Raw genomic sequence first — 60,569 nt, forward strand, 5'->3', positions numbered from 1 at the left:
GGTTCTTAAGCTCATCCGTTCGAATACATCTCCATCTTCAGTCATTGTTAGATAGATGTGATAAATTGAACCAGGGTGGTACTATCTAGGTACTCCCTTGATACTGAAGTTTGAAACCCCTGTTTATGTATAAGTCTGTATAGCTCTTCGGCGCAGAAGAAATCGTGCTGAATCATAGAGGATCGGATCTTTTGCGTTTTAGGTAATGAACGCTATGTTGCAGAAATGTATGTGAGGTTGATTTTTTCATGTCATCTAATTCGAGTAGAACGAGTTAAGGTAAGCCACCATGGAAATATTAGTTTAGGAAAACTTTGTTTTGATTATATCTATAAAAATATAATAATAATTTTTTCTTTGCATGAAAAATGTGATATTGATTTAGATGTGTTGATCGGAAAATTCTATTTTCGCGTGCAATTAATGACCGCGAGTGTCGGTCTATTGTTTATTAATGGGGAGAGTGCGACACATAATGGTCGCTTTGTAGGTCGATTAGGCCGTGTAGCGCGTAGAGCGGACACCGCCGGACGCACAATTCTGCGCGAGCTTTCGTGTCCACTCACCGGAAAACCAAATATATTGTGCCTGGACGCGGCCATTTGCAATTAACCACGGTACGTTTGCCGGATTCGATCCTATCTACCACCCACAGATCAACTATGACAATATTTTTTGTTCTCATTTTCTTTCTTGCATTACTTAAATGCGATCCGAAATTGATTAGAGTCTCTTTTTGAAAAAATCGGATTTTAATTAAACAACCGAAATGGAAGTCCATTAAGATTTTTTTTTGTTAACTCCATTATATCTAGAATTGGTTCACACACCTGCTACTTCAATTCAAAAGTGGAAGACGAAGAAGTGGTATAACTGCGAAACTAATCTCGCGATTCCTTAATGATCCCTCTTCTAACGGCCTTTTTTCGAATACGTCTTATTCTCTGCATTAAGAGGACGAAATAAAAATATAAATGAAAGAAACGTCGCCAATGAAAAAGAAAAAACGAGATAAACGATCCGAAGTCTAAAACAAAAATCTTGTTCGTTGGCCACGGACAAACGACCGGCTATTAACCAGCGTCGGAGGCGATAAGGTCGACACCTATATCGTGTCCGAGTCGCTAGGCGCTAGATTAATTAAGTACACCGTCGCTTATCTGCGATAATGGAATTCGCCGTATTGTCCGTGTCCATTTGGCGAGCTTGGACAATAAATAAACCCAACCAACCGACTTTTCGCGGTATACTTAGGACCACCAATAACGATTTTCAACGCCCATCCTGTGCCGATTTTGCGGTTTTCTTACTTAAACGGAACCATTTTTAACCGGACAATTTTCAAACCTACACTTCGAAAACGGTTCTTGTTTTCTTCGACTTTTTAAACCGTAAGTCATCCGGGATGTTTTGGCAGCTCAAAAGTGCCGCTAATGATCTTCTATTGGTCGGTCGCTATGGGTCACTTCTTACCGTCGGGATCATTTGTCTCGATCTTATACCATTTGGTTTCTTACTAATTATCGTTCTCTTCCCTGTTTTATTTTTAACTCTAAACGATTGCTTTCTATTAAACCCTCTTGTAATTAACCAAGTCTTCCTTTATTATAGTGATGGAAAACTGGACACCGGATATTCCGCATCCATATTATCTATGACATTATTGCGATATTTAAATAAAAATTAAATTAATAAGAAAGCTGATAAGATATGTCAACTTATTTGGATCCAAGATACAAAATGAATTGTTTTAATGCTGATTTAACTAACGAAGCTACTCCAAAAAATTAAATAATTTTATAGTAAATTTTGAAAGTTATAGATGATTTTTCATAATGGGTTGGTTCATTGGAAAGAGTACACTTTTATTAACACTTTTGGGAAATTTTCATACTCATATTCCAAGAATTGGATTTTATACGAATTTTTAAAACTTAATCAGCGAAAATTGCAAAATTCGAAAAAATTGTCGATCATTTCAAAAATTTATTTCTCAAGAACTAAAAGTGATTTTTCAAAACGGCTTTTTACATTAAAAAGAGGATATTTTAATTAATAATTGGTGATATGTTCATAAGGATCCTTCAAGAAATTAATTTTATAGCGAATTTTGAAACTTATCGATGAAAATTGCAACATCGAAAATTTGATCAAAACATCAAATATTGTTTTCTCAAAAACTAATAATTATTTTTCAAAATGGGTTGGTTCATTGGAAAGAGGACACTTTTATTAACACTTTTGGGAAATTTTCAAACTCATATTCCAAGAACTAAATTTTATACGATTTTTTAAAACTTAATCAGCGAAAATTGCAAAATTCGAAAAAATTGTCGATCATTTCAAAAATTTATTTCTCAAGAACTAAAAGTGATTTTTCAAAACCGCTTGTTACATTAAAAAGATGATATTTTATTTAATAATTGGTGATATTTCCACAAAGATCCTTCAAGAAATTAATTTTACAGCGAATTTTGAAACTTATCGATGAAAATTGCAACATCGAAAATTTGATCAAAATATCAAATATTGTTTTCTCAAAAACTAAAAGTTATTTTTCAAAACGAGTTGGTTTATTGGAAAGAGGACACTTTTATTAACACTTTGGGAAATTTTCATACTCATATTCCAAGAACTGAATTTTATACGAATTTTTAAAACTTAATCAACAAAAATTGCAAAAATCGAAAGAATTGTCGATCATTTCAAAAATTTTTTTCTCAAAAACTAAAAGTGATTTTTCAAAACGGCTTTTTGTGTTCAAAAGAGGATACTTTAATTAATAATTAGTGATATATTTCACAAGGATCCTTCAAGAAATTAATTTTATTGCGAATTTTGAAAATTATCGATGAAAATTGCAACATCGAAAATTTTATCAAAACTTCAAATATTGTTTTCTCAAAAACTAATAATTATTTTTCAAAATGGGTTGGTTCATTGGAAAGAGGACACTTTTATTAACACTTTGGGAAATTTTCAAACTCATATTCCAAGAACTAAATTTTATACGAATTTTTAAAACATAATCAGCGAAAATTGCAAAATTCGAAAAAATTGTCGATTATTTCAAAAATTTATTTCTCAAAAACTAAAAGCGATTTTTCAAAACGCTTTGTTGCATTAAAAATAGGATATTTTAATTAATAATTGGTGATATTTCCACAAGGATCCTTCAAGAAATTAATTTTATAGCGAATTTTGAAAATTATCGATGAAAATTGTAACATCGAAAATTTTATCAAAACATCAAATATTGTTTTCTCAAAAACTAATAATTATTTTTCAAAATGGGTTGGTTTATTGGAAAGAGGACGCTTTTATTAATATTTTGTGAAATTTTCATATTCATATTCCAAGAAATGGATTTTATACGAATTTTTAAAACATAATCAGCGAAAATTGTAAAATTCGAAAAAATTGTCGATTATTTCAAAAATTTATTTCTCAAAAACTAAACGCGATTTTTCAAAACGGCTTTTTGCATTAAAAAGAGGATACTTTAATTAATAATTGGTGATATTTCCACAAGGATCCTTCAAGAAATTAATTTTATAGCGAATTTTGAAAATTATCGATGAAAATTGCAACATCGAAAATTTTATCAAAACTTCAAATATTGTTTTCTCAAAAACTAAACACTATTTTTCAAAATGGGTTGGTTCATTGGAAAGAGGACACTTTTATTAACACTTTGGGAAATTTTCAAACTCATATTCCAAGAACTGAATTTTATACGAATTTATAAAACTTAATCGGCGAAAATTGCAAAAATCGAAAAAATTGTCAATCATTTCAAAAAGTTATTTCTCAAGAACTAAAAGTGATTTTTTAAAACGGCTTGTTACATTAAAAAGAGGATATTTTAATTAATAATTGGTGATATTTTCACAAGGATCTTACAAGAAATTAATTTTATAGCGAATTTTGAAAATTATCCATAAAAATTGCAACATCGAAAATTTTCTCAAAACTTCAAATATTGTTTTCTCAAAAACTAATAATTATTTTTCAAAATGAGTTGGTTCATTGGAAAGAGGACACTTTTATTAACACTTTGAGAAATTTTCATACTCATATTCCAAGAATTGGATTTTATACGAATTTTTAAAACTTAATCAGCGAAAATTGCAAAATTCGAAAAAATTGTCGATCATTTCAAAAATTTTTTTCTCAAAAACTAAAAGCAATTTTTCAAAACGCTTTGTTGCATTAAAAAGAGAATATTTTAATTAATAATTGGTGATATTTCTACAAGGATCCTTCAAGAAATTAATTTTATAGCGAATTTTGAAAATTATCGATAAAAATTGCAACATCGAAAATTTTCTCAAAACTTCAAATATTGTTTTCTCAAAAACTAATAATTATTTTTCAAAATGGGTTTGTTCATTGGAAAGAGGACGCTTTTATTAACATCTTGGGAAATTTTCAAACTCATATTCCAAGAACTGAAATTTATACGAATTTATAAAATTTAATCAGCGAAAATTGCAAAATTCGAAAAAATTGTCGATTATTTCAAATATTTATTTCTCAAGAACTAAAAGTGATTTTTCAAAACGGCTTGTTACATTAAAAAGAGGATATTTTATTTAATAATTGGTGATATGTTCACAAGGATCCTTCAAGAAATTAATTTTATAGCGAATTTTGAAAATTATCGATAAAAATTGCAACATCGAAAATTTTCTCAAAACTTCAAATATTGTTTTCTCAAAAACTAATAATTATTTTTCAAAATGGGTTGGTTCATTGGAAAGAGGACACTTTTATTAACACTTTTGGGAAATTTTCAAACTCATATTCCAAGAACTAAATTTTATACGATTTTTTAAAACTTAATCAGCGAAAATTGCAAAATTCGAAAAAATTGTCGATCATTTCAAAAATTTATTTCTCAAGAACTAAAAGTGATTTTTCAAAACCGCTTGTTACATTAAAAAGATGATATTTTATTTAATAATTGGTGATATTTCCACAAAGATCCTTCAAGAAATTAATTTTACAGCGAATTTTGAAACTTATCGATGAAAATTGCAACATCGAAAATTTGATCAAAATATCAAATATTGTTTTCTCAAAAACTAAAAGTTATTTTTCAAAACGAGTTGGTTTATTGGAAAGAGGACACTTTTATTAACACTTTGGGAAATTTTCATACTCATATTCCAAGAACTGAATTTTATACGAATTTTTAAAACTTAATCAACAAAAATTGCAAAAATCGAAAGAATTGTCGATCATTTCAAAAATTTTTTTCTCAAAAACTAAAAGTGATTTTTCAAAACGGCTTTTTGTGTTCAAAAGAGGATACTTTAATTAATAATTAGTGATATATTTCACAAGGATCCTTCAAGAAATTAATTTTATTGCGAATTTTGAAAATTATCGATGAAAATTGCAACATCGAAAATTTTATCAAAACTTCAAATATTGTTTTCTCAAAAACTAATAATTATTTTTCAAAATGGGTTGGTTCATTGGAAAGAGGACACTTTTATTAACACTTTGGGAAATTTTCAAACTCATATTCCAAGAACTAAATTTTATACGAATTTTTAAAACATAATCAGCGAAAATTGCAAAATTCGAAAAAATTGTCGATTATTTCAAAAATTTATTTCTCAAAAACTAAAAGCGATTTTTCAAAACGCTTTGTTGCATTAAAAATAGGATATTTTAATTAATAATTGGTGATATTTCCACAAGGATCCTTCAAGAAATTAATTTTATAGCGAATTTTGAAAATTATCGATGAAAATTGTAACATCGAAAATTTTATCAAAACATCAAATATTGTTTTCTCAAAAACTAATAATTATTTTTCAAAATGGGTTGGTTTATTGGAAAGAGGACGCTTTTATTAATATTTTGTGAAATTTTCATATTCATATTCCAAGAAATGGATTTTATACGAATTTTTAAAACATAATCAGCGAAAATTGTAAAATTCGAAAAAATTGTCGATTATTTCAAAAATTTATTTCTCAAAAACTAAACGCGATTTTTCAAAACGGCTTTTTGCATTAAAAAGAGGATACTTTAATTAATAATTGGTGATATTTCCACAAGGATCCTTCAAGAAATTAATTTTATAGCGAATTTTGAAAATTATCGATGAAAATTGCAACATCGAAAATTTTATCAAAACTTCAAATATTGTTTTCTCAAAAACTAAACACTATTTTTCAAAATGGGTTGGTTCATTGGAAAGAGGACACTTTTATTAACACTTTGGGAAATTTTCAAACTCATATTCCAAGAACTGAATTTTATACGAATTTATAAAACTTAATCGGCGAAAATTGCAAAAATCGAAAAAATTGTCAATCATTTCAAAAAGTTATTTCTCAAGAACTAAAAGTGATTTTTTAAAACGGCTTGTTACATTAAAAAGAGGATATTTTAATTAATAATTGGTGATATTTTCACAAGGATCTTACAAGAAATTAATTTTATAGCGAATTTTGAAAATTATCCATAAAAATTGCAACATCGAAAATTTTCTCAAAACTTCAAATATTGTTTTCTCAAAAACTAATAATTATTTTTCAAAATGAGTTGGTTCATTGGAAAGAGGACACTTTTATTAACACTTTGAGAAATTTTCATACTCATATTCCAAGAATTGGATTTTATACGAATTTTTAAAACTTAATCAGCGAAAATTGCAAAATTCGAAAAAATTGTCGATCATTTCAAAAATTTTTTTCTCAAAAACTAAAAGCAATTTTTCAAAACGCTTTGTTGCATTAAAAAGAGAATATTTTAATTAATAATTGGTGATATTTCTACAAGGATCCTTCAAGAAATTAATTTTATAGCGAATTTTGAAAATTATCGATAAAAATTGCAACATCGAAAATTTTCTCAAAACTTCAAATATTGTTTTCTCAAAAACTAATAATTATTTTTCAAAATGGGTTTGTTCATTGGAAAGAGGACGCTTTTATTAACATCTTGGGAAATTTTCAAACTCATATTCCAAGAACTGAAATTTATACGAATTTATAAAATTTAATCAGCGAAAATTGCAAAATTCGAAAAAATTGTCGATTATTTCAAATATTTATTTCTCAAGAACTAAAAGTGATTTTTCAAAACGGCTTGTTACATTAAAAAGAGGATATTTTATTTAATAATTGGTGATATGTTCACAAGGATCCTTCAAGAAATTAATTTTATAGCGAATTTTGAAAATTATCGATAAAAATTGCAACATCGAAAATTTTCTCAAAACTTCAAATATTGTTTTCTCAAAAACTAATAATTATTTTTCAAAATGGGTTGGTTCATTGGAAAGAGGACACTTTTATTAACACTTTCGGAAAATTTTCAAACTCATATTCCAAGAACTGAATTTTATACGAATTTTTAAAACTTAATCAGCGAAAATTGCAAAAATCGAAAAAATTGTCGATCATTTCAAAAATTTTTTTCTCAAGAACTAAATGTGATTTTTCAAAACGGCTTGTTACATTAAAAAGAGGATATTTTATTTAATAATTGGTGATATTTTCACAAGGATCCTTCAAGAAATTAATTTTATAGCGAATTTTGAAAATTATCGATGAAAATTGCAACATTGAAAATTTTATCAAAACTTCAAATATTGTTTTCTCAAAAACTAATAATTATTTTTCAAAATGGGTTGGTTCATTGGAAAGAGGACACTTTTATTAACACTTTTGGGAAATTTTCAAACTCATATTCCCAGAACTAAATTTTATACGAATTTTTAAAACTTAATCAGCGAAAATTGCAAAAATCGAAAAAATTGTCGATCATTTCAAAAATTTTTTTCTCAAGAACTAAAAGTGATTTTTCAAAACGGCTTGTTACATTAAAAAGAGGATATTTTAATTAATAATTGGTGATATTTTCAGAAGGATCTTTCAAGAAATTAATTTTATAGCGAATTTTGCACAAAAAGGGAAATACATAAAATATCTTCCGAAAAGACAACATCTTTGATTACTAAAAAATGAGCAACGAAACAAAGAACGACTCGAAGAGCCATGGAACGTGAAACTAAACGACGTCATGCAGAGAACGGCGAACCTCAAATGGCAATATAGGACATGTGGCTAGGAATAATGTAAAACGGTGGAGTCATGGATCATTCTGCTATCAGTAGCAGTTGGGTTGAGTTGGGTTCTGATGATCTGGCAGCAATGTTTAGTCGTCTATAATCAGGAGGTAGTCTTCTGCAAACACGATATAGTTCGCTATTACTAAAACCAAATGATTTTGGGATATGGTCTACCATTACTAGTATCTAGTTTTCTATTAACATAATATAGACTTCTGTTTGAAACATTTAACCTTCTGTTGATGGTATGTAGTTTCCTGCCAGCGGTATCTAGTCATCTATAAGCAATGTTATGGGATGTGGCCTACCATCAACAGTATCTAAATTTTCTGTTTCTGCAATCGTTAAATATCACTGCAGCAATATTTAATCGCCTACAATGGGTAGGTAGTCGTCTGCAAACATGATATAGTTTGCTATTACCAAAACCAAATGATCAATATTCTAGTCCCTTAAACACTTAACTAGTGACATAAAAGCAATATCAAATATTGCTTATACAGATACAGATAGCAGCTTTCTAATACTTAAAAATGCAAGGCTATTAGATAATTACAATTAACATTGCCAGTGTAAAATTAGTACTAACACTAGACCTAGAACTAGAAACACACGCGTTTAGCCGTTTTTAGCGATTCATCTATTTTATGAGGGATAAAGTAAATAGGTACTCCCTGGTTTCTATGGAAATATATTTTTGTATATTACATCTTAAATGAAATTCAGTGCATATAAAGTAATTTAAATGGTTTTCGTATCGAGTGCAAAGAAGCTCGAAGTTGATTTGGTGAAAATAAAGTCGTCCTCGTCACCGCACGTCCCTCGCATAATTCCGTTTAACAGCGTCAATTACGTGTCTCTCAGTTTGGAATGCGGTAATTGCGACCGACTAAAAAGTGACAAGAACAAGACGTCCTCCGTTGCTGCTAACTTCTGCTGCTGTTGAACCTGTGCTTCTCAAGTGGCGTTGAGAAAGATTTTGCAGAGGTGGATCGGTCGAATTCCGGTGCAATTAAATCGAATATCGTCATGAGTTATCCGTGGACCGCCGATATACGAAGAACTCGACAGTTTTTGCCCGGAGCTAATGGTCCGCGTAAACAGGATATTTGTCGCTCGAAGCTCGACAGCGAAAACGAGAAATCAAAGGATCCTCGAAGAAGAAGAACAACATTTTTATTTGTAACCATATCTGTATGAGAACCGCGAAGCTGTGGTTTTATCAACCGACCCCACAACGATCGACGTCTCTCATTAAGTAGAAGTAAAAGCACGATTAGTGTTAGGTTTTGATGTGAAAATGATTCGTTTACACGTGACTGGGCTCCACCCGGCTGACAAGAACGACTACAACCATGTCGATAACGATGACAACGAGGATGAAGAGAGATCGTTCTCTCGCAAGAAACCTTAACATAAAAATATACAAGATATTCGACTCTCTAATACGCCCAAACACGATCAAATTAACTGTAAATTGTTGTTGGATAGATGACTTTTTATTACACAGTGGGCCTTTTTCAATTAACTTTTTGAATCGAATTAAAAATTCAAATTAATTTGCTTACTCATCTAACAAAAATTCTACAAAAAAAATCTTCATTTAGTCGCACTACATTTTTAACTTTTACTTGAAATTTCTGATCTTTGGCTACTTTTAATCTTCCAAATACCTTTGTGCAACTACTCTCAAATAGCTTTGTAGTATTATAAAACTGCCATCTGGAAATGTAAGCAATATTTGATATTGCTTTTATCTCACTACTTAAATAGTTGGCTACCTATTAATTGTAGGTGATTAAATATTGCTGCCAGGTGATCAGATACTGATGGCAGAAGACTGGATACTACAAACAGAAAATTAGATACTGTTAATGGTAGGCCACATCCCCTAATTCTGCTTATAAATGACTAAATATCGCTGGCAGGAGAATAGATACTATAAACAGAATCTGCTAATAGAAAACTAAATACTACTAATGGTGGACCATATCCCTAGAACACTTGGTTTTAGTAATAGCGAACTATATATCTACTGATTATAGGCGAATAAATATTGTTGCGATATGATCAGATACTGGTCAGAAATTTTCTAATTCTAGGTCTAGTATTAGTTTTAATTGTTATGCAGCGCTAGATTGTTGTATACTTTTATTGAACTAAAAATAGAACTAACACTAGACCAAGAACTAAAATCATTCGGCTTTAGCCGTCTTATGAGACGCACGGCTAAACCCGAATGTTTCTAGTTCTAGGTCTAGTGTTAGTTCTAGTTTTAATTGTTATGCCGTACTAGATTGTTGTATATTTTTATTGAACTAAAAATAGAACTAACACGAGACCAAGAACTAAAATCATTCGGCTTCCCTACCATTAACAGCATCTAATTTTCCAGTCTTCTGTCATCAGTATCTGGTACCAATATTAAATCGCTTACAATAAGTGTAGTCTTCTGCAAATACGATCTGATTTGCTATTACCAAAACCAAGTAATCAAGAGATATGATAAATACAAGCAGTATCTAATTATGTGTAAGCAAAATTAAAAAATATAGTTTGTCATAATGAGTATCTATTTCCAGCAAAATCCATTCCAGTTGCTTAAACACTTAACTAGTGAAATAAAATCAATATCAAAAATTGCTTTATCTCCAGATAGCAGCTTTCTAAAACTTAAAAATGCAATGCTATTGGTAATTTTGTTATTTATTTAAGTTAATAACCAACGTGGTGGCCAATCATAGTAGACAGAAAGAAAAAAGATATAATAGAATAAATTTTAAACTGAATTAACGTCAAGAAAGACATATAATGAAGAAAATAGTTTTAGATATAGGATATTTGAAATACAATTAACGTGGCAAATTCTCCTGAAGACGACTACATCCAATAGTCGAAACCGGTAGAGCCGAACAAATAAATAATCCATCTCAACAAATATAGTTGTTTTATTTGAATTAAACTCCTAAAGATGGAAAGAAATAATATTAATGAAGATATGGATAGAATTATTCGGCTTATGAGACGCACCCGGCTAAACCAGAATGTTTCTAGTTCTAGGTCTAATGTTAGTTCTAGTTCTAAGTGTAAAACTACTTTCTACTGTAGGATATTTTCTAGTTCTAGATCCAGTGTTAGTTCTAGTTTTACATTAGCACTATCACTAGATCTAACACAAGACCTAGAATTAAAATCATTCGGGTTTAGCTCAATACAGCTAAACCCAGGGGGGTGAAGGTAGTATCTAAAAGTCGGCAACACCTACGTCACATTCATGCCATGCATGCGCAAATGCCAATTCTCTCCCGTTTAGGTTTGACAACACCGCAATTTTCAAATATCACACGTTTTCGCACCGTTTACTGGCAATTTACCCCTACTTCTGCATGGTCTGTCCTAAATACGCCGACGCGCCACCAGCAGCCACCAGTATGTATGACAGAATCGAAAAGAAATAACCGTTGTTGTTTGAGGTTAAGTCATATTAATTTTAAGGTAAAATATTCTTTTAATTAATTTCGTATTAATTTTTTTGATTACTGCATTGTAATTTCTTGTAGTGTCATCTCTAATCTCGCCGTATCATCCTTGTCTAGAAAGAAGTGGTCCTGTAAACACCCTTCCTTAAAAGCTTGTTAAATTTGTTGTTTTTATTGAAAATATGTATATTTTTAGATTATTTTTATTATATTTGCTGTTACTATTAATAAAAAAAAGCAGTTAACTTTTAAATTTGTGTTTTGTTTCTTATTTTATAAATGAAAAAAAAAATGATAACGGAGTTGACCAGTTCAAATTTCGCGCCTAGTTGTGCCATGCAAAAGTGGGGGTAAAATGTGTTGCTCTGATTTTAACATGTAGTTGGCGCTTCTTCTATATATCTGTTCTGTGGCTAAACCTGAACGATTTTAGTTCTAGGTCTTGTGTTAGCAGTGGCGTATTTACGGGGGGGGGGGGGGATAAGTGGGATACATCCCCCCATGACATCTATCGACTCCGCCATCCTTTTTAAAATATTAAAATTGTCCAAGACATTCGAGAAATAGAAAAACCAGAATTTGATTTAAATCCCAGATCGTGACGTTAAAAACTAAATAATATTTTAAATGTTTTGTCGTTATTGATGTAGATCGAAAAAAGATTTAGTTTTCAACATAGCCATCTAATAATTAAATATAATTCCTTATGACATTGCCTAACATGTATAGTACGGTAGTGTTATCGCACAAAGGGGGATTCCCAACTTCGATGTGGGAATCCCAGCCGATGACAACCAGAATTCTAGGTTATTTGACTCCTCGTATGTATTACGTTCGACGTACTACGTTGTTGATCCAAACGTTCAAGTTAAACCCTTAACTAAAGTGCGTATATTGGAAATAAATAAATATTGTCGGATATTTCGTAAATTCATAATGAGTAAACAAAGTCTAATACTGATTCTAATGATAATCAGTACGATAACTTACTGAATTTATACCTGCCTGACATTCCACAAGAAAATATAAAAATCTGGCACAAATATTTAAAAATTTCTAAAGACATAAAAACCAAACGTCATGTTTAGAAGCTTGTAGTGAGAAGGCCTACCCAAATGTGTACAAGCTTCTAAAAATATTTTGTACACTTCCAGTAAGTACTGCGACACCAGAAAGAACATTTTCTACTTTGAAACGTATTAAAACTTATTTGCGGAAGTCAACAGATCAAGTCCGATTGAATGGACTGGCTATGTTGTCGATCCATAGAGATCAACATCTTTCTACAGAAGAGGTACTGGATAATTTTGCACAAAAACCGAAGCGTTTAGCTCTCAATTTGTAATTTTTTAAATTCAAATATATATACATACACATATTTCAATAATACTTTTTTAATTCCCCCCAAGGGTCAAGTCTGGATACGCCACTGTGTGTTAGTTCTAGTGATAGTGCTAATGTAAAACTAGAACTAACACTATACCTACAACTAGAATCATTGGGGTTTAGCCGTCTTTAGAGACGTGCGGCTAAACCCAAATGATTCTAGATCTAGATATAATGTTAGGTCTACATAGTAACAGTGCTAGTGTAAAATTGGAGTTAACACTATACTTAGAACTAGAATCATTCTTTAGAGACGTGCGGCTAAACCCAAATGATTCTAGATCTAGATATAGTGTTAATTCTACATAGTAACAGTGCTAGTGTAAAACTAAAACTAACACTAGACTAGGAATTAGAAAAATTCGGGTTTAGCCGTCTTTAAAAACGTGCAGCTAACCCAAATATTTCTAGTTCTAGGTCTAATGTTAGTTCTAGTGACAGTGCAAGTGTAAAACTAAAACTAACACTATACCTACAACTAGAATCATTCGGGTTTAGCCGTCTTTAGAGACGTGCGGCTAAACCCAAATAATTCTACATCTAGATATAGTATATTTTACATAGTAACAGTGTTAGTGTAAAACTAGAACTAACACTATGCCTAGAACTAGGATCATTCGGGTTTAGCCGTCTTTAGAGATGTGCGGCTAAACCCAAATGATTCTAGTTCTAGATATAGTGTTAGTTCTACATAGTAACAGTGCTAGTGTAAAATTGGAATTAACACTATACCTAGAACTAGAATCATTCTTTAGAGACGTGCGGCTAAACCCAAATGATTCTAGATCTAGATATAGTGTTAATTCTACATAGTAACAGTGCTAGTGTAAAACTAAAACTAACACTAGACCTAGAATTAGAAAAATTCGGGTTTAGCCGTCTTTAAAAACGTGCAGCTAACCCAAATATTTCTAGTTCTAGGTCTAATGTTAGTTCTAGTGACAGTGCAAGTGTAAAACTAAAACTAACACTATACCTACAACTAGAATCATTCGGGTTTAGCCGTCTTTAGAGACGTGCGGCTAAACCGAAATGATTCTACATCTAGATATAGTATATTTTACATAGTAACAGTGTTAGTGTAAAGCTGGAACTAACACTATACCTAGAACTAGAATCATTCGGGTTTAGCCGTCTTTAGAGACGTGCGGCTAAACCCAAATGATTCTAGTTCTAGATATAGTGTTAGTTCTACATAGTAACAGTGCTAGTGTAAAATTGGAATTAACACTATACCTAGAACTAGAATCATTCTTTAGAGACGTGCGGCTAAACCCAAATGATTCTAGATCTAGATATAGTGTTAATTCTACATAGTAACAGTGCTAGTGTAAAACTAAAACTAACACTAGACCTAGAATTAGAAGCATTCGGGTTTAGCCGTCTTTAAAAACGTGCAGCTAACCCAAATATTTCTAGTTCTAGGTCTAATGTTAGTTCTAGTGACAGTGCAAGTGTAAAACTAGAACTAACACTATACCTACAACTAGAATCATTGAGGTTTAGCCGTCTTTAGAGACGTGCAGCTAAAGCCAAATAATTCTACATCTAGATACAGTATATTTTACATAGTAACAGTGTTAGTGTAAAACTAGAACTAACACTATACCTAGAACTAGAATCATTCGGGTTTAGCCGTCTTTAGAGACGTGCGGCTAAACCCAAATGATTCTAGATCTAGATATAATGTTAGTTCTACATAGTAACAGTGCTAGTGTAAAATTGGAATTAACACTATACCTAGAACTAGAATCATTCTTTAGAGACGTGCAGCTAAACCCAAATGATGCTAGATTTAGATATAGTGTTAATTCTACATGGTAATAGTGCTAGTGTTAGAATCATTGGAGTTTAGGCGTCTTTGGAGACGTCCGGCTAAACCCAAATGATTCTAGATATAGTGTTAGTTCTACATAGCACCAGTGCTAATGTAAAACTAGAACTAACACTAGACCTAGAAACTCTCTAGCTCTAGGTCTAGTGTTAGTTCTAGTTTTAATTGTTATGCAGCGCTAGATTGTTATATATTTCTATAATTTCTAGTGTAGGATACTTTCTAGTAGTAGGATCTAGTGTTAGTTCTAGTTTTACAATAGCACTATCACTAGAACTAACACAATACCTAGAATTAAAATCATTTAACTGTATTGAGCTAAACCCGAATGTTTCTAGTTCTAGGTCTAGTGTTATTTATGACATAGAAGTATGATAGTGTAATACCGACCTTAAAGTTTAGCAATAATATTGAAGTGTGAAATAAAATAGTTGAAACAAGAAAAAAAAATGAAATTGGTTTGAAATCGCGTCTTTAATTTCATGGTGATCATGTAACAAAGCTGCGTTTCAATAACTCGATCTGGCTTTAGGTTCTTCTTTTCGTCGTTCGCGCGGGGTCCTTGAAGAGCGTTGTAAATCGACGGTGACAGTGATTTTACTCCAATTACTGGTTGGGCTCGCTTGCCTCCTAATAAACTGCTAACGCCGTTAACGGTACCGATTACCATTATACGAGTCTCCTTTCTATAAGAGGAAACGACGGACGTCGGAACGTGCCTTTTTGTCGCAACCGTTGCGGAGAAGACCCGGTTGAGAGAAGAAGCTATCTTGTCAGATCCCATTAATTTCCAGATCGGTCTAATTAAGCGATTTCCCTAACGACCATCAAGAGTGTGTAAATGGAGACAAAAACTAACTACTAAATTTAATTGCATCGAGTATTATTAATTATTATATCTACAGGGTGTTTATTACGCATTAACTTCTGTTATATTCTTTTAACGTTTTTGTGACAACACAAAAGAAGAGGACCATCTGCGATGTGGTGGGATCTTTTGTTGATCCGAAACAAACCGAGGTAGTTTTGTGGAGTATTAATCGATCGACACGGTCTGTTTAGTGGCCAATTTTTAATACAATAACGACCCGGCTTCCTGGGTTGTTAAATTTTCGTTTTGGTTATTATTTTACGATTAAAATTCCGGTATTAAACGATAAAATTACTATATCCGATAATGTTATATGTACAATTAATAAATGAAATTGTTTAAATGGTAAAAAAAAAAGTTTTTTGAGTTAACCGATACCAACAGAAATCGAATAATATCAAAAGAACCGCTAATGAAAAACTGTTTCGTTCGCACAACGTGAGGTCAGCTTTGGTCACTAAAACCATTTATCCTCCTGGGTTTGCTGCCGACGGACAGCGGCGGAGTTAATAATCGCGCCCCCAACTGGGGTCCATTGTTTCACGTAAACGCATTGCTACCAACCTCGATGCGGACGACCGATCGCGGCCTCTTTCGGTGACCGCGCGCGGCGGCGGAGCAATTAGCTTTTATAAGGCGCCGGCCGACTGTTATTAATGGCCTCAGAACACACTGATTTCCTTCCATCCTTTCGGTTTCCACCTTCATTTCGCCTTCCACTACGCTAATGGATTGGATAAATTGAACTGATGTAATTACGTTTAGAAAATATCTTGTGCAACTCATAACTTTAATGAACCAAACTAAAGTTCGTTGTATAAACATTTTTTAATTTACACTTTAAAGTATCTCAAGACGCATATTAAGTCTACTTTTAGTTGAATTGAATAAAAAATATACAACAATCTAACGCTGAATAACAACTACACCTAGAACTAGAAAGTTTCGGGTTTAGTCGTGCATCTTCAGACAAAATTTATATTTAAATATATTGATGTATTTAATAATCCGTTGTATCGAAGTTTTAAGGTATTTACAAGGTAAATAACATTTATTTATAGTCCCTAATCAGTATGCGATCTAATTTGCTCGTTGCATAAATAAATTTTATTATACGACCGGTTTTCTTAGATGGTAATTGATGGACAGGTTACTGGTGTATCGCCCCAGATTACCAACGAGACGTTTTTTGCATATCCGATGATTCCACTTTAAAGTATTTAGATTTCTAATCTTAATCCCCTCTAATCTAATCATTTTAAATTGACGGTAAATAAATCTTGAAATAGTTATTCTGTAACGGTTTTGATTATCATTTCTGCATTTATTTACAAGAACTATTAATTAGTCTCTATATTTATCGGTACTTACGTTATAGTTGTTATAATAGGTATTAATTTTATTAAGAAAAATCGTCCAATTTTGACATTTTATGATTTATGCTATATCATTAGAAACCGGTGATAGATAAATATGAAATAATTCTAGATTATAATTTATTGATGTATTAGGAACATTTTTTATTTATAACGTCTTTCTCCATCACTTTTAGTACTTACGTTATAATTGATTTTATTAAGAAAAATCGTCCAATTTTGATATTTTATGATTTATGTTATATCACTAGAAACTGGTGATAGGTAAATATAAAATAATTCTAGATTATGATTTGTCGATGCATTAGGAATATTTTTTATTCATAACGTCTTTCTCCATCACTTTTTGTATTTATATTATAGTTGATTTTATTAAGAAAAATCGTCTAATTTTGACATTTTATGATGTATGCTATATCACTAGAAACTGGTGATAGATAAATGTGAAATAACTGTGAACTGTGATTTATAGAAGCATTAGGAATGTTTTTTATTCATAACATCTTTCTCCATCAGTTTTAGTACTTAGGTTATAGTTGATTTTATTAAGAAAAATCATCCAATTTTGACATTTCGTTTTTTTTGCAATATCACTACAAACTGGTGATAGATAAATATGAAATAGATATGGATTGTGATTTCTTGGTGCATTAGGAATATTTTTTATTCATAACGTCTTTCTCTATCAGTTATAGTACTTATGTTATAGTTGATTTTATTAAGAAAAATCGTCTAATTTTGACATTTTGTGATTTATGGTATATCACTAAAAACTGGTGATAGATAAATATGAAATACCTGTGAACTGCGATTTGTTGAAGTATTAGGAATGTTTTTTATTCATAACATCTTTCTCCATCAGGTTTTTGTACTTAGGTTGTATGTAGTTCATTTTATTAAGAAAATCATCCAATTTTAACATTTTCTGAATTTGCTATATCACTACAAACTGGTGATAGATAAATATGAAATAACTGTGAACTGTGATTTATAGAAACATTAAGAATGTTTTTTATTCATAACATCTTTCTCCATCAGTTTTAGTACTTAGGTTGTAGTTGATTTTATTAAGAAAAATCATCCAATTTTGACATTTTGTCATTTATGCTAGATCACTAGAAACTGGTGATAGATAAATATGAAATAACTGTGAACTGTGATTTATTGAAGCATTACGAATGTTTTTTATTCATAACATCTTTCTCCATCACTTTTAGTACTTACGTTATAGTTGATTTTATTAAGAAAAATCATCCAATTTTGACATTTTGTCATTTATGCTAGATCACTAGAAACTGGTGATAGATAAATATGAAATAACTGTGAACTGTAATTTATAGAAGCATTAAGAATGTTTTTTATTCATAACATCTTTCTCCATCACTTTTAGTACTTAGGTTGTAGTTGATTTTATTAAGAAAAATCATCAAATTTTGTCATTTTATAATTTATGCTAGATCACTAGAAACTGATAATAGATAAATATGAAATAACTGTGACCTGTAATTTATAGAAGCATTAAGAATGTTTTTTATTCATAACATCTTTCTCTATCAGTTTTAGTACTTAGGTTGTAGTTGATTTTATTAAGAAAAATCATCCAATTTTGACATTTTGTCATTTATGCTAGATCACTAGAAACTGGTGATAGATAAGTATGAAATAACTGTGAACTGTGATTTATTGAAGCATTAAGAATGTTTTTTATTTATAACATCTTTCTCCATCACTTTTAGTACTTAGGTTGTAGTTGATTTTATTAAGAAAAATCATCCAATTTTGACATTTTGTCATTTATGCTAGATCACTAGAAACTGGTGATAGATAAACATGAAATAACTGTGAACTGTAATTTATAGAAGCATTAAGAATGTTTTTTATTCATAACATCTTACTCTATCAGTTTTAGTACTTAGGTTGTAGTTGATTTTATTAAGAAAAATCATCCAATTTTGACATTTTATCATCTATACTAGATCACTAGAAAGTGGTGATAGATAAAGATGAAATAACTGTGAACTGTGATTTATTGAAGCATTAGGAATGTTTTTTATTCATAACATCTTTCTCCATCACTTTTAGTACTTAGGTTGTAGTTGATTTTATTAAGAAAAATCATCAAATATTGACATTTTGTCATTTATACTAGATCACTAGAAACTGGTGATAGATAAAGATGAAATAACTGTGAACTGTGATTTATTGAAGCATTAGGAATGTTTTTTATTCATAACATCTTTCTCCATCACTTTTAGTACTTCGGTTGTAGTTGATTTTATTAAGAAAAATCATCCAATTTTGACATTTTGTCATTTATGCTAGATCACTAGAAACTGGTGATAGATAAATATAAAATAACTGTGAACTGTGATTTATTGAAGCATTAGGAATGTTTTTTATTCATAACATCTTTCTCCATCACTGTTAGTACTTAGGTTGTAGTTGATTTTATCAAGAAAAATCATCCAATTTTAACATTTTCTGAATTTGCTATATCACTACAAACTGGTGATAGATAAATATGAAATAACTGTGAACTGTGATTTATAGAAGCATTAGGAATGTTTTTTATTCATAACATCTTTCTCCATCACTTTTAGTACTTAGGTTGTAGTTGATTTTATCAAGAAAAATCATCCAATTTTGACATTTTGTCATTTATGCTAGATCACTAGAAAGTGGTGATAGATAAAGATGAAATAACTGTGAACTGTGATTTATTGAAGCATTAGGGATGTTTTTTATTCATAACATCTTTCTCCATCACTTTTAGTACTTAAGTTATAGTTGATTTTATTAAGAAAAATCATCAAATTTTGACATTTTGTCATTTATGCTAGATCACTAGAAACTGGTGATAGATAAACATGAAATAACTGTGAACTGTGATTTATTGAAGCATTAGGAATGTTTTTTATTCATAACATCTTTCTCTATCAGTTTTAGTACTTACGTTATAGTTGATTTTATTAAGAAAAATTATCCAATTTTGACGTTTTGTGATTTGTGCTAGATCACTAGAAAGTGGTGATAGATAAATATGAAATAACTGTGAACTGTGATTTATTGAAGCATTAGGAATGTTTTTTATTCATAACATCTTTCTCCATCACTTTTAGTACTTACGTTATAGTTGATTTTATTAAGAAAAATTATCCAATTTTGACGTTTTGTGATTTGTGCTAGATCACTAGAAAGTGGTGATAGATAAATATGAAATAACTGTGAACTGTGATTTATTGAAGCATTAGGGATGTTTTTTATTCATAACATCTTTCTCCATCACTTTTAGTACTTACGTTATAGTTGATTTTATTAAGAAAAATTATCCAATTTTGACGTTTTGTGATTTGTGCTAGATCACTAGAAAGTGGTGATAGATAAATATGAAATAACTGTGAACTGTGATTTAATGAAACATTAGGGATGTTTTTTATTCACAACATCTTTCTCCATCACTTTTAGTACTTACGTTATAGTTGATTCTATTAAGAAAAATTATACAATTTTGACGTTTTGTGATTTGTGCTAGATCACTAGAAAGTGGTGATAGATAAATATGAAATAACTGTGAACTGTGATTTATTGAAGCATTAGGGATGTTTTTTATTCATAACATCTTTCTCCATCACTTTTAGTACTTAAGTTATAGTTGATTTTATTAAGAAAAATCATCAAATTTTGACATTTTGTCATTTATGCTAGATCACTAGAAACTGGTGATAGATAAAGATGAAATAACTGTGAACTGTGATTTATTGAAGCATTAGGAATGTTTTTTATTCATAACATCTTTCTCTATCAGTTTTAGTACTTAGGTTGTAGTTGATTTTATCAAGAAAAATCATCCAATTTTGACATTTTGTCATTTATGCTAGATCACTAGAAACTGGTGATAGATAAATATGAAATAACTGTGAACTGTAATTTATAGAAGGATTAAGAATGTTTTTTATTCATAACATCTTTCTCCATCACTTTTAGTACTTACGTTATAGTTGATTTTATGAAGAAAAATCATGCAATTTTGACATTTTGTCATTTATGCTAGATCACTACAAACTGGTGATAGATAAATATGAAATAACTGTGAACTGTGATTTATTGAAGCATTAGGAATGTTTTTTATTCATAACATTTTTCTCCATCACTTTTAGTACTTACGTTATAGTTGATTTTATTAAGAAAAATCGTCCAATTTTGACATTTTGTGATGTATGCTAGATCACTAGAAACTGGTGATAGATAAACATGAAATAACTGTGAACTGTAATTTATAGAAGCATTAAGAATGTTTTTTATTCATAACATCTTACTCTATCAGTTTTAGTACTTAGGTTGTAGTTGATTTTATTAAGAAAAATCATCCAATTTTGACATTTTATCATCTATACTAGATCACTAGAAAGTGGTGATAGATAAAGATGAAATAACTGTGAACTGTGATTTATTGAAGCATTAGGAATGTTTTTTATTCATAACATCTTTCTCCATCACTTTTAGTACTTAGGTTGTAGTTGATTTTATTAAGAAAAATCATCAAATATTGACATTTTGTCATTTATACTAGATCACTAGAAACTGGTGATAGATAAAGATGAAATAACTGTGAACTGTGATTTATTGAAGCATTAGGAATGTTTTTTATTCATAACATCTTTCTCCATCACTTTTAGTACTTCGGTTGTAGTTGATTTTATTAAGAAAAATCATCCAATTTTGACATTTTGTCATTTATGCTAGATCACTAGAAACTGGTGATAGATAAATATAAAATAACTGTGAACTGTGATTTATTGAAGCATTAGGAATGTTTTTTATTCATAACATCTTTCTCCATCACTGTTAGTACTTAGGTTGTAGTTGATTTTATCAAGAAAAATCATCCAATTTTAACATTTTCTGAATTTGCTATATCACTACAAACTGGTGATAGATAAATATGAAATAACTGTGAACTGTGATTTATAGAAGCATTAGGAATGTTTTTTATTCATAACATCTTTCTCCATCACTTTTAGTACTTAGGTTGTAGTTGATTTTATCAAGAAAAATCATCCAATTTTGACATTTTGTCATTTATGCTAGATCACTAGAAAGTGGTGATAGATAAAGATGAAATAACTGTGAACTGTGATTTATTGAAGCATTAGGGATGTTTTTTATTCATAACATCTTTCTCCATCACTTTTAGTACTTAAGTTATAGTTGATTTTATTAAGAAAAATCATCAAATTTTGACATTTTGTCATTTATGCTAGATCACTAGAAACTGGTGATAGATAAAGATGAAATAACTGTGAACTGTGATTTATTGAAGCATTAGGAATGTTTTTTATTCATAACATCTTTCTCTATCAGTTTTAGTACTTACGTTATAGTTGATTTTATTAAGAAAAATTATCCAATTTTGACGTTTTGTGATTTGTGCTAGATCACTAGAAAGTGGTGATAGATAAATATGAAATAACTGTGAACTGTGATTTATTGAAGCATTAGGAATGTTTTTTATTCATAACATCTTTCTCCATCACTTTTAGTACTTACGTTATAGTTGATTTTATTAAGAAAAATTATCCAATTTTGACGTTTTGTGATTTGTGCTAGATCACTAGAAAGTGGTGATAGATAAATATGAAATAACTGTGAACTGTGATTTATTGAAGCATTAGGGATGTTTTTTATTCATAACATCTTTCTCCATCACTTTTAGTACTTACGTTATAGTTGATTTTATTAAGAAAAATTATCCAATTTTGACGTTTTGTGATTTGTGCTAGATCACTAGAAAGTGGTGATAGATAAATATGAAATAACTGTGAACTGTGATTTATTGAAGCATTAGGGATGTTTTTTATTCATAACATCTTTCTCCATCACTTTTAGTACTTACGTTATAGTTGATTTTATTAAGAAAAATTATCCAATTTTGACGTTTTGTGATTTGTGCTAGATCACTAGAAAGTGGTGATAGATAAATATGAAATAACTGTGAACTGTGATTTAATGAAACATTAGGGATGTTTTTTATTCACAACATCTTTCTCCATCACTTTTAGTACTTACGTTATAGTTGATTCTATTAAGAAAAATTATACAATTTTGACGTTTTGTGATTTGTGCTAGATCACTAGAAAGTGGTGATAGATAAATATGAAATAACTGTGAACTGTGATTTATTGAAGCATTAGGGATGTTTTTTATTCATAACATCTTTCTCCATCACTTTTAGTACTTAAGTTATAGTTGATTTTATTAAGAAAAATCATCAAATTTTGACATTTTGTCATTTATGCTAGATCACTAGAAACTGGTGATAGATAAAGATGAAATAACTGTGAACTGTGATTTATTGAAGCATTAGGAATGTTTTTTATTCATAACATTTTTCTCCATCACTTTTAGTACTTACGTTATAGTTGATTTTATTAAGAAAAATCGTCCAATTTTGACATTTTGTGATGTATGCTGCATCATTAGAAACTGGTAGTACATAAATACAGATAAAGACAGTAGATTCTATTCTTAACTACGGAATCATTGTCTGGGGAATGAGCTATGATACAACCTTAGATATGTTGAGAGTAGATACTAATTGATAAGAAACCACGTTTATATCCAACACTCTTCACTTACAATAAGTTCTCCAATTTTCTCTCAAACACTATCACAGACACATAAATATGCAAAGAGCTATAAATCACAACTATAACACAAGAAATAAGATCAACGAAAGACTGTAGGCTCCAAAATATTTTAAATCAGTTCAAGAAATGTTCAAAAACATTCCAGATGACTTCCAGTGACTTATTTCCTAAGTTTTAAACGTACATTCTTATAAATTGCACCAGCACTCTAGTAACCAACATGTTTATCATCTATTGTCTATCATATCCAGATGAATGCAAGTGTTATTTATATATTGTACAAGTTCCCTAAAAATATTAGTTTATAACATCTCTACTTAGAATCCAGATATGTAATTTATTTATTGAAGAAAAAATAGTAGAGGTGGTAAAAATATTTAAATTTTAAAGGAGTTTACCTCGCCCTCGCGTCCTCGGATACTTGGCCGTTAAACTGTTATGCGTAAAATTCGATTAGAGCGATCGCGGTATTGGGTTTCTGATGGCTTGGACCTCCCGCCTCGACCTGTCCATATCAAGACAGTGGCCGACACCCATTACGTGATCGTGGACACCTGGTTTCACATTAAAACCGGCTCAAAAAAATCGTTACCACCGAAATTATTTTAAATCAACTTAGAAAAAATAATTTGCCAACACATTTATAAATTGAATTAAACTTTGTTTATTAAGATTGTTCGTTTTTTCGATCGCGTAGGTAATTAAAGCCCTTTTGGTGCAACGTAAGCAATACCTTAAAGTGGGGCTTCGAAAGAATCGAGAATCACAAGCGGGTCTCGCGCAACAAGAATGGACCTTAAGTATTCAATGGTCCGTGTTGAGTGTGCGTCACGGTTCGGATCGTCTGTGGGACATAATTTGTTGCCAATTTCCCATATCATATCCATCGGTCAGTCGATCGAGCCGGCAACAAGATACTTGAGGCTACACGATACGCAAAACGACCTAAATTTCATATTTCATATTTCCACGCATTTATAACAATTTTCGGATTTTTAACGCAAATTTCTTTTTTTAACACGAGCAGGCGCGTATCATAAATTTTATCACATCATAAAACAGTTAAAACACACATTTTGCTAGAGTAAAGATTTTTTAGTTTGTAACAACGTTTAAAAAATAAAAAAGTTAGGTTAGAAACTGTTAAATGTCAAAATTAAATATAACGATTTTTTGATAAATGTTAAAATGATCTTAATAAGAATGAAAAATGCTATCATTTGATACCAAACACGATATATTTAGGTTAAAAAATAAAAGAGTTAGATTAGAAACTGTCAAATGTTAAAATTAAATATAACGATTTTTTATAAATATTGAAATCATCTTAATAAGAATCAAAAATGCTTTCATTTGATACCAAACGTGATATATTTGGCTTAAAAAATAAAAAAGTTAGGTTAGAAACTGTTAAATGTCAAAATTAAATATAACGATTTTTTGATAAATATGAAAATGATCTTAATAAGAATCAAAAATGCTTTCATTTGATACCAAACACGATATATTTGGGTTAAAAAATAAAAAAGTTAGATTAGAAACTGTCAAATGTCAAAATTAAATATAACGATTTTTTATAAATATTGAAATGATCTTAATAAGAATCAAAAATGCTTTCATTTGATACCAAACGTGATATATTTGGCTTAAGAAATAAAAAAGTTAGGTTAGAAACTGTTAAATGTCAAAATTAAATATAACGATTTTTTATAAATATTGAAATGATCTTAATAAGAATCAAAAATGCTTTCATTTAATACTAAACGTGATATATTTGGCTCAAAAAATAAAAAAGTTAGGTTCGAAACTGTTAAATGTCAAAATTAAATATAACGATTTTTTGATAAATATTAAAATGATCTTAATAAGAATCAAAAATGCTTTCATTTGATACCAAACGTGAAATATTTGGCTTAAAAAATAAAAAAGTTAGGTTAGAAACTGTCAAATGTCAAAATTAAAAATAACGATTTTTTATAAATATTGAAATGATCTTAATCAGAATCAAAAATGCTTTCATTTGATACCAAACGTCATATATTTGGTTTAAAAAATAAAAAAGTTAGGTTAGAAACTGTTAAATGTCAAAATTAAATATAACGATTTTTTGATAAATTTAAAATGATCTTAATAAGAATCAAAAATGCTTTCATTTGATACCAAACACGATATATTTGGGTAAAAAAATAAAAAAGTTAAATTAGAAACTGTCAAATGTCAAAATTAAATATAACGATTTTTTATAAATATTGAAATGATTTTAATAAGAATCAAAAATGCTTTCATTTGATACCAATCGTGATATATTTGGCTTAAAAAATAAAAAAGTTAGGTTAGAAACTGTTAAATGTCAAAATTAAATATAACGATTTTTTGATAAATATTAAAATGATCTTAATAAGAATCAAAAATGCTTTCATTTGATACCAAACACGATATATTTGGGTTAAAAAATAAAAAAGTTAGATTAGAAACTGTCAAATGTCAAAATTAAATATAACGATTTTTTAATAAATATTGAAATGGTCTTAATAATAATCAAAAATGCTTTCATTTGATACCCAACACGATATGTTTGCGTTAAAAAGTAAAAAAGTTAGGTTGGAAACTGTCAAATGTCAAAATTAAACAACATTTTTTTTATAAATAATAAAACGATCTTAATAATAATCAAAAATGCGTTGCTTTGATACCAAACACCATATGTTTACGTTAAAAAGTAAAAAAGTTAGGTTATAAACTGTCAAATGTCAAATCGTCATTTTTTTTGTTAAAAATTAAGATATTTCGATAACGGTTGGAGATAAATAGGTCGAGTTTGGATTCATTTTAAAGGATTTTTAATTTTTTATCCATTTATGTCAAAAAAAGAATACCATTATAATCAAAAAAAATTTCTGAATTGACTCTTATTAAGAATTTGGTTAACTATGTCCGAACTCGGGCGTGCTCAGTCGTGTTAATCGGATGCGGTGTACGTTAGTAGACGCGTGTTCATAACTTTGAACGCAGGAGGCCTGATATCTCATTTTTTTTATATAACTGAGAAGCAGAGGGAATTTTGCGTTTGATGAGGTACCAAGGCAAGAGGCCTGGAAAGTACTAGAGAAGAAAGGGACTCTCCCATAACTAATACAAGCCATTAGGTCCATTATCCAGTGGGTTCGTCATGAAAAAGGACACTTTATCCTTATTGTTATTTGTACATTTATGGATGAAGTAGTGAAAACATGCAAGATAAGAAGATGTAGCTAGATGATGTAGTTTTCAACACAGCGTCGGAGAGGAAATTGCAACAAGCTGTACTCGAGTGGTTAGCCTTAGCTTGGTCAAGTTCTCATCCAAATCAGCAGCTATCAATATCTGACCATGAAAATCCACCAGATAGGCAACCTCATTGAAGAGATCAGAGACATAATGGACAAGGCTACCAAGGTTTATTATGCTCTGAGTTGGTGTTAATTTAGAAAGGATGAAGTAAGTCGGAAGGCCAAGACAAAGATTTAGAAAGCGTTCATACTTACCTGTGGCAGTGAAAGCGTAAAGTTGCAGGAAAAACATAGCCGGTTGAGACGACATCTCTATGAGATGATAACAGTGACGCAGATTGTGAGGCCATCTCCCAACACCACCATATGAACATGTTGGGGAAGAGAAAGAAGAAAAAGAGTAATAAGAGTAGTTAGTGCTGATGTTAAGTTAAGTAAGAGAGCAGATTGAAAGTAGTTAGGTTCATTTAGGATCATCGAGAGAGGTTAGAGCTGATATTGAGTGATATCACAGATAATATTTATGAAACTAGCGATTGATCAAATAAAATAAAATTACCCCACGATCAAATACTTTGCATAATTTAAGAATCATAATCTTTCTTTTTTGAACATTAAACTTAATTGGTGAAATTTATTATAATAATGTTTTGATATGTTCACAAACAGGATTAAAATCACCCAAAGCTTTTTTAATCCAAGTATAATAACTAGAAATTCGCGTATAAATTTCAGGAATGGTATTATCACAACTTCCGCCAACCGATAAAATTCCAATTTGTCCATCGGGTGTTACCAAAGGTCCTCCGGAATCTCCGGTGCAAGTTCCCCTTCCTACCATTGTAAAAACACAAATATGCGAATCTGAAGGTGAAAATGTTTCATTTGCCATCGAGTAAACTGTTTTACAAAAAGGTAAAGGGATTGTGTTAACTTCTGCGAAACGCATTTCAGGTGTTGCCGTAGGAGTGGTTCTTTTCCAACTTTCTTCGTTTAAACCCCAACCGGCAACAATGGCATCGACGGGGGTTTCATAATCGTCGATTGGATATGGATAAATTTTGAGAGGTTGAACCGTTTTTGAAAACACAAAAGGAAGTATCACTTTTATTAACATTATATCATTGACGTGCTCGTTTATGTTGAACCCTTCGTGAAGAATTTTTAATTGTACTTGATGGATCATTCCATTTCTGTAATGGATATTCCCGACGGCGATTGAAAGGAGTTTATCGTCGGCTATGTTTCCGGTTTCTATATCGTACACACAATGAGCGGCAGATAATGCCCAAAACTGCCCTATGATCGATACTCCACATAAATGTTGTCTAAGTTGCATTAAACTCGCCATATAAGGAAACATTCCTTCCTTGGATTGCTCACCTTGCATGATTCTAGTGTTCGATTCATCTTTTATTAGCTTCCATTGAAAAGCTAAAAATTTTTTTGATATTTTTAAATCGATTTAACAAAAATGTACTTACTTAAATAAAAATTTGTTGCTAAAACGTAATAAATAAGGATTTTAAACATATTTTAACTCGCACATTAATAAGAAAGTAACGCATAAAGTTACGCCTACATAAAATAAAAAAGAAAGATAAACATTTAATGTTCAATTTAATCTTTTTTTATAATTAATATTGTAATCACACGTGCATCGAGGAGATTTCGTTTCGTTTTGAAGTCTTCTCAGCAAGGATCCCAGTTCTCTTCAAGTCTCGATTAAATGGTGTCGAAATCGAGAGAACGAGCGTAGTCACCGTCCTCCGTTGGGGGTTTTGTGCTCAAGAATGACTAAACACGTCGCGAGCCGTTTCGGGCCGATGTCAATTGTAAACGAATCTATTTAGAGCCCCGGACGGTCGAGAATCGCGCCCAGTGGGTGTCCTTTAATTTGTCGAAATGGGGAGTTCCCCCCTTTACACCCCATCACACTCGGTAGCTTATTACCGAGCCGATTTTTTTTTAATTGGTTCTCTTTGTAAAACGAAAACCAGTGCGGAGGCGAATGACACGCACAATTCTTCGATTAAAACGTTATTAGAACAAAATTTTGCGTTAAAAGTCCGAAAATTGTTATAAATGCGTGCAAATATGATAATAACCGAAACTTTAGGTCTACTGTTAGTTCTAGTTTTACACTAGCACTAACAGAAGACCTAGAACTAGAATATTCGGGTTTAGCAGTCTTCTTATAAAATTGTTCTTTTTTTAATATAAATGGATAGAAAATTAAAAATCCTTTAAAATGAACCCAAACTCGACTTATTTATCTCCAACCGTTATCGAGATATCTTAATTTTTAGCAAAAAAAAAATGGCGATCATTTGACATTTGACAGTTTATAACCTAACTTTTTATTTTTTAATATAAACATAATCGTGTTTGGTGTCACATGAAAGCATTTTTGATTCTTATTAGGATCGTTTTAATATTTATCAAAAAAACGTTATGTTTAATTTTGACATTTGACAGCTTCTAACCTAACTTTTTTATTTTTTAACTCAAACATATCATATTTGATATCAAAATAAAACATTTTTGATTCTTATTAAGACCATTTCAATATTTACTAATAAATCGTTATATTTAATTTTGACATTTGACAGTTTCTAACCTAACTTTTTTATTTCTTAACCCAAATATATCGTGTTTGGTATCAAATGAAAACATTTTTGATTCTTATTAAGGTCATTTTAATATTAATCAAGAAATCGTTATATTTAATTTTGACATTTGACAGTTTCTAACCTAACTTTTTTTTTTAAATCAAAATATATCACGTTTGGTATCAAATGAAAGCATTTTTGATCCTTATTAAGATCATTTTAATATGAATCAAGAAATCGTTATATTTAATTTTGACATTTGACAGTTTCTAACCTAACTTTTATTTTTGAACACAAATATATCATGTGTGGTATCAAATGAAAGCATTTTTGATTCTTATTTAGATCATTTCAATATTTATCCAAAAATCTTCATATTTAATTTTGACATTTAACAATTTCTAACCTAACTTTTTATTTTTTAATCAAAATATATCATGTTTGGTATTAAATTAAAGCATTTGTGATTCTTATTAAGCTTAATAACATATTAGAATAAAAATGTCTAGCGTTAGTTCTAGTTTTACACTAGAACTAACAGAAGACCTAGAACTAGAATCATTCGGGTTTAGCAGTGTTCAGCCGTCTTATAAAATTGTTCTTTTTTTAATATAAATGGAGAGAAAATTAAAAATCTTTTAAAATGAACCCAAACTCGACTTATTTATCTTCAACTGTTATCGAGATATCTTAATTTTTAGCAAAAAAATGGCCATCATTTGACATTTGACAGTTTATAACCTAACTTTTTTTCTTTTTAACGCAAACATATCGTGTTGGGCATCAAATGAACGCATTTTTGATTCTTATTAAGATCATTTCAATATTTATAAAAAAACGTTATTTTTAATTTTGACATTTGACAGTTTCTAACCTAACTTTTTTATTTTTTAACCCAAATATGTCGTGTTTGGTATCAAAATAAAGCATTTTTGATTCTTATTAAGATCGTTGTAATATTTATCAAAAAAACATTGTTTAATTTTAACATTTGACAGTTTCTAACCTAACTATTTTATTTTTTAACCCAAGTATATCACGTTTGGTATCAAATTAAAGCATTTCTCATTCTTATTAAGATCGTTTTAATATTTATCAAAATTTCGTTATACTTAATTTTGACATCTGACAGTTTCTAACCTAACTTTTTTACTTTTTAATGCAAACATATCGTGTTGAGTATCAAATAAACGCATTTTTGATTCTTATTAAGACCATTTCAATATTTATTAAAAATTCGTTATATTTAATTTTGACATTTGACAGTTTCTAACCTAACTTTTTTATTTTTTAACCCTAATATATCGTGTTTGGCATCAAATGAAAGCATTTTTGATTCTTATTAAGATCATTTTAATATTAATCAAGAAATCGTTATATTTAATTTTGACATTTGACAGTTTCTAACCTAACTTTTTTATTTTTTAACCCTAATATATCGTGTTTGGCATCAAATGAAAGCATTTTTGATTCTTATTAAGATCATTTTAATATTAATCAAGAAATCGTTATATTTAATTTTGACATTTGACAGTTTCTAACCTAACTTTCTTATTTTTTAACTCAAACATATCATATTTGGTATTAAAATAAAGCATTTTTAATTCTTATTAAGATAGTTTTAATATTTATCAAAAAAACGTTGTTTAATTTTGACATTTAACAATTTCTAACTTAACTTTTTTATTTTTTAATCAAAATATATCATGTTTGGTATCAAATTAAAGCATTTTTGATTCTTATTAAAATCATTTTAATAATTATCAAAAATTGTTATATTTTATTTTGACATCTGACAATTTCTAACCTAATTTTTTTATTTTTTAACTCAAATATATCGTGTTTGGTATCAAATAAAAGCATTTTTGATTCTTATTACAATCATTTTAATATTAATCAAAAAATCGATATATTTAATTTTGACATTTGACATTTTTTAACCTAACTTTCTTATTTTTTAACTCAAACATATCATATTTAGTATCAAAATAAAGCATTTTTAACTCTTATTAAGATCGTTTTAGTATTTATCAAAAAAACGTTATTTAATTTTGACATTTGACAGTTTCTAAGCTAGCTTTTTTATGTTTTAACCCAAATGTATCACGTTTGGCATCAAATTAAAGCATTTCTCATTCTTATTAAGATCGTTTTAATATTTATCAAAATATCGTTATACTTAATTTTGACATTTGACAGTTTCTAACATAACTTTTTTATTTTTTAACCCATACATATCATGTTTGGTATCAAATTAAAGCATTTTTGGTTCTTATTAAGCTTAATAGATACAATTAGCAACAACGCGAACGAAATTCCGCACAGTAGAACATGACGTAAGCATGCTTAGTTCAATTTTTGTTATACAATTGTTATTTTTAAGAATAATATAAAAAGTGGCATGATTAAAATGTAACGTAGAGGTTTCCACCTACACAATCTTACACGATTCTATTCGTCTTCGGATTTGAATATGAAATGTGCGACTTATGTTGGCTTAATTGCCGCTGTCCGCAGCCACGACATTCCACATCGTCGACAGCATTGACATTTATCATCGTATTAATATTTATACGAGATCGGGGCACGTTAATTGGTAAAATGGCCGCACTTTGCGGTTAATTGCAAAACGCGTCCGCGAGTTCGGTTTTTTTACACGTCGCGAATCAATTAAAATCGCTCCCGATTTCAATTAGGCGAATCGTCGTATATCTATAACAAAAAGAGAAATATGTCCGTACTTACGAAAGGAAAAGACGTGTTTGCTCGATCTTCTTAAATGGGTAATCCCGCTGGTAACCGCTTTGCAACTGTAAAATCGACAAAAAGTAGATTTTAAAATAAAAAAAAATGGAAATTATTTAATTGATGAATTAAAGTTAGGATTGAGGTGGGTCTAAAAAAGGTTATTATCATCTGTCTAATAGGGTTCTTAACTCGGAGTTAAGTTCGGTCGTGCGTGAACAATAAATTCAACGACAATCGTATTAAAATTCCCGATCAAAATAGGCCCCGTTCGCGCACTTGAGCCCTTTCTTCATCCGCTCGCCGTTTCTTACACCTTGTTGTGGCCATTGTCGACCGTCGCCGTGGTTGTCCAGCTTTAATTTATCATTTATATTGTTAGGCCACCGCGGTTCGTTAGAGGGGATTATGTTTGTTAGAAACGATTAAAAAAACTTCTTTTCAATAATAAAAAGAAAATCTTCCCTTTTAATAACGCTTACTATTTCTAATTATATGTAATTAATTTATTTCATGAAAACGATATGATGTGGAAGGAAGTTATCGATCGGTGACCCCTCATGATGACAAATTGATTCGGCATAAAGGCCGGTTTTGCAAGAGTTTCCGCTGGTGAGCACCAAGAATGCCAATCCTTCCGAACACGGCCACTTAATTAACGCACAAAGGGCCGCGGTATAATTAATGGCTTCCACATAAATGGGTCGACGGTTGCTCTCTTAATAAACTCACCCCTAACAACTTTAAAATTCGAGCTTCAGACGCACTGCTAAACCCGAATGTTTCTAGTTCTAGGTCTAGTGTTAGTTCAAGTGATAGTGCTAGTGTTAGTGCAATACTAGAAGTAACACTAGATCGAGAACTAAAAACATTCGGATTTAGCCGCATGTCTTTCAAGACTTTCAAGAATCAAGACTTTCAAAGATTAATATCTCAAGAACTAAAAGATATTTTCAAAATCGGTCTTTTTCATTCGAAAGATCATAGTTTTCTTAATCATTTTTGAAAATTTTGATTAAATCGGTTGAAAAATCGATTTTTTGCGATTTTTATAAACAAGATAGGTAAAAATTGAAATTTTTAAAACATCAGGAATTTACCTCAACTTCAAAAATTAATATCTCAAGAACTAAAAGATACTTTTAGAATCGGTCTTTTTCATTCGAAAGATCATGGTTTTCTTAATTATTTTTGAAAATTTTGATTATATCGGTTAAAAAATCGATTTTTTGCGATTTTTATAAACAAGATAGGTAAAAATTGAAATTTTTAAAACATCAGGAATTTACCTCAACTTCAAAAGTTAATATCTCAAGAACTAAAAGATACTTTTAAAATCGGTCTTTTTCATTCGAAAGATCATAGTTTTCTTAATTATCTTTGAAAATTTTGGATAAATCGGTTGAAAAATCGATTTTTGGCGATTTTTATAAACAAGATAGGTAAAAATTGAAATTTTTAAAACATCAGGAATTTACCTCAACTTCAAAAATTAATATCTCAAGAACTAAAAGATATTTTTAAAATCGGTCTTTTTCATTCGAAAGATCATAGTTTTCTTAATTATTTTTGAAAATTTTGATTAAATCGGGTGAAAAATCGATTTTTTGCGATTTTTATAAACACGATATGTAAAAATTATAACTTTTAAAACATCACGAATTTACCTCAACTTCAAAAATTAATATCTCAAGAACTAAAAGATACTTTTAAAATCGGTCTTTTTCATTCGAAAGATCATAGTTTTCTTAATCATTTTTGAAAATTTTGATTAAATCGGTTAAAAAATCAATTTTATGCGATTTTTATAAACAAGATAGGTAAAAATTGAAATTTTTAAAACATCAGGAATTTACCTCAACTTCAAAAATTAATATCTCAAGAACTAAAAGATATTTTTAAAATCGGTCTTTTTCATTCGAAAGATCATAGTTTTCTTAATTATTTTTGAAAATTTTGATTAAATCGGGTGAAAAATCGATTTTTTGCGATTTTTATAAACACGATATGTAAAAATTATAACTTTTAAAACATCACGAATTTACCTCAACTTCAAAAATTAATATCTCAAGAACTAAAAGATACTTTTAAAATCGGTCTTTTTCATTCGAAAGATCATAGTTTTCTTAATCATTTTTGAAAATTTTGATTAAATCGGTTAAAAAATCAATTTTATGCGATTTTTATAAACAAGATAGGTAAAAATTGAAATTTTTAAAACATCAAGAATTTAGTTTAATTTCAAAAATTAATATCTCAAGAACTAAAAGATACTTTTAAAATCGGTCTTTTTCATTCGAAAGATCATAGTTTTCTTAATCATTTTTAAAAATTTTGATTAAATCGGTTGAAAAATCGATTTTTTGCGATTTTTATAAACACGATAGGTAAAAATTGAAATTTTTAAAACATCAAGAATTTACCTCAACTTCAAAAATTAATATCTCAAGAACTAAAAGATATTTTTAAAATCGATCTTTTTCATTCGAAAGATCATAGTTTTCTTAATTATTTTTGAAAATTTTAATTAAATCGGTTGAAAAATTGATTTTTTGCGATTTTTATAAACACTATAGGTAAGAATTGAAATTTTTAAAACATCAAGAATTTACCTCAACTTCAAAAATTAATATCTCAAGAACTAAAAGATATTTTTAAAATCGGTCTTTTTCATTCGAAAGATCATAGTTTTCTTAATCATTTTTAAAAATTTTGATTAAATCGGTTGAAAAATCGATTTTTTGCGATTTTTATAAACACTATAGGTAAAAATTGAAATTTTTAAAACATCAGGAATTTATCTCAACTTCAAAAATTAATATCTCAAGAACTAAAAGATATTTTTAAAGTTGGCTTTTTTTATGTGAAAGACAATAGTTTTCTTAATCATTTTTGAAAATTTTGATTAAATCGGTTAAAAAATCGAAGAAGAAGAAAAACAAATTTTATTCAGTACCCACTACATAAAAAAAATAAGAATAACAATATAAATATCTATAATATGTGTATATAACAAAAATAAAAAAGTGAAGGGGTGAGAATAGGGCTACCGACCAGGGTCTTTCTGCCCGTGATTTTTGTAGTCGGCGGCTTGTTTCAGTCTTCTCTGACGGCCAGGAGTTTTTGGAAGAGAAGAGGTGGATTGTTGCGAGGGTGGAGTAATCGAGGCGATATAAGCGTGTGTTGCAAGGCGTTGGTAGGAAAATTTAGGATGGATTTATCGGACAAAGATTGAAGGCGGGTATGGATAGGGGGGATATCGGTAAGTTGGTATAGCAGATCATTGCTAGGGTTAAAGAGGGGATTACGGGGGTTCCTAATTCGGGTGATGGATCTCAGTGCAGATCTTTCCGCTACTTCCAGGTGGTACTTCGTTTTTCTTGGTGCGTCGCTTAACAGTATTGATCCATATTCTATGATGGGCCTGCATATGGTCTTGTAGATGTGCGAGGCACATGAGGTAGAGATTCCACGACCTCTGAACGAGAGGGATTTAAAGTGTTTGGCGCGTGTCTTTACTTTCATCTTCACCTTGGTTGCATGAGTGGAAAACTTAAGCGTTCTGTCAAGTGTTATGCCAAGATACTTGCAGGTTGGTGAGACAGAGATTGCCGTTGATTGTATTGTAATTGTGGGAGAGGGAGCGCGGGGTGAAAGGAATGGGACAAAAAATTGTGTTTTTGTGGGATTGAGTAGGATGCGCCATTTTCGGAACCAATTTTCCGTTTCGTTTATGAGCGTCTGCAGCTTACGGACGGAGGAAGTGATATCCTTACTGTGCGAGACCAATGCTGTGTCATCGGCATAAAGTAGTGCGTATGCAGTGAGGTTAAAGGCGTCAGGGTTGTCGTTGTAAAGATCGTGGCAGAATAGATTGTATAGAGAGGGAGAGATAGGCGAACCCTGAGGAAGGCCTTGCTGAGCGGAGAAGCTGTGGGAGGAGTGATTTTTCAACTTCACGATGGAGGAGCGATTCGACAGGAATTGGTTTATCAGGGTTAGAAGATAGTATGGCGTTTTTAGCTTATCCAGTTTAAACAGCAATCCTTTGTGCCACACGGAGTCAAAGGCCTTTCGGACGTCCAGAAACACTGCTGCAGATTTCAGTTTTACAAAACGTGCCGCCTGGAAGTTGGAAACCAGAATAGTTAGTGGCTGGGACGTTGATTTGCCGGATTGGAAGCCAAATTGGTAAGGCGGAATTTTCTTTGATACCGCAACCAGGAGCTTGTTCTTCAAGTGCGTCTCGAAGAGTTTTCCAATTACGGGGAGCAGTGAAATGGGGCGATAGTTGGCTGGATCAGATAGAGAAGAATCCTTCTTGGGAATACACGTAATAATTGACGTCTTCCAGTCGCGCGGGAAATGCTGAGTCGTAAGGCAAAAGTTAATTATTTTTCTGATAAAGCCATGGATGTTAAGATCTAGACTTCTAAGCAGTTTCCTTGTGATGTTATCATAGCCGGGAGCGGTATCTTTTCCCTGTCCAAGAAGAGTAAAATATTCGTCTTCCAACATGAGAGCATCTTCGGGTGTCTCGAACGGTGTCAAAAATGCGGATTCGTACCAATTATCTATAATGCTTTTATTGTGGGAACAAAACGAAACATCCTCGGTAAAGGTGAATACACCTTCTAGATAGTCAGCGTGTATGTTGACAATCTCTTCAGGGTTGGAGTGCACACCGCCATCGGTAGGATCAATGAGCTCCTCCGTTCCAGGTGTCTTTTGGTATCTTGATAGTTTTCGAATTTCGTGCCAATAGTTTCTTCCTTTACACATTTTTATTTTGTCACAGGCTTCCATGTACTTTTCCGTTCTGTATTGCTGAATTAGTTTCTGTATCTTTTTGTTGAACTCATTAAACTTCTTTTTCAACTCAGGCACTTCATATACCCTGAAGTCTCGATATAGGCGTCTTTTCTCCTTGATGAGTCTGATAATAAATGGGGGTAGCGGAAAACTGTAGTGTTTGGTGGTTCTGGATGGGCTCGCTTTGTCTATTGACTCCTTAAGACATTTGTTAAACCTTGAGATCGTGTCAACTGTGATTGTCTGATGTGCTTCTATGAAGTCTTTCATTATTGAGTTAACTGTCTCCATGTCGCAAAGCTTATAGTTTTTAATTAAAGTCGGAACAGGTTTAGGTACGTTGGTTGTGACGTTGACATAAACTAAAATGCCCAAGTGATCGGAGCATAAATCCGGAACAACTTCTACCTGTGTAATTAGACCGCGGATGTTTCTTGTGCAGAACAGTAGATCAGGAGTAGAGTTCGGATTGTTTTCCATAACGTACGTGGGAGGAGTCGTGATTTGTACGAAATTGGACATATTCAGGAAATGTCTTATGTGTTTCCTTTTGGTTGGATTCGGATTGAAGTCACCAATTATGAGACATTTGTCGTGCAGTGAGGCCATGTTAAATATGGATTCTTCAATTTTACTAAACGGGTGGATATAAATTAAGAAAACATGTATTAAGTCTGTCCCGATAGTGATGCAAAAATGAAGTGCATTATTTAATGGAGAGTTGATTGCGGGGGGGTTGGATTTTCCCAATTGTATCGTGGGGTGGCCCATAGCCACCGCTCCTCCTCTGACTCCTCTATTTATAACATTGCCGTGGTTTTGGATTGACGTCCAGTTTCTAAATGTGATGGAAGACTTCGATTTTGTTTCCACAAACATTGCGCAACGGATGTGATTCTCAATGATGTAGTTTCCGATCAGGTGTGATTTCGGGTGGTAGCTGTTGATGTTTGCGTACAATAATTTTATGCTGGTCATTGTTGATCTTGCGGAATCGAGGATTGGTAGCCGTGGATAGGTTCTGTAGGAGATGGCTTAGAGGTGTCCTGGAGATCAATCATGATAACGTACATGTAACTTCCAGAGAATGCGACAATCGTATCGATTTGGTAGTTTTCTACAAATTTCCGTTTGAGGGAATTGATAAGCTCTTGACGATCGCGTGGTTTGGGTGAGTTAATTTTTGAGAGGTAGGTATCAATAATGTGGTCGTGAATGGTGATTGGTTTATGTATGCGTGTTTCTTTTGTTTTTGTAGAAATTTGGTCAGATTTTTTATTAGCCGATTTTATTCGAACGTTAGGGACTCCTCGTATGGGAGCTGTGGGGCGGTTCTTGCATTTTAGTGACCAGGCACTGTGTCCCTCCAGGCCGCAGGATTTGCATTTCTCCGGTAGCTGTGAGGTGCATTTAGTGGTACTATGTGGGCCGAGGCAAAATCGATTTTTTGCGATTTTTATAAACACGATATATAAAAATTGTAATTTTTAAAACATGAAGAATTTACCTCAATTTCAAAAATTAATATCTCAAGAACTAAAAGATACTTTTAAAATCGGTCTTTTTCATTCGAAAGATCATAGTTTTCTTAATCATTTTTAAAAATTTTGATTAAATCGGTTGAAAAATCGATTTTTTGCGATTTTTATAAACACGATAGGTAAAAATTGAAATTTTTAAAACATCAAGAATTTACCTCAACTTCAAAAATTAATATCTCAAGAACTAAAAGATATTTTTAAAATCGATCTTTTTCATTCGAAAGATCATAGTTTTCTTAATTATTTTTGAAAATTTTAATTAAATCGGTTGAAAAATTGATTTTTTGCGATTTTTATAAACACTATAGGTAAGAATTGAAATTTTTAAAACATCAAGAATTTACCTCAACTTCAAAAATTAATATCTCAAGAACTAAAAGATACTTTTAGAATCGGTCTTTTTCATTCGAAAGATCATGGTTTTCTTAATTATTTTTGAAAATTTTGATTATATCGGTTAAAAAATCGATTTTTTGCGATTTTTATAAACAAGATAGGTAAAAATTGAAATTTTTAAAACATCAGGAATTTACCTCAACTTCAAAAGTTAATATCTCAAGAACTAAAAGATACTTTTAAAATCGGTCTTTTTCATTCGAAAGATCACAGTTTTCTTAATCATTTTTGAAAATTTTGATTAAATCGATTGAAAAATCGATTTTTTGCGATTTTTATAAACACTATAGGTAAAAATTGAAATTTTGAAAACATCAGGAATTTACCTCAACGTCAACAATTAATATCTCAAGAACTAAAAGATATTTTTAAAATCGGTCTTTTTCATTCGAAAGATCATAGTTTTCTTAACCATTTTTGAAAATTTAGATTAAATCGGTTGAAAAATCGATTTTGTGCGATTTTTATAAACACGATATGTAAAAATTATAATTTTTAAAACATTAAGAATTTAGTTCAATTTCAAAAATTAATATCTCGAGAACTAAAAGATACTTTTAAAATCGGTCTTTTTCATTCGAAAGATCATAGTTTTCTTAATTATCTTTGAAAATTTTGGATAAATCGGTTGAAAAATCGATTTTTGGCGATTTTTATAAACAAGATAGGTAAAAATTGAAATTTTTAAAACATCAGGAATTTACCTCAACTTCAAAAATTAATATCTCAAGAACTAAAAGATATTTTTAAAATCGGTCTTTTTCATTCGAAAGATCATAGTTTTCTTAATTATTTTTGAAAATTTTGATTAAATCGGGTGAAAAATCGATTTTTTGCGATTTTTATAAACACGATATGTAAAAATTATAACTTTTAAAACATCACGAATTTACCTCAACTTCAAAAATTAATATCTCAAGAACTAAAAGATACTTTTAAAATCGGTCTTTTTCATTCGAAAGATCATAGTTTTCTTAATCATTTTTGAAAATTTTGATTAAATCGGTTAAAAAATCAATTTTTTGCGATTTTTATAAACAAGATAGGTAAAAATTGAAATTTTTAAAACATCAAGAATTTAGTTTAATTTCAAAAATTAATATCTCAAGAACTAAAAGATACTTTTAAAATCGGTCTTTTTCATTCGAAAGATCATAGTTTTCTTAATCATTTTTAAAAATTTTGATTAAATCGGTTGAAAAATCGATTTTTTGCGATTTTTATAAACACGATAGGTAAAAATTGAAATTTTTAAAACATCAAGAATTTACCTCAACTTCAAAAATTAATATCTCAAGAACTAAAAGATATTTTTAAAATCGATCTTTTTCATTCGAAAGATCATAGTTTTCTTAATTATTTTTGAAAATTTTAATTAAATCGGTTGAAAAATTGATTTTTTGCGATTTTTATAAACACTATAGGTAAGAATTGAAATTTTTAAAACATCAAGAATTTACCTCAACTTCAAAAATTAATATCTCAAGAACTAAAAGATATTTTTAAAATCGGTCTTTTTCATTCGAAAGATCATAGTTTTCTTAATCATTTTTAAAAATTTTGATTAAATCGGTTGAAAAATCGATTTTTTGCGATTTTTATAAACACTATAGGTAAAAATTGAAATTTTTAAAACATCAGGAATTTATCTCAACTTCAAAAATTAATATCTCAAGAACTAAAAGATATTTTTAAAGTTGGCTTTTTTTATGTGAAAGACAATAGTTTTCTTAATCATTTTTGAAAATTTTGATTAAATCGGTTAAAAAATCGATTTTTTGCGATTTTTATAAACACGATATATAAAAATTGTAATTTTTAAAACATGAAGAATTTACCTCAATTTCAAAAATTAATATCTCAAGAACTAAAAGATACTTTTAAAATCGGTCTTTTTCATTCGAAAGATCGTAGTTTTCTTAATCATTTTTGAAAATTTTGATTAAATCGGGTGAAAAATCGATTTTTTGCGATTTTTATAAACACGATATGTAAAAATTATAACTTTTAAAACATCACGAATTTACCTCAACTTCAAAAATTAATATCTCAAGAACTAAAAGATACTTTTAAAATCGGTCTTTTTCATTCGAAAGATCATAGTTTTCTTAATCATTTTTAAAAATTTTGATTAAATCGGTTGAAAAATCGATTTTTTGCGATTTTTATAAACACGATAGGTAAAAATTGAAATTTTTAAAACATCAAGAATTTACCTCAACTTCAAAAATTAATATCTCAAGAACTAAAAGATACTTTTAAAATCGGTCTTTTTCATTCGAAAGATCGTAGTTTTCTTAATCATTTTTGAAAATTTTGATTAAATCGGGTGAAAAATCGATTTTTTGCGATTTTTATAAACACGATATGTAAAAATTATAACTTTTAAAACATCACGAATTTACCTCAACTTCAAAAATTAATATCTCAAGAACTAAAAGATACTTTCAAAATCGGTCTTGTTTATTCGAAAGATCATAGTTTTCTTAATTATTTTTGAGAATTTTGATTAAATCGGTTAAAAAATCGATTTTTTGCGATTTTTATAAACACGATAGGTAAAAATTGTAATTTTTAAAACATCAGGAATTTAGTTCAATTTCAAAAATTAATATCTCAAGAACTAAAAGATACTTTCAAAATCGGTCTTTTTCATTCGAAAGATCATAGTTTTCTTAATCATTTTTGAAAATGTTGGTTAAATCGGTTGAAAAATCGATTTTTTGCGATTTTTATAAACACGATATGTAAAAATTGAAATTTTTAAAACATCAAGAATTTACCTCAACTTCAAAAATTAATATCTCAAGAACTAAAAGATATTTTTAAAGTTGGCTTTTTTTATGTGAAAGACAATAGTTTTCTTAATCATTTTTGAAAATTTTGATTAAATCGGTTAAAAAATCGATTTTTTGCGATTTTTATAAACACGATATATAAAAATTGTAACTTTTAAAACATCACGAATTTACCTCAACTTCAAAAATTAATATCTCAAGAACTAAAAGATACTTTTAAAATCGGTCTTTTTCATTCGAAAGATCGTAGTTTTCTTAATCATTTTTGAAAATTTTGATTAAATCGGGTGAAAAATCGATTTTTTGCGATTTTTATAAACACGATATGTAAAAATTATAACTTTTAAAACATCACGAATTTACCTCAACTTCAAAAATTAATATCTCAAGAACTAAAAGATACTTTTAAAATCGGTCTTTTTCATTCGAAAGATCATAGTTTTCTTAATCATTTTTGAAAATTTTGATTAAATCGGTTAAAAAATCGATTTTTTGTGATTTTTATAAACAAGATAGGTAAAAATTGAAATTTTTAAAACATCAGGAATTTACTTCAACTTCAAAAATTAATATCTCAAGAACTAAAAGATACTTTTAAAATCGGTCTTTTTCATTCGAAAGATCATAGTTTTCTTAATCATTTTTGAAAATTTTGATTAAATCGGTTAAAAAATCGATTTTTTGCGATTTTTATAAACACGATATGCAATACTAAGTTAAATCCTTTCAAATGCATAATATAAGGAATATTATAAAAACGAAAATTGTCATAAATTTTAACAACTCCCCCATCTCCAAAAAAAATTTTAGTTTATTACACAAAAACATTTATTCATTTATGATTTTAATTTAATATTAAACATGATCCAATCGTAATATTCGGAAATTCTCGTATAAAATTCAGGAAGGGTGTTGTTACAATCCATTCCTAAAGATAAAATCCCAATTTGTTCGTTATTAAACATTAAAGGACCCCCGGAATCAGCATGACACGTTCCTTTCCCATCCCCGGTAAAAACACAAATATAATATTTCTTTTCCAACTCAACATCGATTTTATCGATCAACATATCTTTACATAAATCCAATGGGATCGTTTTAACCTCAACAAACTGCAAACCATGATTCGTAGTTTGATCCATAACACCATCCAACATCCTATACCCCCATCCTGCAGTTAAACAACTCAACTTTTCATTCGACCCAATCAACTTTGGATTTAACTTGACCGATTTAATATGTTTCGTGAATTCGATCGGTTTCTCCAAGACCAAAATCGCAATGTCAAAGCCGAGATTTCCCAACGTGAAATTTTCGTGTACAATTACTTCTTTAATGTCTCGTTTCGTTCCATATCGCCAAAACAAATTCCCCACCGAAATTCTTAAATCCTCCGGCTCGAAAAGCACCTCGTTTTGGAGATCGTAACAACAATGGGCCGCTGTTAGAATTAAAAATTGATTTAAAATTGATCCGCCGCAAGCGTGCTCTTCCCTTTGAAGTATCGAAGCTAGGAATGGAAATTTTCCTTCTGGCGCGTTTTCGCCGTTTGTTATTCTCGTTAATGGAACCACATCGTGATATTTCAAGGAATTGATTTGAGGGGAAAATAATAATTTTAGTACTAAAAAAATTAATCTTAATTTTAAGTTGGGCATTGTTAAGAAAAAAAAATGATAATAAATAAATTAATAAAATTTTTATTACGTTTTTATAACATCGATATAATTTTTAAGGTCCCATTTTTCTTATTGTAGTTGTAATCATTGGAAATGATGATCGTATTTTGAGTGATCGTCCACGCAAAAGCAACAACAGCTCCATTTTTACTCCCTTTCTTCTCTGGTACCTTCCAGACTTCTTGTCTTGGTACCTTATCAAACGCAGAATGCATATCTAAGAAAGCTAGGTATGCAGATTTCCTTCTGCTGAGCCACTTCTAAGTTATAGAGGGCATGGAAAAAGTGAGATTATCATCATAAATGTATATCTTTATCATAAATGTAGAAATAGCAATGGGGATAAACTGCTTTTTTTGCATAACAAACATGCTAGAAGTCTTCCCTTGCTGGATTATGGAGCTAATGACCAGCATTCGTTGTGAGGGATTCCCTTTCTTCTCTAGTATTTTCCAAACATCTTGCCTTGGTACTTCATCAAACGCAGATTTCTCTCTGATCATCCCCTGATCAGTCATAGAGCGTAGGAAAAATGTGAGATCTAAGTTTAAACCCTCATCAGGCCCTAAATCAGTCTTAGGTTTCTGAAGTTTCTGTTCTTCTCTTGCATGTATTCACCACTTCATCCATAAATGTACAAATAACAATGGGGATAAACTGCCCTTTTTGCATAACAAACATGCTAGAAGTCTTCCCTTGCTGGATTATGGAGCTAATGACCAGCATTCGTTGTGAGGGATTCCCTTTCTTCTCTAGTATTTGCCAAACATCTTGCCTTGGTACTTCATCAAACGCAGATTTCTCTCTGATCATCCCCTTATCAGTCATAGAGCGTAGGAAAAATGTGAGATCTAAGTCTAAACCCTCATCAGGCCCTAAATCAGTCTTAGGTTTCTGAAGTTTCTGTTCTTCTCTTGCATGTATTCACCACTTCATCCATAAATGTACAAATAACAATGGGGATAAACTGCCCTTTTTGCATAACAAACATGCTAGAAGTCTTCCCTTGCTGGATTATGGAGCTAATGACCAGCATTCGTTGTGAGGGATTCCCTTTCTTCTCTAGTATTTGCCAAACATCTTGCCTTGGTACTTCATCAAACGCAGATTTCTCTCTGATCATCCCCTGATCAGTCATAGAGCGTAGGAAAAATGTGAGATCTAAGTCTAAACCCTCATCAGGCCCTAAATCAGTCTTAGGTTTCTGAAGTTTCTGTTCTTCTCTTGCATGTATTCACCACTTCATCCATAAATGTACAAATAACAATGGGGATAAACTGCCCTTTTTGCATAACAAACATGCTAGAAGTCTTCCCTTGCTGGATTATGGAGCAAATGACCAGCATTCGTTGTGAGGGATTCCCTTTCTTCTCTAGTATTTGCCAAACATCTTGCCTTGGTACTTCATCAAACGCAGATTTCTCTCTGATCATCCCCTGATCAGTCATAGAGCGCAGGAAAAATGTGAGATCTAAGTCTAAACCCTCATCAGGCCCTAAATCAGTCTTAGGTTTCTGAAGTTTCTGTTCTTCTCTTGCATGTATTCACCACTTCATCCATAAATGTACAAATAACAATGGGGATAAACTGCCCTTTTTGCATAACAAACATGCTAGAAGTCTTCCCTTGCTGGATTATGGAGCAAATGACCAGCATTCGTTGTGAGGGATTCCCTTTCTTCTCTAGTATTTGCCAAACATCTTGCCTTGGTACTTCATCAAACGCAGATTTCTCTCTGATCATCCCCTGATCAGTCATAGAGCGTAGGAAAAATGTGAGATCTAAGTCTAAACCCTCATCAGGCCCTAAATCAGTCTTAGGTTTCTGAAGTTTCTGTTCTTCTCTTGCATGTATTCACCACTTCATCCATAAATGTACAAATAACAATGGGGATAAACTGCCCTTTTTGCATAACAAACATGCTAGAAGTCTTCCCTTGCTGGATTATGGAGCAAATGACCAGCATTCGTTGTGAGGGATTCCCTTTCTTCTCTAGTATTTGCCAAACATCTTGCCTTGGTACTTCATCAAACGCAGATTTCTCTCTGATCATCCCCTGATCAGTCATAGAGCGTAGGAAAAATGTGAGATCTAAGTCTAAACCCTCATCAGGCCCTAAATCAGTCTTAGGTTTCTGAAGTTTCTGTTCTTCTCTTGCGTGTATTCACCACTTCATCCATAAATGTACAAATAACAATGGGGATAAACTGCCCTTTTTGCATAACAAGCATGCTAGAAGTCTTCCCTTGCTGGATTATGGAGCTAATGACCAGCATTCGTTGTGAGGGATTCCCTTTCTTCTCTAGTATTTTCCAAACATCTTGCCTTGGTACTTCATCAAACGCAGATTTCTCTCTGATCATCCCCTGATCAGTCATAGAGCGTAGAAAAAATGTGAGATCTAAGTCTAAACCCTCATCAGGCCCTAAATCAGTCTTAGGTTTCTGAAGTTTCTGTTCTTCTCTTGCATGTATTCACCACTTCATCCATAAATGTACAAATAACAATGGGGATAAACTGCCCTTTTTGCATAACAAACATGCTAGAAGTCTTCCCTTGCTGGATTATGGAGCTAATGACCAGCATTCGTTGTGAGGGATTCCCTTTCTTCTCTAGTATTTGCCAAACATCTTGCCTTGGTACTTCATCAAACGCAGATTTCTCTCTGATCATCCCCTGATCAGTCATAGAGCGTAGGAAAAATGTGAGATCTAAGTCTAAACCCTCATCAGGCCCTAAATCAGTCTTAGGTTTCTGAAGTTTCTGTTCTTCTCTTGCATGTATTCACCACTTCATCCATAAATGTACAAATAACAATGGGGATAAACTGCCCTTTTTGCATAACAAACATGCTAGAAGTCTTCCCTTGCTGGATTATGGAGCAAATGACCAGCATTCGTTGTGAGGGATTCCCTTTCTTCTCTAGTATTTGCCAAACATCTTGCCTTGGTACTTCATCAAACGCAGATTTCTCTCTGATCATCCCCTGATCAGTCATAGAGCGTAGGAAAAATGTGAGATCTAAGTCTAAACCCTCATCAGGCCCTAAATCAGTCTTAGGTTTCTGAAGTTTCTGTTCTTCTCTTGCGTGTATTCACCACTTCATCCATAAATGTACAAATAACAATGGGGATAAACTGCCCTTTTTGCATAACAAGCATGCTAGAAGTCTTCCCTTGCTGGATTATGGAGCTAATGACCAGCATTCGTTGTGAGGGATTCCCTTTCTTCTCTAGTATTTTCCAAACATCTTGCCTTGGTACTTCATCAAACGCAGATTTCTCTCTGATCATCCCCTGATCAGTCATAGAGCGTAGAAAAAATGTGAGATCTAAGTCTAAACCCTCATCAGGCCCTAAATCAGTCTTAGGTTTCTGAAGTTTCTGTTCTTCTCTTGCATGTATTCACCACTTCATCCATAAATGTACAAATAACAATGGGGATAAACTGCCCTTTTTGCATAACAAACATGCTAGAAGTCTTCCCTTGCTGGATTATGGAGCTAATGACCAGCATTCGTTGTGAGGGATTCCCTTTCTTCTCTAGTATTTGCCAAACATCTTGCCTTGGTACTTCATCAAACGCAGATTTCTCTCTGATCATCCCCTGATCAGTCATAGAGCGTAGGAAAAATGTGAGATCTAAGTCTAAACCCTCATCAGGCCCTAAATCAGTCTTAGGTTTCTGAAGTTTCTGTTCTTCTCTTGCATGTATTCACCACTTCATCCATAAATGTACAAATAACAATGGGGATAAACTGCCCTTTTTGCATAACAAACATGCTAGAAGTCTTCCCTTGCTGGATTATGGAGCAAATGACCAGCATTCGTTGTGAGGGATTCCCTTTCTTCTCTAGTATTTGCCAAACATCTTGCCTTGGTACTTCATCAAACGCAGATTTCTCTCTGATCATCCCCTGATCAGTCATAGAGCGTAGGAAAAATGTGAGATCTAAGTCTAAACCCTCATCAGGCCCTAAATCAGTCTTAGGTTTCTGAAGTTTCTGTTCTTCTCTTGCGTGTATTCACCACTTCATCCATAAATGTACAAATAACAATGGGGATAAACTGCCCTTTTTGCATAACAAGCATGCTAGAAGTCTTCCCTTGCTGGATTATGGAGCTAATGACCAGCATTCGTTGTGAGGGATTCCCTTTCTTCTCTAGTATTTTCCAAACATCTTGCCTTGGTACTTCATCAAACGCAGATTTCTCTCTGATCATCCCCTGATCAGTCATAGAGCGTAGAAAAAATGTGAGATCTAAGTCTAAACCCTCATCAGGCCCTAAATCAGTCTTAGGTTTCTGAAGTTTCTGTTCTTCTCTTGCATGTATTCACCACTTCATCCATAAATGTACAAATAACAATGGGGATAAACTGCCCTTTTTGCATAACAAACATGCTAGAAGTCTTCCCTTGCTGGATTATGGAGCTAATGACCAGCATTCGTTGTGAGGGATTCCCTTTCTTCTCTAGTATTTGCCAAACATCTTGCCTTGGTACTTCATCAAACGTAGATTTCTCTCTGATCATCCCCTTATCAGTCATAGAGCGTAGGAAAAATGTGAGATCTAAGTCTAAACCCTCATCAGGCCCTAAATCAGTCTTAGGTTTCTGAAATTTCTGTTCTTCTCTTGCATGTATTCACCACTTCATCAATAAATGTACAAATAACAATAGGGATAAACTGCCCTTTCTGCATAACGAACATACTAGAAGTCTTCCCGTGCTGGATTATGGAGCTAATGTCCTGCATTCGTTGTGAGGGATTCCCTTTCTTCTCTAGTATTTTCCAAACATCTTGCCTTGGTCCTTCATCAAACGCAGATTTCTCTCTGATCATCCCCTTATCAGTCATAGAGCGTAGGAAAAATGTGAGATCTTATATTCTAAACCCTCATCAGGCCCTAAATCAGTCTTAGGTTTCTGAAGTTTCTGTTTTTCTCTTGCATGTCTTCACCACGTCATCAAGAAATGTACAAATAACAATGGGGATAAACTGCACTTTTTGCATAACGAACATGCTAAAAGTCTTCCCTTGCTGGATCATGGAGCTGATGGCCTGCATTCGTTATAGGGGAGTCCTTTTCTTCTCTAGTATTTTCCAGACATCTTGCCTTGGTACCTCATCAAACGCAGATTTCTCTCTGATCATCCACTTATCAGTTATAGAGTGTAGGGAAAAAGTGAGATCTTATAGTCTAAACCCTCATCGGACCCTAGATCAGTTTTAGGTTTTTGAAGTTTCTGTTCTTCTTTTACATGTCTTCACAACTTCATACATAAATGTACAGGTGTCCAAATTTCGATGGGTATCTCAGTTATTATGAAAGATAGAAAGTTGCGGCTTTCGCAAACCTAAGCTACTTTTTTGTAAAACTTACAATGGCGTAAACCAAATTTTCATAGCCCTCTTCGTTTTTGATATACAGGGAGTATTTGAAATTTACGATTTTCAGACACCTCCTGTGTCTCGGCAATCCGGAAACTTAGTAAAGAAGTAAAAACGGATTCAAATAGATTTTTTCACGTGGAATCCAATGGTGCACGTAGAATTTTTCTAGTCATCACGGTTTTTGAGTTATAAACACAAATCAAATACTGAATACTCAACTTCTAAAATACTTAATTCTTTATAACTCAAAAACCGTGATGACCAGAAAAATTTTACGTACACCATTGGATTCTACGTGAAAGAATCTATTAGAACCCGTTTTTACGTTTCCGGATAGCCGAGATACAGGAGGTGTCTGAAAATCGTAAATTTTGAAACACTCCCTGTATATCAAATACAAAGAGATTGGGGAAAGCCCTAACTTTCTATCTTTCATAATAACTAAGATACCCTGCAAACCCGTCGAAATTTGGACACCCTGTACAAATAACAATGGGGGTAAACTGTCCTATTTGTACGACGAACATACTAGAGTTCTTCCTTTGCTGGATCATGGACCTGATGGCCTGGATTAGTTGTGAGGAAGTCCCTTTCTTCTCTAGTATTTTCCAAACATCTTGCCTTGGTACATCATCAAACCCAGATTTCCCTCTGATCATCCACTTATGAGTTATAGAGCGCAGGGAAAAAGTGAGATCTTAGAAATCTTTTTAACAGTTCCATGATGCCCTGCCAGTGTGCCTGCAGCCTTCGCCTCTTTGTTCATCCTTATTATTCTTGCATATCTTTTATGTATCATAGCTATCTCACACGCTTGCGCTGCACACAGGGTTATGGGGTTATTAGGTATTTATGATATGATTATATTATTTTCCAGACATCTTGCCTTGGTACCTCATCAAACGCAGATTTCCCTCTGATCATCCACTTATCAGTTATAGAGCGTAGGGAAAAAGTAAGATCTTATAGTCTAAACCCTCATCGGGCCCTAGATCAGTTTTAGGTTTTTGAAGATTCTGTACTTCTCTTGCATGTCTTCGCCACTTCATCAATAAATGTACAAATAACAATGGGGATAAACTGTTCTTTTTGCATAACGAACATGCTAGAAGTCTTCCCTCGCTGGATCATGGAGCTAATGGCCTGCATTCGTTGTGGGGGAGTCCCTTTCTTCTCTAGTAATTTTCAGACCTCTTACCTTGATACCTCATCAAACGCAGAATGCATATCTAAGAAAGCTAGGTATGCAGATTTCCTTCTGCTGAGCCACTTCTAAGTTATAGAGGGCATGGAAAAAGTGAGATCATTATCATAAATGTATATCTTCATCATATATGTAGAAATAACAATGGGGATAAACTGCCCTTTTTGCATAACGAACATGATAGAAGTCATCCCTTGCTGGATCATGGAGCTCTCTTCTTCTCTAGTATTTTCCAGACATCTTGCCTTGGTAGCTCATCAAACGCAGATTTCTCTCTGATCATCCACTTATCAGTTATAGAGTGTAGGGAAAAAGTGAGATCTTATAGTCTAAACCCTCATCGGACCCTAGATCAGTTTTAGGTTTCTGAAGTTTCTGTTCTTCTCTTGTATGTCTTCACCACTTCATCCATAAATGTATAATGGGGACTGCCCTTTTTGCATAACAAACATGCTAAAAGGATCTGTAAAAGGACCTGATGGCTTGGATTAATTTCTTTCTTCTCTAGTAATTTTCAGACCTCTTGCCTTGATACCTCATCAAACGCAGAATGCATATCCAAGAAAGCCAGGTATGCAGATTTCCCTCTGCTGATCCACTTATCAGTTATAGAGCGCAGGGAATGCAGGCAATGCAAATCCTTTAGCGCCCCTCCAGGATTGTGAAGTACAGTTTTGCAATTATTAATGATGTGTAGTATCCCTTTTCTTGTATATAGCGATGATTATGTTTCTTTGCGAATCTGCTGTTGTCCGCCCTAGTCTCCATACCGTCTGATAGTTATTTAATTTCTTCGGCCAATACCGTGCCTCCTGCCTTCACTATTTCTGGTACTATTTTGTCCTCCCCAGTTCCCTCTCTCCTGCATTTATTTCCCTCCCGCCGTTTCCGGTTCTTCTCGTTCTTATATTATTATCCTTATTGTCTTTTATGCTCCTTACCTTCCAAAATTATCTATTATCTTAACAAAAGCTTCTTTACAGGTTTTCTGCAAATTCTTCCTAACAATTTCTTTTGGTCTCTTCATACACTGGTTGTCTTGTCTTCTTCCATTGCCTTCTTCTCTGCTACTGCTGCCCTAATCTCATCATTTCACCATCTGGTGTTTTTCACACTTTCCCTCTCCATATTCCACATACTTTCAGAATGGTCCTCCTAAAATTACTTCATTTTTGTTCCACGACATATATTCTCCAGTTGCTAATTTCAATCAAAGTTGTTTCGCATATCCTTCGATGTCTTCAATCTCTCGTTTAATAAATGTTATCTGTGATATCGCACAAAATCGTTCCTGACATCGTTCAATATAGACTCTAACTTCTTTCGATGTTGATCCCTAAATCAGCTCTGATATCTCAAAACAACAACCTTGACTATCTATCATCTTTCAACATTGTCCCTGACATAGGTTAACATAGTTTCTCCTTACTTTTTGCAATGTTGTCTTTGATGCCTTCCAAAACATCGTCATTATTATTAGTAGATTATTCCTCCCTCTCTAAATATCATCCCTGACATGTTTCAGCGCAGCCTAAATAATTTTATTGTGTAATATCATCTTTAATTTCTTCCTTGTACTTCTCAATCTAATACTTTACTAGTTTCAATAAAATCGCAGATACCTGCGAACCGAACTCGGACGAGTAGAAAAATTTTTTAGTTATAAAGGTATTCTTTTTTTAATATAAATGGATAGAAAATTAAAAGTTCTTTAAAATGAACCCAAACTCGACCCATTTATCTCCAACCGTTAACGAGATATCTTAATTTTTTGCAAAAAAAATGGCGATTGTTTGACAGTTGACAGTTTCTAACCTAACCTTTTTATTTTTTTAACCCAAATATATCATGTTTGGTATCAAATTAAAGCATTTTTGATTCTTATTAAGATCGCTTTAATAATTATCAAAAATCGTTATATTTAATTTTGACATTTGACAGTTTCTAACCTAACTTTTTTATTATTTAACCCAAATATATCAAATTTGGTATCAAATTAAAGCATTTTTGATTCTTATTAAGATCATTTTAATAATTATCAAAAATCGTAATATTTAATTTTGACATTTGACAGTTTGTAACATAACTTTTTTATTATTTAACCCAAATATATCAAGTTTGGTATCAAATTAAAGCATTTTTGATCCTTATTAAGATCGCTTTAATAATTATCAAAAATCGTTATATTTAATTTTGACATTTGACAGTTTCTAACCTAACTTTTTTATTATTTAACCCAAATATATCAAGTTTGGTATCAAATTAAAGCATTTTTGATCCTTATTAAGATCATTTTAATAAATATCAAAAATCCTTATATTTAATTTTGACATTTGACAGTTTGTAACATAACTTTTTTATTATTTAACCCAAATATATCAAGTTTGGTATCAAATTAAAGCATTTTTGATCATTTTAATAATTATCAAAAATCGTTGTTTAATTTTGACATTTGACAGTTTCTAACCTAACTTTTTTATTATTTAACCCAAATATATCAAGTTTGGTATCAAATTAAAGCATTTTTGATCCTTATTAAGATCGCTTTAATAATTATCAGAAATCGTTATATTTAATTTTGACATTTCACAGTTTCTAACCTAACTTTTTATTATTTAACCCAAATATATCAAATTTGGTATCAAATTAAAGCATTTTTGATTCTTATTAAGATCATTTTAATAATTATCAAAAATCGTAATATTTAATTTTGACATTTGACAGTTTGTAACATAACTTTTTTATTATTTAACCCAAATATATCAAGTTTGGTATCAAATTAAAGCATTTTTGATCCTCATTAAGATCGCTTTAATAATTATCAAAAATCGTTATATTTAATTTTGACATTTGACAGTTTCTAACCTAACTTTTTTATTATTTAACCCAAATATATCAAGTTTGGTATCAAATTAAAGCATTTTTGATCCTTATTAAGATCATTTTAATAAATATCAAAAATCCTTATATTTAATTTTGACATTTGACAGTTTGTAACATAACTTTTTTATTATTTAACCCAAATATATCAAGTTTGGTATCAAATTAAAGCATTTTTCATCCTTATTAAGATCATTTTAATAATTATCCAAAATCGTTATATTTAATTTTGACATTTGACAGTTTCTAACCTAACTTTTTTTATTATTTAACCCAAATATATCAAGTTTGGTATCAAATTAAAGCATTTTTGATCCTTATTAAGATCGCTTTAATTATTATCAAAAATCGTTATATTTAATTTTGACATTTGACAGTTTGTAACTTAACTTTTTTATTATTTAACCCAAATATATCAAGTTTGGTATCAAATTAAAGCATTTTTCATCCTTATTAAGATCATTTCAATATTCATCAAAAATTGTTATATTTAATTTTGACATTCGATAGTTTTTAACCTAACTTTTTTATTTTTTAACCCAAATATATCGCGTTTGGTGTCAAATTAAAGCATTTTTGATTCTTATTAAGATCATCAACATCCCGTATCCCCATCCTGCGGTTAAACAGCTCAACTTTTCATTCAACCCAATTAAATTTGGATTTAACTTAATCAATTTAATAAATGGCAAAGCCAAGATGTCCCAAAATGAAATTTTTGTAATTACTTCTTTAATATCTCGTTTCGTTTCATAACGCGGAATAAATTTGAGGGGAAAGAATTGGAGTTGAGCATTGTTAAGAAAAAAAATGATAATAAATAAATAAAATTTTTATTACGTTTTTACAACATCGATATAATTTTTAAGGCCTCATTTTTCTGATTGTAGTTGTAATCATTGGAAATGATGATTGTATTTTGAGTGATCCTGCACGCAAAAGCAACAACAAAATATTACAATATCAGCAAGAATTTCGTAAAGGCGAGTTTTACTCATTGGGGGATAATTTTGAACGATTAATTTTGAACGATTAATTGTATCATGTCAAAAGTAATCAAAACAACTTTAATTTTGACACATTTAATAATAATTTGTTCGTCACAAAACGCGACCTCATCAACTTCAACATTCGTGGTTGCGATAATTTTAAGAGGAACATTTAAGTGTGCCGGAACAATCATTTCACAAAGTCACGTTTTAACACAGGCAAATTGTTGTTTCGAAAATTCAATGTTAATCGAACCAAAAAATTTAATGGTTATCACCGGAACTCCAAAATGGGACGTGGAAAGGCGCCGATACGTTTCAAAATGCGTCACCCACGAAAACTTTTATCACCATTCCAACGAAACCGAAAAAAAATTCGATATCGCTATTTTAGTTTTGGAAACCCCTTTAATTTTAGATGCGAAAGTAAACGTTGTTAAATTAGACGCTTTTACAGCTAATTTTAATAAATTAATTCAAGGAAAAGTCGCTGTTTGGAAAAAACCAGAACTCGAAGACGATCAAGAAAAATTACAAGAAATTAATCCAAGTATCTTAACAGATTTAAACGTGAATATTTTAGCCAAAGAAGATTGCAAAACGCTTCATAAAAAGATAATCGAAGATTATTATTTTTGCGTTTCTTTAAAATCAGGGGATTATTGCGAGGGGGGAACGGGAGGGCCTCTTTTAATCGGCGACAATAATCGTATTGTGCAAGTTGGGATTATAGATTATAATGATGATTTTTGTAAAAATTCATTGCCTCAATTATTTTATGGGACTTCTTATTATTACACTTGGATTAGAAATGAAATTCGAAAATTGGAATTAAGCAAAAAAAGGAGTACTTCGTGGAGAAAAAGAACTAGGTTTTATGCAACAACGACGGAATTAATTAATAAAAATGTACATTAGAGATTTTTCTATTTCATTTCGAAATATTTTTAAACCTTAGCTACTTGGAATAGAAATCATATTACAAGCTGATACACTTCGTAGCAACGTAGCGAAATTAAAGAGAATATTGAGACAAGAATGTAAACTCAGGTTATTTATTTGGATCATCAATTCAATACTTGTTCTCTTTTCTTCTCGTATCCTGTATATCTCCTCCACAATTCCTGCCAACAAATCCATTGGGGGATGCCCCCCTGTGTGCCTGCAGCCTTCGTAGAAACCGTTCTATACGCCAATGGAAGATCTCTCTATTCATTCTTATCATTCTTGCATATTTTTATGTATCATAGCTATCTCACACCCTTGCGCTGCATACAGGGTTATGGATCTCACCACTGTTCCCAGCAGTCTTCTTCTTGCCAATTTCGGACCCCCTATTTCGGAATTAAGCGTGACAAGTTCCTATACGCCAGGCTTACTATCATTGCTAATCGTCTGCGTACGTAATAATAAATGCGCCCTCTTCCAATTTCAACACTATCATAGAAGATATTCCATTCGTCACTGCCATAACGGAACCTTGAGGTACACCACACGTCATATTCTCTTCTCTTCCCCCTGGAAGTATTATCTTGCTATTCTTTTTATTTCTCTTGAGAGTTCTCCTGCCTCCAACGCTTCCATTATCTTCCCCCATGGTACTGAATCAACCCAACCCAACCCAACCCAACCCTTTTTTTTTTTTTTAGAGGTCTGGGAAAATCTGTTATCAGACATCCGGCCTAACGGTCTCGAACGGCCGGATAGTGTGGGGTTGGAGCTCATCTGTGAGACTCAGACCCACTAAAAACCCCTTTCCTCTGCCCGGAACCGCCCTCTCGGGCATTTCTTCGGGCTTTCTATTGGAATTCTTCTTCCCAGGTTCGAAATAAGATTCCTTCCTCTCTTTTTACTCCTTCTCCTCTCTATCTCTTTATCTCCCTCATACCTTTCTTAAAGCATCAGAATTCTTCCTCTCGTTGAAGATCCCTTCATCTCCCCCCTTTTCTTCCTCTATCTCCTCGACTGGTCAATCAGTCAATACTTCCTTCGGCTTCTTCCACGATTTCTCTCCCCCCGTTTGGACACATAAGAGGTCTTACTTTTTGAAAAGTTAAAAATTTTACTCTTACCCGGATGGAGGGGATTGCTCCCCTTCTTCCTCCCGGAAATGGAAACACGTCTCTCTACCTCCTACTCCTCCACTCAAACTCCTTCTTCTTCCTCTTCCTTCCACCTCTTCCCTAGTCTCTCATCGTCCGTTGGGAAACATAAAAGATCTTACTTTTTGAAATATTAAAGTTTTTACTCTTACCCGGTTGGAGGGGATTGCTCCCCTTCTTCCTCCCGGAAATGGAAGCACGCTTCTGCATTTACTACTCCCTCGTTCAAACTTCCTCTTCTTCTCCCTTCCACTTCTTCCCTGGTCTCTCATCGTCCGTTGGGAGACATAAATGATCTTACTTTTTGAAATGTTAAAGTTTTTATTCTTACCCGGATGGGGGGATGCTCCCCCTCTTCCTCCCGGAAATGGGAACACCTCTCTCTCTATTCCTCTCTACTCTTTTGTTCCTCCTTCCTCTCTCTCTCCGGTCTATCTCCCGGATGACGCTTTCCCTCCTTCCTCCTTCTTGTCAGGTTGTTCTCCAGTACATACAAAATGTTACTTTTTGAAATACTATTAATTCTGTACCTACCCGGATGAGGGGGGATTGTGTCCCCCCTCTCGTGTTGCCTCCCATTTGTATTCATCCCTCTCCTTGATCTTCATGATTTCCCTCAGCATTTCCATCACCGCAAGTCCGGAATCCTCACTTCTCACTAACATTTCCGCCACATTTCCCTCGGTCACCTCTTTACCGACCTTATCCTTTGCCTGTCGCCTAACTTCGTCAAACTTCGGGCACTCGAAAATGGTGTGAGCCGGGGTGTCCGGAACCTCGCAACCGAACCAACACTCGTCATTTTCCCTCCTCCTGATCTCTTTCAGGTAAGTCCCAAAGCTGCCGTGCCCTACTATCGCTTGTGTTGCGTAATAGTCGGTCCGGTCAAGGAAGGGCTAGACTTCCTTCTGCCAGACTCGCACGTCGGCTATAAAAGTGCGCGCCCATCCGCCATACCCCATCCATCTATCCTGCCATCGGTCTAGGATCTTCGCTCGTGTCTGTTCCTTGCATAGGCCCTTGGTTCGCAAGTTCTCGGCCCGTTCCCAGGCAAGAAGGTCGTATGGTGGGCAGCCCGCTAAGGCCCCTGCCGCGTCGGTAGATGTTGTTCTATACGCCGACGTGACGCTGATAGACATCTTTCTCTCTATTGTTCGTAGCATGTTGACGTATTTCTTATGTTTCAGCGCATCCTCCCAGGCAGGAGCCGCGTAGAGGACGACCGACCTCACCACGGTGGCTAGCAATCTTCTTCTGCTCTGTCTCGGGCCGCCTATCCTGGGCATGAGACGTGACATGGAGCCCGCGATGCCGGACGCTCGTTCCGTTATTTTCTTGACATGCGTTGTCATTCTTGTGTCTTTATCGATGTTAACTCCCAGGTATTTTACCGACGGAGAGCTTTGGATGGTATGTTCGCCTATATTTACTTGTAGGTTTGTTAGCTTCCTTCTTCCTTCCAGGATAACCATCTCTGTTTTCTGTAGTGCCAGTTGGAGGCCCAGTCCCTTTAAGATCTCTTCTATTTGGGATATGCAGTACTGCGCTTTGTCCATTATCTGCGTTCCATCGGAGCCTCGCACAATCACCGCCAGGTCGTCGGCGTACGCAACTACTCTTACGTTCTCTTCAAGGCGCATTCTCAACACTCTGTCATAGCATAGATTCCAGAGAGTTCCCGCTAATACCGATCCCTGGGGTATACCGCGGTAGACAGGTCTCTCCTCGCCGCCTGGAAGTATTATGGATCTCTCCGTTAGGTACGAGGATACAATGTTATACAACTCCTTCGAGACGCCTTTTTCTCTCATTTCTTTCTTCACCTCTTGCCAGGACACCGTATTAAAGGCGTTTTTTATGTCAAGGAGTATCATCACCTGATATGGTCTGTGGGTGAATGACACTTTCTTTATCTCTTTGTTTTCGTTAATTACGTCCATCACGGCGTCCACCGTACCGCGCCCTTTTCTGTATCCATACTGGTAACCCAACCCAACCCATCTCAACTCAACTTAACCCAACCCATCTCAACTCAACCCTCACCCCAGTGAGCTTCCTACCACTTGCAGCGCTTCCGTTGAGCTAGTTCTATATGCACTCAATCTTCTTATCAGAACTCCTCTTTGTATCCTAGTAATCTTTGTTAGATTTTTCTTGACTTCGCACGCGTCCTTCCAAGTCCTGCATGCGTATGGTAATTGAGCATAAATAGTCGACCCGATTATCTTTCTTTTTGATGCTGCTGGACCAAAGATGGACCCCATGATTCTGTGCAAAGCATGCACTGTTTTTTCTGCTTTCTTCACTTTTGCTTCAACATGTTCATTCCATTTTAGGTCTTTTGCCAGTTTTCCCAACCCAATTCAACCTAATCTAACCCAACCCAATTCTAGGGATTAAGATGATCAAAAATCATCGGCATTAAAGACCTCCCAAATAGTGTCGTTGTATAACTCTTGATGTTGCTTACATATTACAAACTAATTGATTTTCATGTCAAAGATGTCGTATGTCTTTTTAACAGTAGTGTTCGAAAGATCTTATGCATGTACAAGAAGGATGAAAAAATGTGTTGAGAGCAGAAGGATTTATTAACCTATGATATTTTGGGCTTAGCTGTTCTAGTCTACAGATGGGAAACAATACGATCTAGCGATGAGTAGAATGTTTCAAATTCATAATAATAATAACTTTATTAGTGCTCTATGCCAAAGGCTTACACACGTCATTTTAAACAGAATATACAACAAAATACAGACGCAGAAGCCGAGAAGAAAATACAATAAAAATACATTCTTACAATGATAATATCACTCCTTATAAACTCCTCGACTGAGTAGAACGCAACCGACATCAAGAAATTCTTTATACCAGTTTTAAATTGCTTGTGTTGTCGTGCCCTAATAGATTTCGGTAACTTATTATACAAAATCTGACCAGTATACAAATGACCTTTCTGCGTTCTACTCAACCGAAAAATCTACGCACATGTTCGTACGGTTTCTGGTAAAGTAACTATGCACGTCGGCGTGCGTCTTATACTGTTCATCATTACTATGAATATCTAGCAAACATTTCAGAATAAACAATGATGGAAGCGTTAGAATATACCATAGTCAATCATCGAGTGTATCAGCGCATAATAGGCAGTTTTGGCCACCTCGACAGATACCGAGCTCATTAGTCCACGTAGTAGAAAAATGTTTCTTGAGATTTTTACCAATTTCAGTCACATGAACATCAAATTTCACATCTCTGGAGCTCACCGTTATGCCCAGCAATCTAGCAAGGGGGAAATCACCCACACAGTCCCGTTTAAGGGTGAAAAGTGTCTGAACCGTTTTGTCTTTGTTCAAACATAGTTCATTAGCCACACACCAGTCGTTTGCAGCAGTCAACAGTTTGTTTGAGGAAGACATTACCTCCTCGTAGTTTAACCCGTAACTACTTTTAAGTGTAACTACTTTTAACTGTTATTTAACCCGTAGTGACAGTACAAGTGTAAAACTAGAACTAACACTATACCTAGAACTAGAAACGTTTGGGTTTAGCCGTCTTTAGAGACGTGCGGCTAAACCCGAATGATTCTAGTTCTAGGTATAGTGTGAGTTCTAGTGATAGTGTAAGTGTAAAACTAGAACCAACACTAGACCTAGAACTAGAAATTTTCGGGTTTAGCCATCTTTAGAGATGTACGGCTAAACCCGAATGATTCTAGTTCTAGATGTAGTGTGAGTTCTAGTGATAGTGTAAGTGTAAAACGGAAACTAGCACTATACCTAGAACTAGATTCATTCGGGTTTAGCCGCACGTCTCTAAAGACGGCTAAACCCGCATGATTCTAGTTCTAGATATAGTGTGAGTTCTAGTGATAGTGTAAGTGTAAAACTGAAACTAGCACTATACCTAGAACTAGAATCATTGGGGTTTAGCCGCACGTCTCTAAAGACGGCTAAACCCGAATGATTCTAGTTCTAGGTATAGTGTGAGTTCTAGTGATAGTAAAACTAGAACTAACACTAGACTCACACTATCATTAGAACTAACACTAGACTCACACTATCATTAGAACTCACACTATATCTAGAACTAGAATCATTCGGGTTTAGCCGCACGTCTCTAAAGACGGCTAAACCCGAATGATTCTAGTTCTAGGTATAGTGTGAGTTCTAGTGATAGTAAAACTAGAACTAACACTAGACCTAGAACTAGAAATTTTCGGGTTTAGCCGTCTTTAGAGACGTGCGGCTAAACCCGAATGATTCTAGTTCTAGATATAGTGTGAGTTCTAGTGATAGTGCAAGTGTAAAACTGAAACTAGCACTATACCTAGAACTAGAATCATTCGGGTTTAGCCGCACGTCTCTAAAGACGGCTAAACACGAATGATTCTAGTTCTAGGTATAGTGTGAGTTCTAGTGATAGTGTAAGTGTAAAACTAGAACCAACACTAGACCTA

General features: G+C 32.3%; 3 protein-coding genes and 1 long non-coding RNA gene across 4 annotated transcripts; 2 read left to right on the forward strand and 2 right to left on the reverse strand.

The window, feature by feature from the left end:
* The first annotated feature begins 11,385 nt into the window (after positions 1 to 11,385).
* LOC139429252 (uncharacterized) lies at positions 11,386 to 11,827 on the forward strand. The gene is made up of 2 exons (XR_011639918.1): positions 11,386 to 11,590; positions 11,656 to 11,827. It is a non-coding gene; the product is annotated as an uncharacterized lncRNA (long non-coding RNA).
* A 15,731-nt stretch (positions 11,828 to 27,558) lies between these two features.
* On the reverse strand, positions 27,559 to 28,535 carry LOC111417758 (chymotrypsin-1-like). The gene is made up of 2 exons (XM_071195173.1): positions 28,442 to 28,535; positions 27,559 to 28,391 (listed from the first exon to the last, which is right to left on the reverse strand). Exons 1-2 carry the CDS (start codon positions 28,488 to 28,490, stop codon positions 27,595 to 27,597), a joined length of 846 nt encoding a protein of 281 aa, XP_071051274.1. The 5' UTR covers positions 28,491 to 28,535; the 3' UTR covers positions 27,559 to 27,594.
* Positions 28,536 to 42,683: 14,148 nt separating this feature from the next.
* Positions 42,684 to 43,519, reverse strand: LOC111417737 (chymotrypsin-1-like). Its single transcript, XM_071195303.1, has one exon. The coding sequence runs from the start codon at positions 43,517 to 43,519 to the stop codon at positions 42,698 to 42,700; it is 822 nt and encodes a 273-aa protein (XP_071051404.1). The 3' UTR covers positions 42,684 to 42,697.
* Positions 43,520 to 54,062: 10,543 nt separating this feature from the next.
* On the forward strand, positions 54,063 to 54,926 carry LOC111420059 (chymotrypsin-2-like). Its single transcript, XM_071195305.1, has one exon. It carries the CDS (start codon positions 54,063 to 54,065, stop codon positions 54,924 to 54,926), a length of 864 nt encoding a protein of 287 aa, XP_071051406.1.
* Positions 54,927 to 60,569: the final 5,643 nt, after the last annotated feature.

The sequence above is a fragment of the Onthophagus taurus genome, chromosome 3 (genome assembly GCF_036711975.1).
Source record: "Onthophagus taurus isolate NC chromosome 3, IU_Otau_3.0, whole genome shotgun sequence".
NCBI lineage: Eukaryota > Metazoa > Arthropoda > Insecta > Coleoptera > Scarabaeidae > Onthophagus > Onthophagus taurus.

Bases quoted from the DNA above. Each gene is read 5' to 3' on its own strand.
- LOC111420059 (XM_071195305.1), top strand. From the start codon at position 54,063: ATGTCAAAAGTAATCAAAACAACTTTAATTTTGACACATTTAATAATA.
- LOC111417758 (XM_071195173.1), bottom strand. From the start codon at position 28,490: ATGTTTAAAATCCTTATTTATTACGTTTTAGCAACAAATTTTTATTTA. The intron at 28,392-28,441 runs GTAAGTACATTT...AAAAATTTTTAG, and splicing joins AGCAACAAATTTTTATTTAA to CTTTTCAATGGAAGCTAATA.
- LOC111417737 (XM_071195303.1), bottom strand. From the start codon at position 43,519: ATGCCCAACTTAAAATTAAGATTAATTTTTTTAGTACTAAAATTATTA.